This window comes from Rhinolophus sinicus, chromosome 1, assembly GCF_057876585.1.
Source record: "Rhinolophus sinicus isolate RSI-liver-muscle chromosome 1, RSI-T2T, whole genome shotgun sequence".
Taxonomy (NCBI): domain Eukaryota; kingdom Metazoa; phylum Chordata; class Mammalia; order Chiroptera; family Rhinolophidae; genus Rhinolophus; species Rhinolophus sinicus.
Window position 1 is genome coordinate 114,859,870 of NC_142501.1, and position 72,089 is coordinate 114,931,958.

The window sequence follows — 72,089 nt, forward strand, 5'->3', positions numbered from 1 at the left end:
CACCAGGTGAGGATCCGCCGGGAACTGGAAACCCTCCCACAGGAGGGGACGCCCCACCCCTCGCCACCCACTCCCCTACTGGCTCAGGATGGCAGGGAAGGGGTCTGCGGGAACAGCTTCCAGGGTAGATAGAGAAGGAGCCACCGCCTCGCCCAACCCCTACCCGCCCCCGGCCCGGCTCACCCCGCGCGCGCGCTCCCGCCTTTTCCCGGTCACTGCTTCCTCGGCATCGTGCCCGCCGGGGGAGGCTCGGTACCCGGATGCAAACGCGGACCAGAGGACACGCGGGAGGGCGGCGGCGGGGACTCGGGGAGCCTCGGGCTGACTTGCCGCCTTACGACCCCGCCCAGCGACGCTCAGCTGACTGCCGTGTGGGCTTCCCCGCCGCGGCGGGGAATGTCCCGAGCCCCGCCCCGACAGGCCCCGCCCGACAGGCCCCGCCCCGACAGGCCCCGCCCCGACAGGCCCCGCCCGACAGGCCCCGCCCGAAAGGCCCCGCCCCGACAGGCCCCGCCCCGACAGGCCCGCCCCGACAGGCCCCGCCCCGACAGGCCCCGCCCCGACAGGCCCCGCCCGACAGGCCCCGCCCGACAGGCCCCGCCCGACAGGCCCCGCCCCGACAGGCCCCGCCCCGACAGGCCCCGCCCCGACAGGCCGCCCCGCCCCGACAGGCCCCGCCCTCCGAAGGCCCCAGCCCACCGAGGGCCCTGCCCCAAGTGTCCTTCCGCCCCTCTTCCCTGTGCCGACTCCCGCTGGCTCTAGGCGCCGACCGGGATAATGAGGATTGCGCCAAGGTGTCAGTGTGATAACCGTGACGAACGGCGTTAATCAAAATAAATTATTAATTAAACCATGTGTGCGGAGTCGTTCTTCCCCGCGGGGATCCCTATATAAAGCCATATCCACAGGGGGTCGCTGCACCCCGTGGCAAGAGGAGGATGGTCCCAAGCATCCTTGGAACTAGGCGTCGATCTCTATTAAAAGCCTTACATCTGGATGTAGGTAACTGAGCACGCATGGCTTTCCACCTGATTTTACGCTTAAAATAGACCTTTAATTATAAACAAAAAGGCTGCGGGATGCTTTTTCCGCTTTTGTTACCAGGGAACAAAACACCTGGTTTTGTTCCTGGATGTGTCAGCTGCCCCAGGCAGGGGGATTACTGCATTGACCTGGATTGTACCTGGGAAGCAGGGGTATTGCTCTACTGGACCAGAGGAGGGAAGATGCTTCCGGATTTGTCAGAATTAAAAGGAAGGAAACAAGACGAGGAAGGAGGGAGAACCGCGCGAGTTTGCAGTGTAAGCACGGTGAGCAGGAACGAGCACACCTGACGCAGAAGTCATCTGATCTCAGCGGTCGGAGCACCAGGCAGGCAATGGGACCCTCGAGCAAGACTGGAAAACAGCAATTAGGGCGGGGTTGCAGGTGGTCTGGAAGAGTGTCTGGGAGCCGGTTTGCGCTGAAGACCAAGAAGGACGTCATACCTGGAAGCCTTGATTTTGGAATGAAGGAGCTGACGCTGCTGAAATCAGTGGGAATAAGCAGCGTGTGGATGAGCATCCACGCTGCTCACTGATGAGATGGAAATGAGCCGCAGGCACGGGGATGCGGGGGAATCCTAATACAAGTGGCAAGAGGCATATGCTCCCTTTCCTGGCATCCTGGAAAGATCCCGCAGGATTCTGCTTCGCTATCTAGACCGCCTGCTCCGGGCCGGCTCCTCCTGCCTGGCCCTTCACACCACCCTGAGGTTAACCCCCGGGAGCAGAGCAGGGGCAGCTAGCGAGTTAGTAACTGCCCCCAGACTCACTTCCAGAGCGCCCCTCCTGGGCCTGGTAGGCGTGCCTGGGCTGAGTCACACTCCACTGGGCTTTCTTCTATTTTAAACCATAGTAAGGTAAGATGAACTGAGTATGAGAGAAGCTGGGGAGGGGGGAGGGGATAGGGGGGTGGGACTGGAGGAAGCTCATATGCAATGCTGCCCATGCTACAGAGTGGGAAGGTTGGGGATGAGTTTCTGGTACAGAAAGTGGTCAAGGGAATTTTCTCTCCACCTCCTTGCTCCCAGCAGGAAGGGCCTCTGAGGCATTGAGCACCTCCACCACTTCTTACTATGCAGCTATGTGACCTTGGACAAATTACACGCTGGTGCTGTGCCTCATTCGCTCTCTGTAAAATGGGAGCAGGACTACGGATCCCTAATAACAAAAAGTTCCGAGAACCAAACCCTTTCTTAATTCACTTAAAGACAAAACCTGGCCTAAACTGATGTACATAAAGCCTTTTACAGGCTTTAGACCACTTGTGATTATTTGTTTCCCTGAAGGCACATTGACTAGTTTGTATGAGAAGTGCTTCAGATCCTCTTGGGGAGTTATGTTATATAAATTCCAGGCATGTGTTACCTTGCTAACATCCAAACAATTCTGAATTCTGAATCAGAGCTTGCTGCAAAGGCTTGAAATCTACAGCACCTACTGCCTCGTGTCCTGGTGAGGATTAAAGGAAGAATGCATGTAAAATGCTCAGAACAATGCCTGGTGCAGTGTTAATTGTATTATTAGATTGCTAGTGTTAGAGCCGGCTTTGTTTCTCAGCCTGACTAGTCCAGGCGGTACCTCATTCCTCTGTCACACTTCCACGAGTAGATGGACTCTAAGTGCCCCTAAGAAAACTGAAACTGTACCTTGCTTTTAGCTGTTTGCTGATGTGGTTTTGTGGTAGGGTATTTAGGGAGGTACTCCTTCGTTTATGTAAATGATCTCTGTGCTCCTCCCCACCCCCTAGCTCCTTCTGTTTGAAGAAGGCAGCTAATCCCTGTGTTTCCTACTTCAAGGGCATTTGCACCATCCTTTTGAGAGAGCTCATTCTCACTAAACACCTTATATATCCCAGGTGTCATGGTGGGGAAAGGGGAGATAGGCTGGATGGGGTAGGGGGCTTTTCAGCAGTTGGAGAGAAGAATGACTACTCTAGAGTGGAAGGGGTGGGGATTGGTGGTCTCCTGAGCCCCTGCCGCACCAGGCAAGCTCTTGGTGTCACACAGCTGTGTGATGCATCTATTAGATCTAGAGAACCTGGCCCCACAGTTTTGGCAGATTCTGGAGTCCACACTTGTCACTGGAAATAATAGAGCAGCCTGCCTTCTCCTTAGAAGAACCCTTGTGTTGGGTAATGAGGGTATCAGCAGCAAGATGAATGGGCTGAAGAACAAGTGGTCCTGATTCCAATGGTACTGAAGGCCCTTCTAGATTTTTGCAAGACCCTAGAGAAGGAGAACCTCCACTCCAGGCCGCAGTGATGCCTGACAGTGGATCTCCCTACATCCCTCCTGGCACGGGCTGAGTGGAAAGTAAAGCTATGTAATATTTTTATGTACATCTGAGCTAGTAAACTAATATTCATACTTGGGACACCAGATCCAAAAGATCTACCTAGACCATGATTGTATATATATATAGATATGAAATGTCTGGAAAAGGGAAACAGAGACAGAAAGCAGACCTGGGCTTGGCTGGTGCTGGGAGTAGCTTTGACTGCAAACAAGCTCGAGGGTATTTTTGGGGTGATGAAAATATTCTAAAACTGGATTGTAATGACTGCACAACTATTAGTGTAATTAAAATCACTGAGTTTACAGTTATAATAGATGAATTTTGTGGCATGTAAATTATACTTCAGTCGAGTTGCAGAAAAACACCAAAAAGAACATTAGAGCCTGAGGTAAATAATCATATTGTCCCAGAAAGGATATGTCCCTTCTCCTGTTGGGCCAACATCTACTCAGTAGCTGAGCTGGTCTGGGCTTCCTTTGAGCTTTAGATTCAGTTCACCATTGACTCCAAATATTCTGAGGATGGGTTCCTCGAAAAGTTCAACAGAATTACCACATGAGCCAGCAATCCCACTTCTAGATATACACCTGAATGAATTGGAAAGAGGGACTCAGACTGATTTCCTCTTACTGATATGCAGCATCTGCCTGTACAGTATGAGGAGTGAGGTGTATAGTCGAGGCCTCCATCAGAAAGAGGCTCTGGGAGTAGACTCTCAACTGCCGCCAATTTGCAGCAGATTCAGCCAAGTATCTTGAATCCCAGGGAAAATGGCACCGCTTTATGAAACGCCAGAGAGTGTGTGTTTGTGTGTGTGTGTGTGTGTGTGGTCCTTGTTCCTCTCCTTCATCCTATGTCCCTAAATCATGAAACAATAAACTCATTGGGAAGGAGTTGGGTATTTATCCTTTAGGGGATTGTTGGTCCTCTGTGAATATTAAATAGGAATACCATAGTAATAATACTACTTATTAATGGCTTCCTACTCCTTTCCCATTGCGTATACAGAGAAGCTGTCTTAGTGCCTGCCATCTTTCTATCAAATCAAGGCAGAACATGGAGTTAACATTAAATCTTTGTTTCCCTGTTTTGCTGTAAAACTGTTGAGTTCTTGGAGCAAAATTTTCTGTTAAAGTCTTAATTAGCCAGAGCCAGTGATTTGGAAAAATAATCATGATATCACAATTCTTTGTCATGGTCTGAAAAGTATTGTCATTATCTTCTATGTATGTTTGAGGAGTGAGAAATAGTCTCAGTACTTCATTTTCTGCATAGGTTCTTGCTTCTAATTAAATAATTCACCTGTCAGTGTTGACACACACGTGATTTGTCTGTTTTCCATCTCATTTATTTTTTCCACAATGAGACATCTCTCTTCTCAGAAGTCCCTGGTGGAGTGGGGGACACAGGCCTGGGTGTCAGGCTACCTGGGCCCAGCCTGAGACGCAGGAAGGGGCAGAGTACCCTGGGACTTACCTCTCTATCAGGGAGGTAAAGAGGCCAGGACAGGTGAACTCTTAGCTTCCGTCTAGCTCTAAAAAAAACGTGAATTCCTTTTGGTTCATTGTGTTTGGTGTCCTATTTCAGTAGTCACCAAATTAACTTAATTTCAGTTTAGGCTTTTTGTTTGTATTAGTCAGGGTTCTTCAGAGAAACAGAACTACCGTGTTTCCCTGAAAATAAGACCTAGCCGGTTAATCAGCGATAATGCGTCTCTTGGAGTAAAAATTAATATAAGATCCAGTCTTATATTATGTTAGATAAGACCTGGTCTTATAGTATAGTAAAATAAGACCGGGTCTTATATTAATTTTTACTCCAAAAGATGCATTAGAGCTTATTGTCTGGATAGGTCTTATTTTCGGGGAAACACGGTAATAGATGTAATATATTCATTTTCTGGAACAGATATCTACACCGTGTAAGCATGTCTGACTTTATATGAGGTAGAAACCCTAAGAATGTTAGGATGGGTGGTTGATAATTAGAGGATTGGGTGTTTGAATACTAAAGAAATGCCACTTTTTTTTTTTTAAAGATTTTATTGGGGAAGGGGAACAGAACTTTATTGGGGAACACTGTGTACTTCCAGACCTTTTTTTTTTTTTTTTTTCCCCCAAGTCAAGTTGTTGTCCTTTTTCAGTCTTAGTTGTGAGGGCACAGCTCAGCTGCAGGTCCAGTTGCCATTTTTCTAGTTGCAGGGGGCACAGCCCACCATCCTTTGCAGGAGTCGAACCGGCAACCTTGTGGTTCAGAGGACGCATTCCAACCAACTGAGCCATCCGGGAGCTCAGTGGCAGCTCAGCTCAATGTGCCGTGTTCAATCTTAGTTGCAGGGGGCAGAGCCCACCATCCCTTGCCGGACTTGAGGGATTGAACTGGCAACCTTGTGGCTGAGAGCCCACTGGCCCGTGTGGGAATTGAACCGGCAGCCTTCGGAGTTAGGAGCATGGAGCTCTAAGCACCTGAGCCACCGGGCCGGCCCCGAAATGCCACTTTTTATACCTCAAGATGGTGAAATGGGACGCATCACTTACAGGTACTTACCGTTGAATTATTTTATTGACCCTCTCTGCTGCATTTGATACCTGTGATCACATGCTCTGTGCTTTCCCCGCTGCTCCGAATGCCCCATCTGAGAGCTCGCTCATAGCTGAAATCTTTGTGTTCCTGACACTCCCCCTCAGCACCCTTTAATGCTTAATGCTTCTATGCTCTCCTTCCCCACCCTGGACAATCTCACTGACCCTCATGGCCTTCGCATACCCTCCTCCAAGCTTCAGATGTCTGCAATCAATTGCTTGCTGGCATCTCAAAATCAACATGTTACAACCCCGAAATTCATTATCTTGGCCAAACTGTCTTCTCCTCGCTATTCTCCATCGCAACTCACGTCATTCACATTCACCCATTTGTATACATTAGAAATTTGGAAGCACCTCTGACTCTTCCCCCATAGTGAATTAATCATCAAGGCTTGCCCCTTGTTACTTCTTAACTTTTCTGGAATCTATTAGCATTTCTACTTCCATCAGTGATGTGCTGGTAAATGGTTAACCACCTGCTCTGGAGGGAAGCCTTGCTTTACAGCAATTATTAATTTCTGTAGAGCAAATATTCCTACTGTGGATGATTTCAAGCTATCCAAGGTTTCACAGTCTCTCCCCCAAATTCCTGGGGACTTAATTGTCTTCTGTGAGATGATAAAAGCCAGCTCCCACGCACACTGGCCCCAGCTCCCATTGATGCTTTCTCAACCTGTGCGTCTTGTTCCGACCTTCTTTTGCCTCAGCCATTCCATAGCCAATGCCAAAGAGGTCTGCTCCAAACTGAGACCTGACCATGCTGGTACCCTGCTGAGATGCCCTTGGGAGATTCGATCCCCATCTCCTACCAGCTTACGCATTCATGCCCACCGCACCCGTGTCATTTCCAGTCACCTTGCAGTGTTGTCCCTGTCACACTGCGTGTATGTCTTTCCTTGCTACCCTTCTCATGCTGTCTGCCCACTTCCATTCCCTTCCTCTGTTCCTGGCTTCTATCCTTTTGTTCTTTGAGGCTCAGCTCAGCTGAAACCTCCTCCAGCCATTCTTCAGATTGGGTTGGGTGCCCCATCCCTGTGTGTCTATAATAACATTAGCAGGCTTTGATTGCTGTGCTTACAACCTTGCACCCATGGGGCTTTGTTCTGTTTGTTTGTTTTGATCTTTTTTCTTTCTATTCTGTAAGCGACTTAGGGAGAAATCACGTATTGAGATTCTCACCCCCATCTCTACCCCAGCTTTATAGCTACAGAGCATAGAACAGTGGCTCTCTCATTGAAATCAATCAATAAATGCTTCTTAATTATCAAATGTGTGTGTGTGTGTGTGTGTGTGTGTGTGTGTGTGTGTGTGTTTGGGATATGGCGGAGGTTAACAGTTGTCCAATTATCTATTGCTGTATAACAACCCCCCTCCCAACCACACAATTTTTGGCTTAAAACTGTTAAAATAAAAAACAAACAGAGACCAACCTTGAAAATTCCCTGAGCAGATAAAATTAGTTTAGTCATACCAGCAAAGCTTAATTTAGCTGATTTTGCAAGTCTAACTTGACCTGGTTCATTTCTTGCTTATGCCTCTGGAAATCAGAAGCAAAACTTGAACTCTTTCCCAAGGTTGATATGAGGTAACTGCTGACCTATTTCCCTGTCATTTAAGAAAATTCTAATGTAATAACCAATCCCTGTGAAGAACAGTCACTGCTTTCTCACTCTATAAGCTGTGAGATTTATAGCAATATTCCATGTTTGGGTTTGAAATGTTCTTACTTTGCAAACTGTCTTTTGGTGTGAACCCAATAACCTTGTACTAATCACTACTTTGGTGATTTGTTGGTTTTACTTCTGTTATTTCTGAACTTTTGAGAAAACAGTAACAATTATTTTGCTCATGAATGTGGGAGTTAGTCGGGCTCTGCTTGGCGGTTCTTGACTGAATTCTTTCGGCAGTCAGATGGCATCTCAAAACCTGGGAAGACTCAAAGGGCTGGGGCTCCGTCGGCTCTTTCCCCCCTGTATACCTCCCACTCCATGCACATGGCTGCTTCAGGGTAGCTAGACTTCTTCCATATGATCCAAAGTGGACTTCCTCTGCCCTGCCACCCCCCCCATTCTGATTGTCATCTATTCAGTTTTGGGAGGGTACAGCCCCCAGACTCCAAGATGGTTTTGGAGGTGTGGTTTTCCTACTTTCAGTGTCTCTTTGACTAAGTTTCAGGTCAGTTGCTCCGTTGCGTTTCCCTCAGCACCTGAGGCTGAAAACTCTTTCCCAGGTTTTTTGGCAGTTGACTGTTTGTCTCCCCAACATCACAAAAATGGCCCATTGGAAGCCAAGGAGTTGAGAGAAACCCTTGGGAGATGTGACTGGCAGATTTCAGGTCAAGAAAAAATAAAATTCATGAGTTTTTTGGGGGTCGGGGGGAAACTTCTGTTTTCTTTCCCAGTTCTTCTAGATCCAGATCTCTGACATTTGAATGGGTTCCTCTTTTACTTTCCCTCATTTGTCACAGATAACATCTTAATCAGTAATTTGCAACAATAGAGTAATTTTTTTGCATACTATTTCATGCAATAGATGCTTTTTGTAAAAAGACAAGCTTTTCGATGATAAGCCATAAAAATGATCGTTAAGAGTTTGGCAGCTAAGCAGGAAAGACAGCCAGCAGTCTCAAGACTTGGGCTCAGATCCTCTCGCCACCATTTAATAGTTGCTTCACTTCTCTGAGTATCGGTGTCCTCATCTGAAAAACGGATAACACCTGCCTTACTCGCCTTCTAGAATCATAAGGATCAAAGCTGGTGGAAGCTCAGATGTTGCACCTGCCTGAGTCTGGACAGTGGGTGAGGGAAGGGCTCAGCGGGGAATCCATGGTTTCTGCCAGCGCTTCTGCTGTGGGGAGGCTGCCCCTCGGGCTCTCGTTCTGCAGCCAGATGATTTGCTTCCTCCCTGTGTGTCCCTGGCGCCTTTCGAGCTGCTGCCCCAGAGCTGGAACTCAGAATGAGTGAGTCAGTCAGCAAAATGCTCTTCCCCACTTCTCCTGCCTGGCCCAAACTGACTCATCTATCCAGTCTCAGATGAAACATCATTTCCTTAAGAAAGCCTTCTTTGGGGCTGCCGGTTAGCTCCCTTGGTTAGAGCGCGGTATGCTTGATGGCAAAGTTGCCGGCTCGATCCCTGCATGGGCCACTGTGAGCTGCGCCCTCCACAACTGGATTGAAACAACTACTTGGCTTGGAGCTGATGGGTCCTGGAAAAACACACTTAAAATAAATAAAAGTTAAAAAAAGAAAGAAAGTCTTCCTTGAGCACGCCCCACCAGGCCCCACTCTCCTGGACTAGGGTCAGGAAATAGATAGCAGATATTAGGATAAAAAAAGCTTTAAAAATTAAGAATCTAATCAAGGCTGAAGAAGTTAGCTACAACCTCAGTGAAGATTACAGATTTCTCTGCGCAGATGGAAGAAGTCAGAAATGGCATCCCTTCAACTCAGAAAAGCTCAACCGTATAAAGAACTCAGACACGATATAGTAACTGTGAAAAGGGCTCATTCTTAAATTCTCCTAACATTGAAGATACTAGAATGTTTCAACTTAAATACATTTACAATCAGATTACAATTAGATGATTTTAGATGGGAATTATAAGGCTGACTTCTTGGTCCAATTAGGCAAATTTTCTTAAACATTGCAACTACATAAATACCAAATATGCACACTCCTTAACGTAAAAAAAAAAAAAGTCAAAACACATAACTCTTAAAGATTTAACGCATGCTTTAATTCTAAATCTTCCTGGGGTTAAAAGAAGCTTCTTCTGTAGTAGGCAGAATTCTAAGATGACTCCCACCCCTTGCGTATGGGTGGAACTTGGAAATATGATGAGATGTTATTCCCATGACTAGATTACTAACCAGTTGACTTTGAACAAATCAAAACAGATTCCTGGAAGGGCCTGCCTTAACCAGGCAAGCCTTTACAAGGTGAAGCATCGGAGTAATGTGCTCCTGCTGACTTTGAAGATATAGCTGACCCCTGACCAACAGACAGAAAAAACACTGGGACCTCAGCCCTACAACCACAAGGAATTCGATTATGCCAACAACCAGTGAACTTGGAAGAGGATCTTTAGATGAGAACCACAGCCCCAGATTTCAGCCCGATGACACCCTGATCTTACCTGTGCGTGAACTCCTAATCCACAGAAACTTTGTAATAGAAAACTACTATTCCCTCTGTGGTGGGCTGAATTGTGTCCCTTCACCCAAATATGTTGAAACACTGACCCCCTTATGACCTTATTTGGAAATAGGGTCTTCGCAGATGTAATCAAGTTAAGAGGAGGTCATACTGAATAAGGGTGGGCCCTAAATCTGATGACTGGCATCCTTATAAGCAGAGGGAGATTTGGGGACACACTTGCACATACACAGGGAAGATGGTCAAGTGATGATGCAGGCAGAAACTGGAGTGATGTAGCTAAAACTCAGGGAATGGTAAGGCATGGATGCAGAATCAGATCTGGATCCTAGACAGTCGCACTAGCTGGGCTTTTGGGACACTCATCTCTCCTGGTTCTCCTCCTGCCATTTTCAGTGGCCCCTTCTACTCAGCATCCTTGCTGGCACTCCTCCTATTGCCCTCTAATGGCTGGAGTCCTCAGGGCTCCGTCCGGGCTCTACCCTCTGAGTCTCTCGCCAGGTGATCTTGTCATTCCCTTGTCTTTAAATCCCATCGATGTGTTGATTACACCAAACTTGACATCCCCATGTCAGGCGCCTTGAGTTTCCTTCTGGAACATACAAAAGCAGGTCTGATGGCATCCCCGTCCAGCAATGCCGAGGATGCCACCCGACCCCCCCACCTTCATTCTTCATTTGACTTCCTTCAGATCTCAGTGAGCTTACATTTAACCTTCTCTGACCGACGTAGCATTGGATCCATGTCACTTCGTCCTGCTCATTTCCTTCTCAGTATTTTTTCATTCCCTACAATGTTATTCACTTCTTGTTCACTTGACTGTTATTGGTTGTACTCTGTAGAATTTTAGCTCCATGAGGAGACCATGTCTCTCGTTTACTTTTCTGGGCCCAGAGCCACGCAAAGTGCCTGACCAAAAGCAGCTGCTCAGCAATACCTGATGAACACATGAAAGGTTGTCCTGAGCAGGTCACCTAACCTCGCTGAGGTAATTCCATCTATTCTATAATTTTAAGAGGATTCTATGGGATATAAGGTGGTATACTTGGAAGAGCCCAGTCTGCTACCTGGCACATAGCAGGTGTTTATTAAAAGTTAGTAAATGTAAATTAAATGTTATTTCCTTCCCCTTTTTCTGGGCCATACATAATAAGCTTATAACATGCACCTAAAAGCCCTTCATTAAATCTGGTGTGATGCACGTCACATAGTTCTAAACTGAGTGTACTTATTATCTAGTATACAGATGCACTGGGCTGTGTTCTCAGAGACAATGATTTAAATGGTGTGTATCCTGCTATGTGTCAAAGTTTGAGATCCAGTTATATGGAGTATACATTAAAGTGCAGTACTGGGTATATTAGTCAAAGTTCTCCCGAAGGGAAAAACACAATAGAAGACTGTCTGTCTGTGTGTCTGTCTGTCTGTCTGTCTGTCTGTCTGTCTATCTATCTATCTATCTATCTATCTATCTATCTATCTATCATCAGTAGGGTAGGCTGGCAGGCTGGACATTTAGGTAAGACTTGATGTTGCAGTCTTGAGTCTGAATCACACAGGGAGCAGGCTGGAAACACAGGCAGGATTTTATGCTTCGGTCTTGAAGAAAATTCCTTCCATTTTGGGAAACTTCAGTCTTTGCTCTTAGGGCCTTCAACTGGACGAGGCCCACCGCATTATGAAGGGTAGTAAGCTTTACTCAAAGGTACTGATTTAAATATTAATCACATCTAAAATATACCTTCACAAAAACATCCAGATTGGTGTGTGACCATACAACTTGGCATTCTGTCCTAGCTAAATTAACCGTGACACTGAGCAAATATTTTAATGATCAATTTTAAGAAGAATGTTGAAATAGTCTAATATTATGTTGAAATAGTCTAATATTTCTTCAGTTTTAGCCTGAGTTTCATGGAGAACCTATAATACAAAATCCTTACTCCTTCTTGCAGGAGTTTGTTATTGATTTTTCTTTTCAGTGTTTTCCCCATTAGTCTAAACAGATTCAATACTTTGGAGGTGGGAAAACAGTTCTTAGTTAGGAGTTTATTAATCATTACTCACCCAGACTGGCAAGTCTAGAAGTCTCTCTCCTTAAAAGAAAGACATCTGTGTGTCATATACCCCACTTCAAATATTGTTTATTATTTCATTCAAAAAGCCACAAAAACAAAACAAACAAAACAAACCAATTCCAGACCGCTAGTCACTATGCTGGATGCTAGTTACAATGACAAAATGTGGCTTTGGTTTTCTAATTGTTTTTTGCTGGTTGTCACAGGGCCCCTTAAATCTCATGACTTGTTTGACTAAAGAAAACAGGCACTTCATGAAACTGCAAAGGAAATGGAAAGGAAGTAGCAGGAAAGACCCCTTTGCTTCTGAGATACTCATTAGAAGTTGGGAGAGATTTGTCATGAAGTGATATAAAGCATTTTTCCAGCAGGAAACAATTTGTTGAGAATAGTTCCAGGTATGCAGTGGGCCTCCTGATGCTCATTAAGTCTAATCTGATTTTCTCAGCCTGTGACTATCTGTGTCCGGTAGAAGGCGCCAAAGGAAAGCACTCATATTGGCTGAGACCCTTTCTTTTGCTCCATTTTAGTGTGACATGTGGACCAGAATAAGAAGTGGACAAGAAAATAGTTGCTTCTCCTCGCACGTGGTATATTGTAGAATAATGGAAAGGTAGGTCAAACACAGACTTCCCAGTAAAACGGCACCTAGACACAGAGTTAGCACAGGAAATTGTGTGTGTGTGTTTGTGGGGGGGGAGGGGCCAGAGCCCCAGAGAGTAGTTTACAGGCTCTCGGCCTCACGTGAAGGGGTGCTGGCTCGGGTGGTGGATGGCCGTGGGCTGTGGCTGATTGGCCATCGGCTGTGGCCTGTTAGCCGATTGGCCGCTGGTATAACTGCTACGGCTACGGAGGAGAGCCGAGGACTGCCGAGGATTGCCGAGGAGCTGAGCAGAGCCGAAGAGAGCGGAAGAGGAGAGCCGAGAAGAGCGGAAGAGAGGAGAGGAACAGAGTCAAGAGAGTGGAGGAGAGTCGTCGGTCGGTCGGTTGGCGGAAAGGCGGACGGCAGGTCGCGCGTCCAGTGGGCCCAGCCTCCAGTGAGACCATAGTGGTATGACTCCCCTACCTATGGCTCCGTGGGAGTTCCTTTTTGGCCTCACTGTATCCTGCGTTTTTGTGTGGGGAGCGGGAGCAGAGACCCCGCAGGCCGCCCCGCCTGAAAAATGGGGCGGCGAGCAGGGTCTCCTGCTCGACAGTGTGTGTGCACGTGAGTGCGCACGCGTTTCTGAAATGAAACAGCAAAGAACGGAAGTGATGAAAAGTTCTTCAAGAAAAGGTGACCAGAAAGTATTCTAGAAAAACCTATGAAGATAATTAAAAAGTTGGAGAAGATGAGAGAGAGAGAGGAGAGCTCAAGTGAACATGAGACTTGGAACTTGGGTGAAAAGTATTAATATGGGGAACTCCAGAAGAAGGGGTCCTAGTCCTCTGTTTCTTGTAGTCCTCATAATAGTGAATGGAATTTCAGTGAATACCATATAAGTGGAGGATGAGGGGAAAAGACACCAAATCATTTAGAACCAATTCAGTGGAATTCTTTGTGTCAAGGGACTTAAAAGTCTAGTGCTCACAAACTGCATGTGGTACCTGTTGGGGAAGGTGGAAGTCAAAGCTTTAGGTACTCACAGAGGAAGCACCCTACTGTGGAAAGGAGACAAGAAAAAAGCAAAGTTGAGTTGGAATGGTAGACCTACTGGGTTCACCTTCTGTTTGTTACACTTTTAGAATCTCCCATTAAAAGAACCGATAAGGTGGAAGATGCCCAGAGAGATTTTCTGCCGGCTGCAGTTAAAGGATCTCTTGCTCAGTTTAGAAGCTGCTTCCAGAGCGTGACCATCGACATAATTTGGAAAAAGTTCCCTGTGTCCTATGCCACCCATCCAGAGACATTTCAAAAAGGAACACAAAGGAGAGCACTAATGACGTATTCTCGTGAGCACACACAGGTGACCACTGAAGACGAGACTAAGAAGCTACCATAGATTCTTCCTGAGAATGTTGCTTCTCTCAGGGTTCCCTGCAAGTTATAAAACTCCTAAGTGAACCAATGCTACAGGACGAATAGATAATGCATAACAATATACAAATGTTATAGGCTTTGCAATTTACTTCAATTCCAAGTAACTTCCAACATTGGGTGCCAAAAAACTAGAAGTTCCTTTCTTCCAGGAGACTTGATTTCTTACTCAAAGAGTATGCCATCCAGGTTGTTAAAAGTTTGAGCTGAATTATAAAATCTTTGGAAGGGAGTGGTGCTTAGTCCACGTTATTCCAATTAATCATTCAAAAAAGATCTCCTAAACATACTCCGATAAACCAGTGGCTGTTAAATTTGTGTGCTAAAGAATTGTTACCAGGAATGACATTGTACCTCGTTCTTCTGCTGGGCTAGTAAGGTATTTGTCGTCCTCACAAATAGGATGTGTACTTGGATAAGCAGGATGTCCTCCTCCTTTCTCTGACTTTTAACAACGTATCTCTTTGATTTAGAGGTATGTGCAAACCTGGAATCCTGCTGGGCAGCTGCAAGAAGCCTTGACCCAAGTAGGAGCTGCAGCAAAGCGTTTTCTAACTGGGGCTAAGTCTCTCTTTGTCCTGCTCGTTACTATCTACCTAACTACCCCATCAGAATCACCTGAGGTTCAGGTTAAGATGCAGATTCCTCGGCCCAAACTTCACACTGTCTGAGTAGAGATTGGGGGTAGAGCCTAGGAATTTGAATGTTAAACAATCATTTCAGATGACTTCAATGCAGAAGAGCGAAGGACCTCTTTTAGAGAAATATTGCCCTGAGCAAAGGCAGATTGGTCAATCAGAGAGGACTTGAAGCTCACTTCTCCATTCATTCATTTTTTCATTTATTCATTTACTTACTCCCTCTCTCCTGAACACATTAATTCAACACACATTTCTGGTGCCTTAACATTGTACTTGGTGATGTGGGACATAGTAAATATAAAGAGACTCAGTTCCTGCTCGAAAGGAACTTGTATCTCAAGCCTGAGATATATGTAATATATATATATATATATATATATATATATATATATATATATATATATATATATATATCATATATGTCCATATGTATACACGAGGTGTGATCAAAACATTCGGTGAATGTTTAAATTAAAAAAACGTATTACAGTGAAAGATGCATTGCCATTAATCCCTCACAAAATACTCCCTCTCACTTTGAACACACTTATCCCAGCATTCTTGCCACTTTCTGAAGCAGTTCTGGAAGTCCTCTTTCACGAGTGTCTTTAGTTGCGCTTTCCTGGCTGCCTCCATGTCCTGAATTAGTTTGACTTTGGGGACGAGCCAGAAGTCACATGGTGCCAGATCCGGTGAATTAGGTGAGTGAGGACACACCATAATGTTTTTATTTGACAGAAATTGCCATATATCAGAAGCAATGTGTGACACGGAGCGTTATCATGATGGAGGATGATTTATGGCACACTTTAAAGCATACCTTCTCTTCTTAACTGTAGCTTACACCTGAATGACTGCACTAAACAAGTTGAAACTTGTCACCGTTATTAAGGTTTGACGCGTCGCTTCCCATATTGAAGATGCCTGCCTTCCCATTGGATAGCACTCGGCAGCGCCATTCATTCTCTCTCTCTCTCTCTCTCTCTCTCTCTCTATATATATATATATATATATATATATATATGTATGTATATATGTAGATGTATATATATGTATATAGAATGTATATTATATATATAATATATTTATATATATATATTATACACACACACACACACACACACACACACAGGAGGGCCAAAAAAACGTATACACATTTTAAGAACTGTTATATATGCTCAAGTATTAGTTCACCATCATCAGAAGTGTATGGATGCTGATGGTAACCACTTTGAGCACCTCTTGTAATTGCATAATTCAAATGTGACTTGCATTCCTCTTTTGTTATTGGTATATATTGAGTTTTCCATTTTTAATAATTCTTTCCTTTCTTAAAATATGTATACATTTTTTTGCCATATAGCTACATCTCCATATATAGATCTATGCCATATATGTGTATATATATATGTATTCACAGGACGTACAGTACAGCATAGGGAATATAGCCAATGGCACTGTAATAGCTATGTATGGTGTCAGATGGGTGGTAGACTACTTGGGTTTATCACTTTGTGAGGTGTGTCAATGTCTAATCATTATGTTGTGTTGTACACCTGAAACTAATAATAAAAAACACCTCATCATGAGAAAACAGAAGTTGCTCTTGATGAAGTTTGCCCCTAGTGGCCATCTGTGTCATTACTAGTCCAGAGAGGCTTTTCCTCTGGTTTAGGACGTTACTGGCTATGTGTATCATTTCTATCCACTGCTTATGCTATATGCTTCTATTATTTTAATTTTCTCTACGAGTTTCAGGAAGACATAGCTGATTAACTTACCTCAGAAGTTTCTTTCCTTCTCTACCAAGTAGGGCCATGCTATTTGCCAAATCTGAATACTTCCCTTTTCTGTCCCATTGCTATTTGCTCTAGATGTTTTTCTAATATGTTCCTCTAGATTTTGTTTTATGAAGTTTTCCATGGTGAGCTATGTGAAAACAGCAAGTTTTGGGTCTGCCAAAAGCATCTGCTGTCTAAAGAAATCTTGTCCACATTCAACTTGCCTGGGTTACATAATCCTTCCCAGAAGAGATCCTTCCATCAGACCAACGACTATTACAAAATCAGTCAATAGTATATGGTCTTTCCTTCCACCCTCCCTCCAACATAGCTCATCTTTTCTGTGCTTTACCACAAATCCTAACCATGATTTCTTGGGCACGTTTTCCCATGGTACAACATACAATACGTGGTCACCTTAACAGCCACTCACTAATTTTTGAGTTTTTACACTGATGTGACTCGACTTCCCCTCTCCAACCTGCCCTGATATTTGGTAACCAATTCATACTGCTGTCCCAATATTCGCCTGGAGGGTCCTCCTTGTTCTTCCTAGAAAGTCTTCTGCAGCTTTTAGACACACCCTCTCAGGGGTCACTCTAGTCAGCTGAGATCCTGCATCCCTTCCTGTCTGAAGTTTCTGGGGTACAGTCACCCTTTCCGATCTAGTAACAATGAAAGCACCACCCCTTTCCTGAAACCCTCTGTGAGAGCAGGGAGATCACCCACATCTGCCTCCCCTGACCTACGGAGCTCAGCTCTCCTTCACATCTGTTGAGTCTGACCCTCAAATTCTCAACCTTCCTCCTGAGGAAATCTTTCACTTCCTCTGGCGAAATCAACCTGGATTTCTTTATTCTGTTATTATTCTATTGCACCTATTCTTATAGGAAGGTTGCAGCACACTTGTCAAACCACCCCGTTTTCTCCTGTCCTCGGAAGAAGAGCTGATACCTTGAGACCAAGCCCTCCAGGTGCAGGAATCCTGAGTGGCTTTTGGGGCGCTGGGGCTATTGCAGCTTCACTGAAATGATCTCTTCCCTCAAACCAAGAATGTGCCATGTTTTTGTTTTTTCTTTTATCAATAAGGCCCCCATCTTTCTGTTTGTTGTTAATAAAATTCTACCACCTTTCTATGGTCAAAGCCACACGTTAGGTCTCAGATGTCTAAAATCAAGATCAGACTTTATCTAAATTAACAAATCCGTGTCCAACTTGAAACTACAAAGTGGGGAATGAATGACTCCTAAAAGGCTGTTTTTAAATAATGTGTATCCATGGGTTGGCCTGTGCATAGATTCCCCCCTTGCTTGTTATTCAGTTTAAACACCACCAAAAGAGAACAATCAGTACACACAGTTTAAACCTCAGTTACACAATATTTCTTCTTAGCAGCACACAAGGCACAAGGAATTTATTGCACTAAATGTCTGGCCTGCACACGTGGTTGAAAATTCAGATTGTAAAAGCAGCAATAATTATCCTCCTGTCCTTATAAGTGAATCCATGCCCCGGCTGCACTTGTTACTTAGGCCCCGATGGCACACCGTCTGCAGAGAACCTGTGAAGCTTGTTAAACAGGAGTGCAGTTCAAGATAAAACTGCAGTCATCCAAATTCTAAAGCCAGCCCTCTGGGCACCGTGAGCAAACACCAGCAGGAAAGACCAGCACGTGTCACAGCATCTGGCTGCATAACGACCACCACTTCCCCGGGCTCAGTGTGGCCAGGAATTACAGTGGTCACCAAGGTCAAAATACACAGCCTAAGACGGAAAGCGTTTGCAGGGGTCATGGGAGGTCAGAAAGAAAACAAAAGTCTCCACGCTCACCGGGCACAAATAGGCCATTGCAAACTTGTCAGGGCATGAACCCCAATGGCCTGGCACTACAATAGCAACAGTCTCTGATTACTTTTTTCCTGATTCATGAACAAAAAAGCAAAGAGTAAAACCTTAAAAGCAACCAAAGATTGTGGGGACAGGGGCAGGGTGTGGAATAGATTATGTTCAAAAAAGGAACAGTTGGAGAACCAATTACTCAACAGCAATTATGGAAGCCAAAGTGCAACAGAATGTCATCTTCCATATCATCAAAGACACTAAGTACCAACGTGGAATTCTCTACGAAGTGAAAATATGTGCCAACACTCAGACAAAATAAAAACAGAGATTCACCACCAGGCATTTCTCACTGATGAAAATTCTAAAGGATGTCCACTACAAACAGAAGAAAAACTACCCCATATGGAAGTTCTGAGATGTAAGTAAGAAACACTGGGGGGACACACTGGGAGAGGGCGAGGGCAGACAGTGGGATCAACAGTGGTCACCACTCAATGTGGGGCGTTGGAATCCAAGGCAGTGAGGAGGACATGTGCGTGGGCACAGCAAGGAGATGAAACAAATAAGATACAGATGATGGGAGCCACCTTACTGCCATAAAAGGGACTTAACAGAGAGTGAAGAAAAAACCCTGTGGAATGATCCCTGTGGAATTTGACTGGAATTAGAAGAATTGGTAGGAATTCATAGTTTTCATTATATTTGATATTGAACCCACGTGTGCGTGTATGCGTGCATTTCTGTTAACACACATAATCCCTGTTGTTCACTGAGGGAGCCCGAGAGCAACGACAACCACTAGCAACATGCATACCCACCGCATCTGGTGTCCAGATCCAGGTCTCCCGATGTCACTCTCCCCCCTAAGAGGATTCAGGGCTTCTATAGAAAATGTCCGATGGCAGGGCTGGGGCGGACAACTGCAAGATGAGCTTGGAACAACTTGTCGAGAGAGGAAGGATGTGCTCAAAGAATAATGGGGACAGGTCAAAAAGATATGCTGTGAGCTTGAAATGGCTACCACTGGGCAAATCAGGAGCATTTAAGCACCAAAGTAATAAGCTTTCCTTCCTCCCTCATCTGTTTGCGTGTTTCGTTGGATGTATTGATCAATGCAGGAGGGATGACAGAATCATACTATAATCATTTGGCAACCATCAAGGCATTGATTCAGCAAGAGTCATCAATGGGTGCTCCATCTAGTGGGTGAGATTTTGAGGATTGACGATATATTTACAGAGTCTCAGGGTATCTGCACACAAGAGATAAGGGAATAACCAAGGGGAAATAGTAATTTTATGGTGGACAAACTCGGCGACGCTTCTTAACCACACGATCAAAGTCAACATTGCCAGTAACGGAATCCAGCACGTGCCTCCAGATTTGCTGCACTGGGAAGAACTCAGCATCACTTGTGTGACATTTCTGCCAAGTCGGCGTAACCAGAAGCTTCTTAATTTTAAGACTGTTTCCAAAAAACAAATCGATAAATCAATGACTAGAAAAGGTGAAAAACCTTAGACAAATTTTATTTCTGTAAGAGGACAGCTTTATGAATCTGTGTTTAAAATTATATATTAATATAATCAGATTTATGGCACTATAACAATTGTAATACATCCAAACATTGATCGTAACCATAACAGCAGATATCAAAATGATGTCTGTGAAAATTTTTAGGTTCATACACAGTGATAAATATTGGAAAACTGAAAAATAGCTATCAGTTTACACCACTGCAGTATTAATGACAACTTGGTTGTTTGGGTGTTGGATAAACAGCTAGTATTTGGGCAGCATGAGTATGTAAAACTTAACACTGCTTGTTTTCATCCACAAAATCTGCTCCAAAGCTAGTTAGACGCCAAGAAACACAGTTTGAATACTATATAGATTTTCATATACACATATGAAACGAAAATATTTTCCTTCAGTAAGAATTTTCACATGCCATATGTTTAATGGGAAAGAAGGAAAATGCTATGTAAACAGCCCAGTAAAGGTGAACTATTTATATTTCAGATCATATAGTTCTTACTCAAAAACGACATATATTCTTGTGATGCATTCAAAATTAGATCATCACTAGATATTAGAGCAAAGTAGACGGTGTTCAGATTGAAGTTCAGCATCAGCTAGAAAAAAAAAGAAAGAATCATACTCTTTATCTAAAATGTAAGTATACATGTTAAGAAGAATGAAAAAAACCTATGAAGACTCCACTACCCAATAGGAGATTACTATTACATATCACTTGCCCATGGCTGCACACTGAGTTAACTGCTCTTCCTGCTAAGTTTCAGAGCTTCTGATTGTCTCATTCTTCATTCATTTATTCAACAAGCATGTGCTAAGGTAGTACAACAAGCACTGAAGTTACAAGGTGAAGAGGACATGGTCCACCCCAGAACCATCACCTACTCTAAACTGGAAAAACAGGTGAACAGGCCATTTCCATTCAGAGTCACATATACCATACAAATATAAAGCAGGGCATTATCGGAACACATAGAAGGGACCTCCTGGCTTTGTGTCAATATTGTCTGCCTTTTGGTGGCGGTGATACGTATGTTCGTATCTGAAGGACAAGGAAAAAGCATGCCACATAGAAGGAAGAAGCAGATGCAAAGACTAGAGTGGGGAAGAACAGCATGGAATGAGAAGTAGTCTAGTTTAGCTATCAATAGATGCTAGAGCAAAGGGGCAGACTAGAGTTAGTAGCAAGAGAGAAGGCCGAATTATTTGGCAAGAAGTAAATTGATTTGGGTGGTTTTAACCATGCAAAAGTATGTGATGTTTCTCCTGAAGGTAAAAGGTAAACCAATGACAAAGTCAATGACTGGAGGTTTAAATGTCACCGATCAGGTGACAGCTATATGGACTGTAATTGCCTAAGTATTACTAGATGAGCCTGGTTACTGGGCCTTATATCACTAGCAAAAACAGGATAGGTTGATGAAGCCCAGTTTTCAATGTGCAAGTTAAAAGTTCCATATGGGTGGTAGAGGAAAGGAAGGGGACGGCCAGAAATAAAAAGAGATACATGGACTTTGAGGTTTTCGAAAGGCTACACGTGATGAATAAATGAGGAAGAAATGTATTCTTCATAATGCTTGTTTATGCTTTCAACTTTCCCACTTGCAATGCATGAGAAAATAGTTATTGTAGTATCTATTATTAAAACATGGAGAAGGATGCCATACTCTTTATTGTTTATTTCAGAAATTAATGATATCTAACTGGAATCAGTACATTTTGGCCACCTACCTTCTTCTACATCTCTAGTTATGCTTTCCACCAACTTCTGCTGCTCCTGAAATAAATCAAATCTTAGTTACAGTATTTAAGTTAAACAAGAGGCTTTAATGTAGGAATGTGGCCTTTACATAACACCTTTAAAGAGTAGACCTTGCTTGGGCATTGTGTAAATACACACAAAAGTAATCACATAAATAAAATAAATTTGTACTCATTTTAATTTAATAGAGAACATATATAGGTGATGCTGTTTAGACTAATCCGACCAAAGTGCAGCTGAAATTGGTCTACTGAATACACACAATTTCAGAAGGATGAGGTGTGATCTGATTCCTACAAAGAATCAAACAAGTCATATTTTACAGTGAAAGCATTACTTTTCAATCCTTAGAAAAACAGCCCTTTATAAAACTTTAATCAGTTTTTTTTTTAACTTTAATGGATTTTTTCCTTTATGGATTTTTTATCTTAATGGTTTCTTGCACTTTTAAAATTAATCTTACGGTGTGTTCTAGGCTATTTCTCAGCATAGAACCTTAAATACATAAAATGATGATTGTGGCCCTGTCACGTCACGTGAAAATTCTGCTGGCTGCAACAATCACAAAAACTATTTTCTTGTCTGTATTATGACTGAAACATTTATATTTGTATGGACACAAAGATTACAGGAAATCTGACTTAGAAAGTATGGCCTAGACCCAGTTTTCAAATTTAGTTTCTGATTCATGACTAAAGAATTAGTAACAACGAAAAGAATACATAATTATTTAATTGTAAATTCGTATTCTTTCTACAAATGAGGGAGGCCCAATTTTTGAAGTATTCGAGTGGTTGTAGTTAGTCTACTTAATTACGAAATGTATGGGAATATTTCAAACTCTATACTGCAAGTGTCCCAGTCTAAAGTTTTCTTATTTAATCCTTCCTTCTGAAAGGTATCCTCTCACTACATGACCAAAACGGGGCTTACAATAATGTCCAGAACGTAATAGACAGTGTGGTGACAACGATAATATGACACCCAATGCCTTTACAAATTCAGGGGTGAAGACAAATCTGTTGGCCATCATGGTTTCCAATATTTGCAGAGACTGTTTTCCATAACACCTTTTTGTCAATAGCTTCATAGAAAAGGCTTATAAAATGAATAATGTGACAACATTACTAGACGGCCTTGTAAAAACAACAACCCAATACCAGGTGAAGGGACAGGCCTGTCATGAAACAGTTTTAATTCCAATTAATCAACAATATATAAAATGCAAATCACATTTTTCTGTGACTTGAATTAGGGAACTGCAAATGTAACGTTATTCTCTTTTCCCCAAAGCCCTTTTCCTAGATATTTACTTCGATTATCTTTATGTTTATTTGTAGGTGAAGATTGTGTTCAGATAGTAGAAGTAGCTTGTAGTCCAATATTCAGAAGGAGAATGCTTCTGCAAGTTTATTTATACCTTTCCATTACTCAAAAATATAGACAGGTGAGAAAATTATACACAGGAAAAGAATGTATCCACGAACTTTAATTCAAAGGAGTTTCACTAGAAGGGTTTTCTCATAACTGGTACTTCTCAGACTCTGTCCCATAGAAATCTAAGGTTCCACTGGGGACCCCGCAGGAACACAAAATCTCAGAGTCTCCATGTCTCCGTTAGCTAGGCAGCTCTACTTGTCTATATTTTATATCATATAGTTTCATTCAAAATTTTTTTTAAAGACTCGTATTAGACTGAAAAATAAATATTTTTGAAGTCAGAAAGTCACTGATTTAGTCAAAGTCCGTAATTGTACATAACAGGCAATCAAGCTCAGAGAGATCAGAGGTCACCTGAGGTCACAAAACCAATGAGCTGCGGGCCAGGAATGGGCTTTAGGACTTCTTACTGAGGCTAGAGTAACATGCCAGCTACTTCCTCATATTCAGGAAATTGCCATCAATTTCTGACTCAGACAAAATGAATACCTAAAACTTTGTCATGTAGTTCAACAATACTGAGGCATGAGAAACAAAATAGTAACTTTCTAAATAATTGGAAGCTTTAAAGTCATGAAAAAAAATAAGGAAACTGAGACTGATATCAAAACTCCGATTAATAGCAGTCAATACACTCAATATATAAAGCACAAACATTTCTCAACACAGGACCGAGAACTTGAAGGAGAAAATCTTTAATGATAGAAAGCAAACTCGAACTGAGGAAATTCTTCCTTAAAGGAACCTTTCTTTTCCTGAAAATAAAACTTGGTTGACCGATACCAACCAACAAATGCGTTAACCATGTTGTGGTAATCTGTAGCAAGCAAAACTTATACCACAAAAGAGATTTCTCTTTATCTCCTAGCACACTTCTGTCCAACCTCACATCATCACAGCTGGACCATAAGTCTTTCCAGCATTCTGTCGTGATTGGGAGACGTATCTCTGTATCTTGACGGAGTAGCGCTTTTTCATCTCTCTTAATCAGGCTTGCACGATTGGGCAAAACAACGCCCCACAGGGGGATAGTGGCTAACTTGGAAAAACGGTATTGAGTTTAAAATAAACCATTTCTCGTTTATCTAGAAATACTGAAAAACTAAACACATCTTTCCTACCAAAAATTAATTAAAGAAAAAATGTCCACAAGCATATTCTCTTGCATAGCTTCTGCATTTACACTCTTTCATCTTCTGATTTTTCTGGAGACGACTAAAGAGACCATTTGAAGTATGTATCATGCTGAACAACTTACAAAACATTAGACATACACTTTCCTTTTGTACCCAGTATTCCAATGTCAGCACTTCGAAGCACTGAGATCCTATACGACCAAAAGGCTATCTCAAAATACTTGGCTCTGCTATGCTATGTTATGATGAAATTAAATGAAAAAACAAGGTTGAAACCTCATTTAGCACAGGCCTACGCTATTTTGCTTGTCATTAAGTGGGCCATAAAAATACCATCAAATTACAAACCAATCTGCATTGACAGAAATGGCTATCTTAGAAGGTGATGTCAACATTATGGCAAATGACACAACAACGTTGCATCTCCTCTAACATCTATAACTAGTTGGACATCTCTAGCCCAAAAGAGGTTCCTCTGTCCCACACACTAGGATGCCTAAAAGATCCCACAGCCGTAAAGGGAAGGAGGGTGTATGGGAAGTGAAAGGGAGGCAGGATGGGGGGAAGGACAGGAACAGGCCCACACCTGGTTCCAGGTGGACAGGCTGAGCCTGAAGCCCCAGCAAAGGCAGTAGCAGTGGAGGGGTTGGGGCGCAGCCCCCACATCACAGCCCAGTGGAGGGTAAGAGGGGCAGCAGCAGCATCCCCCCACCTCCACAAGAATCCCAACCCTCCCCAGTTGCAGCAGTGCTGGCACCACCAGAGACCAGTAGCAGCAGCAGAAATACTTCTCCAGCCTCCAACCACAGCACAGCCCTACCAGGGCCACAGGGAACCAGGTGAGCTCAGTGGGCTCAAGACAGGCTCTCCTCAACCAGCGCTTTCCCCTGTTCCCTCCCAAGGTGCTGGTGCCCAGCGAACGTCGTGATCTGGATACAGCGGCAACACCCATCATGCTGGTCACCCAGGCCAGCACTCCCACACTCACAGCTAAGCCCCCACACTTGGACCCCCTAGGCACAAGTAGCACCAGTGAAAGAAAACAGAAACTGTGCTATTGCATCAGCTACTGAAAAACAAAACAGAGACGTCTAATTATCTACCTGCTGAATTGCTCACATCAAAATGTACATCAATAAGAAAGTGTTCACTACTTCCAATGAGCCTGCAGAGGAACAAGCCATCCAGCAGCATGAACAACCAGGGTAACAGGGTAACACTGAGACAACGACACTTCTCCAGAAACCAAGTCAAAGTCACGAAAGATTGTGATCTACGTGATAGAGATTTCAAGATAGCAGCCAGGAAGAATCTCAATGAGATACAAGAAAACTCACGAGGCAGTTCAATGAGTTCAGGAGCAAAATTAATGCACAGAAGGACTACTTTACCAAAGGTATGAGAACTATAAAAAAGGTCCAAACAGAAATCCTGGCTCGGTGAAGAACTAAAGAAATGAGATCAAAATGGACATTTTAATAACAGTATTGCACAAAGAAAACAAGTTGCTAGTAACGACCCCATTTCATTGCCATCTCAGTCATCAATTATTCAAGTGATGCCGAGATATACAGATATAAGTGACCTTCATTTTAAAAATTCAAATATTTGCTCAATTTACCTCTTTCGAAAATGTACTGTGGCTTAGCAAGACATTTTATTTTATTATTACTTTTTAAGCAAGACATTTTAAATCATCGAAATAAAAATGCTATAAGTAAAACAGAAATTAAGGATGTACTATCATGTAAAAAGATGACAACTTTTAACTTGGAAAGAGAAGTTAATCTTTCCAGGGTTACAAGTTTGCCGAATTCATAAAAAGGATTTACCTCGGTTTCATTGAAATAAGAAACATCCACATTTAGTTAGTAAATGTCAATCATTCACTTACGCTTAGGGATGGCGAAACTGGGCTGTAGGAAAACTAAAATTGTTATAAACCATCGCCAAATTAAAAACAATGCAGAAGTAAGCCAAAGCATCTCAAAGCATACCGTTCGTTGTTAGGTAGTAATATTTCATTTGTAAAATCTAATTGAAAAGCAGCTTTTCCAGAAATTTAAAATGTGTCAGTTAATTACATTTATTGAATACAGTTAATGACAGGTAGCTCTTAAAACATGGGAGATGCAGGGACTTACAAAAGATGGTCAAATTTCTGTCTCCATTCTACATTAGCACACACAATTATGCCCTTTATGTTGTGTGCATTAGTCAATGAAACAACTCAGAATCTCCGACCAAGTTAAGAACAAGAATTACATCACAAATCTGAAACCCAAAGGAAAGAAGGTAATATAACTAACCTTCATCAAGTTGGTGCACGTGCCATTATTAGAAGTCTGTGGGGCTGACGTAGCAATCACCAACTGCTCTCTTGGAGCGAGACTTCCTTGAGGTCGGAACCAATCATTTAGCCTTCCAACACAAGGGAGGTGCAGGTCTGGCCTCCTAGGAGCCGTGCTGAGTAAAGAGTTCTGTGGTGCATTCATGAGAAGCTGGGTTCTCATCTCTGCCAGCGTGTCCTTAATCCTGTGAAGATTGTAAGAGCAAAGACTTAGTATTTTATTTTTTCCTTAATGATTTGCAGTTCTTAATGTTTCCATAATAGTAAGTGGAATTGCCCATGAAACGAACACTGAAAATATGTCAGGGCAGACCTACCAAGTACAAGGATATGTTTCAAATTGTTTTAAACCGGTACATATGTTTCTGTGGGGAAGCCAGGCTAAGAAGTAATTCAACGTAGGGAGGGGAGGAAAAGGCCTATCAGTGATGTTGACGGCTTAACAGATAATACTTTCTGCCTTCTGGAATGGCTGAACCCATAAGATTCTTGAGGATTGCTAAGAGACATACATAGTAAACAAGTTTAGAAATTTGCTGAAATCCCACAAAGCTATTTTCAAGCATTTGCTTTCACTGCCCTTGGGTAATCCCCTCATTACCCTGAAGAAATTAACCATTTGGCACTGAGGCGTCATTTAGAACAACAGCCTCTGGGGGAGAACAAGAGAGCCTGGTTGGTGATCATACTGAACTGAAACAGCTCCAGGGGCATGTAGCTTATGACACTGTTACCAAGGCACTGGAGGTGGGATCTGCCCTTTCTGTCTTCCACACACCCCCTCAGGCTGACCGCCTTATTTTTATAGCCACTTAGTCAGTTACACTACCCTTCACCCCTATGTTAACCTTCTCCTATATTTCACATGTATGCCTCTGTGTACATCCAAAAGACTAGAAAAAACAGCTTGTCCGAAAGCGACCTCTAGAGACAAAAACACAGAGCACAATCGAGAAAGTACATTTACCAAGTGCCAGAATATGCAGAGTACTTAACCCTTTGGGTTTAAGTTGTTATAGTAAATAGTTACCTCATATTTAGGGAAATTTTGACAAGAAATTTTATAATAAATAGCGCTGTCTAAATCACAAAGCTTCAAAAACACTTTGCTTAGAGACTGGTAGATCAGATTAAGGCTATGAAAAGCGTGAGAAGGAAAAATACAGTCATGTAAAACCAAAAATGGGAGAGATGCATCCTGAACTAACATTTTAAAAGTAATTTATTCACTAACATCATTTTCCAAAATTATACTATTTAGTAAGCTTTCACTTCCTATTAATCTCGGGAATCTGCCTGGATAAAAATTAGACTTTAGAGGCAAATTAATGAGCTCGATTGATTTTTCTCTTTGTTTGGACTTACTTGTTTAGTTTCTTTTCCAAAGATGCTGTAACTTTTAATTCCTCTAGGTAGAGGCGCTTACATTCTTCCAATTCTATTTTAAAATGTTTCGCTTTGGAGAGTTCAGATTCCAGACGTTGAATTCTGACCTGCAGACGTTGAATTCTGTCACCACGGTCATTTAACGGGTCTACGTTTTCTTGACATGCTGCTTGTTCCTAAAGCCAACGGAAAGGATACATTTTAAAAATAATTATAACCTGAATAATTATAGTCTATTTGTATTCTTTAGTTTTAAGTCAATGATTTGGAGGGCAATTTAAATGTGAAAAAAGCTGAAGTTTAAAATACTTATCATCAATATGGAATGAAATACATCTGAATTATGAAAATATTTCGAATCATCTCATCTGACTGTTCCAATAAGAGAATCAATTTGAAATTTTAAAAATTGAACAATATGACTTAATAATCTAAGAGTATGGTGCAATTTTTAAATCACCCTTTTTCTTTATTTCCTAATAGTCTCGTTTTATATCAACTGGCCTTAAAAATAAAATCATTTTCCACAAAGAATGATTCTCAAAGATCAACTGAGTGATAATAGTGATGGGAACTGAAATATCAAGAAGGAGAGGCAAATCCCACCTTAGTTCCAGAAATCTGAAAATAAAAAAGTACCCGCTGTGAACGGAATAGGGGAATGACGTACAATACGTATATCCAAACGTCATCTGCAGTGAAATGAATTAAGGCATGGTAATCAGTGAATTAACCTGTAAAAACAGATTTAAAAAATGTTTTCTACTACATCCTGTCTTGCTCAGTCTTCAATATCCCAGAATTTTTAGTGTTCTGCTTCATGCTTTTCTACCTCATTCGTGACTATATGAATTTTGAGGCTCAATAATTTTTATCTCCTCTTCTTTTTATTCTCTAGTTTTTCACATGACTTTTGTACTCCTTTATAGATAATAACTCCTGTTAAGATTGATTTTCTTCAACAAGATGTAGACATCCTTTTTAAAAAACTGTTTAAAACAAATTGTGTTTGTTTCCAATCTAGTTGTGGGATGCACAGCTCAGCTCCAAGTCAAATCGTTCTCTTCAATCTACTAGTTATGGCGGGTCCAGCTCACTGACCCATGCGGGAAACGAACCGGCAACCTTGGTGTTATGAGCACTGCACTCTAACCACTGAGCCAACCGGCCACCCACCCACCGGGGGCTCAGCTCCAAGCTCCAGCCATTGTTTTCAATCTAGCTGTGGAGGGTGTACCTAACTGGTGCATGTGGCAATCGAACCAGCGACCTTGGTGTTATGAGCACGATGCTCTAACCATTGAGCCAACTGGCCACCCCACAGATGGAGACATTCTGAAGATGCAGTTTCCAGTTTTGCTGTGAGATCGTCATTCTGAATGAGTAACATAGTATAATTTGGTTACGAAGGAAGTTGACTGAGAATAGTCTAACCCCAAACCAGTATCAACTTTTGAAATCAATTCAGTTGCAATAAAATGTCATCGATACTGTAGCAGAGTCTTAGAATGTGGAACCTTGAATTACTCAGAATGAAGAACGAACATAAAAGCACCAGGAGTCTCAAAAATGCATCCTTTACTGTCATCGACTTTGCCACACGACATCTGCACTTGATTTTCTACTATTTCTTGAATGCTTGTTTCATGTCTTTCTTCTATAAAATGACTATAAGTCACCTCCCAGTTGATAGTCTCTCACCTGTTCCCCATTTTAACTCTCCATAATTTCTTAAGAAGTTGTAGGGAGTTACAAGTAACTCATCCGAGTTACTTCGGCCTCTGTCAGCTACAAATGTTTCATGGCAATTTGAATTGCTTTCCAAGAAGAAATGATTCCCAAGGTTAAGGAGAAATCACATCTCACACTGTGAATGTTTAGTGAGATGAGCGCTACATTTTTTTCACCAACAACAAAAGTCTTAATTCGATAACGCTGTCTCGTAATCCTCTCTTACTTTCCAAGATATACGAGAACATCCTAAACAGCAATAGTAACAACAACAAATCTCCTGGAATTTCAGTGGAACTGAGCAGGGTAGAACTACTTTCCTGTAGATACAATGCTTATTTGGTAAGACGAGGTGAGTGGATATAGTGTTTTTAAAACATGCCTACAAATTCTTGACATTTCTCCATGAAATTCCCTCTCTTTTAATATGTGCTGGCCTTAGTGAGTCACTGGATTCTAGTGCATGGAATAGGGCAGAACTGCTGTGAGAATGCTATGTCTGAGGCAGGAAATGTGATACAGCTTCCATGTGACTTTGTCTCTCGAGAAGCTCGGCCTGAGAACCCAGCCACCAGCTGTGCAGAATGAAGAAGCCCAGGCCACACAGTCAGGCCTCCTATAGATGTTTGCGCTGCGACGGGCCCAGCGGATGTCCCGGGCAAAAGGCCGCTTCAACTGCTACATGTGTGTGTTACAGCCTTTAGATGATTCTCATTCGCAGCTTCATGGCCACCCAGCTGATGCCAAGTGGAAAAGAAATGAGCTGGTCTCACAGACCTTCATCCAACTGCATTCCTTTGGAACAAAACAGATGCTGTTTTGAGCCACTAGCTTTTGAGTTGGTTTCTTGAGCAGCAATAAATAACTGGCATTGTTACTGATATTCAAAATGGTGTGAGGCCACAAGGAATGCCATCTAAAGCCTGTAGGAGTGCCTTTGCACCAGGAGGGACGTGGAACCCGAAAGGATGTGGAGAAGAGTGAGAATGACAACCACAGGGCCTCCAAGAGACGCTTCTTGGGGGCTTGCTGGCCCCTGAAGAGGCTGACAGCAAGAGCTTCTCAGCCAGTGAAGAAAATGAGTCTGAAATCTGGATGAAAGGGAACTCTTGCTATGAAGTAACAAAGTAAAATCCATGAGATACATGAGCTAACGAAAGACTATGAACTGTAAAGGAACCAGGACATATTGTGTTCAAATATCTGTTTCCCATTTACAGCCTCTCCCACAGGTCCCGTTTCTGTTTCCCATTTACAGCCTCTCCTAAGGTCCCCACAGGGCAAATCATGCTAAAAGAAAGAAATGGCTTCTGGGTGAAGATCAAATTCCCTGTGCTCCCAGGAGGACATGATATAAGGATGAAGAGAAGAGTGTAAAACTCTTCCTCGAGACCTCAAAAGGGTTAAGGTGGGGCCTTAAATTCCTGGAAGGATCTACAGAGTATAAGAATTTTAAAGGCATGGTCCTGCAACAGCTACAGGAAGCCCAAGAGCTTCTCTCAAAACGATTTATGACGGTGGCTTTTCTAGTGGCACGAACCCCAATAACTCACACGCAACGCCAAGCTTTTAGGATGATCAAGTAGCAAACAACCAGCTTGTTACCTTGGACTAATAAAAACCAAGAGAGTGAAAACTAAGAGGAGGCCTGTGGGTCTTAGGCATTCGCGTGGAGGAATGATGCTGAGGAAAGGGCTGCAAGCACAGGTCATTTCTTATGAAAAGCACAGAACAAAGAGCTCACAGGCCACAGCAAAGGGCCATGGAGAAGCCCTGGCAAGGTTACCACTGAGTCCTAATCCAAGAACGGACAGCACACATCAGGCTGTATTTCAGAATTGCTATGGACTAAGGTGCCTTCCACTTTCCATTTCTGCAGGGGAAACTTCAGCAGTCGAGCAGAATGTTGGGTGTGTGGGTGGTAGATAACTTGTCCCTTCCATTCTCATGTTTTCATATTGAAAGGAATTGTCCTCAAGGGGCTTTATCCTAGAAACCAAAAACCAGGCCCTTCATCCCCATTTGCACCAGACTCACATGGTAAAATCTTAGACTCGAACCTGAGCCTGATGCCATAAACTTGAGACTTGTGGGGAGTATTGTGTAGGGATGAGTGTATTTTCCATGTGGGAGGAATATAAAGAATTGTGGACAGTGGATAGATCAAGCTGGTTTTTAAATGTGTCCGTAAATTTTGAAATATTCATTGCATAAAAACAGTCTAATATGGGTCAACATTAGTGACTTGCTCCTAATGAACAGAATATGTTGAAAGAGATTCCGTGTGAATTCCAAGACTCCTTCACAAAGGGCAACACTGCTCCTGTTGGTTATGTCTCTGAGGATCTGAACCTTGGAACCCAGCCCCGTGTTGTGGGGGGCTCGGGCCACAGTGCGAGCCGGCTGTTCAGGTGTGGGTGTCCCTGCTGTCTGCCCCAGCTAGAGTGCCGACCAACAGTAGGCACCAACAACCGGACACATTGCTGAACAGACTTTCAAATGATTCCAGCCACCAGCCATGGAGCTGCCCCAGTTGAAGCTGAGGGGAACAGAGACAGACGGCCCTGGCCACACTCTTCTTAAGTATGGATTTGTGAACCAAATAACTGTGGTTTATTTCAGCCACTCCATTGGGGAGTTAAGGAAAAAATAGACACAACTTCTGGATTATAAAAAGATATAATAAGCAACATAACTTATGCAGTATAAATTACAGACATATCTTCTTTTATTGCACTTTGCTGTAATGCGTTTTGCAACTATTATTATTATTATTATTATTATGTTTTACAAATTGAAAGCTTGTAATAATCATGCATAAAAAAATGCTATGCTTTAAAGGACACATTGAAAAACTAAAAAGCAAGCTAATGAAAGGGAGAAATATTTGAAAATCCTGTATGTGATAACTAATTTGTATCTAGGTTATACAAAGATTCTTACAATTCAGCAAGAAAAAGACTATCCAATTTTAATGGGCAATGGAATTGAATAATCAATTCTTCAAGGAAGATATATGAATGGATAATACGCCTGTGAGAAGATTGCTCAGGATCGTTAGTCATCAGAAAAAAATAAATCAAAACCACAATATGGAGCAGAGAGTACACTAGTGGTTCCCTAGGGCTAGGAAGAGTGGGAAGGGCAGACTGGCACACAGTGAAAGCTAACAGGTACAAGGATACTTTCCAGGGTCATGAAAATGTTCTAAAACTGCTTGTGATGACCACTGCATAAAGCTTTGAACACACTAAAAGCACTGCACTGGACAGTTTAAATGAGTGAACTGCATGCTATGTTCAGTATATCTCAATCAAGCTGTTACGAATGAACGGAAGGAAGGAAGGAAGGAAGGAAGGAAGGAAGGAAGGAAGGAAGGAAGGAAGGAAGGAAGGAAGGAGGGAAGGAAGGAAAAAAGAAACAAAGAAAGAAAGAAAGAAGAAAGAAGCTGATTTGGAGCCAGTGCTTTGGGGGTCATGCAACAGAGTCCTTCTTGGCTTTAGATAACTAGCCAGGGTTGAGACATAGGAGAGGTAACAGAATGCCCTTTTAAAGAAAAATTATATAGAAAAATAGCGGTCTTTTTCACTGCTTCTGTCTATGAAATTAAGGAAAAATCTATATCATACTGCTAAAAGCATTGAGTGGTTTATATTTCCCCAAATTAAGTGATTTTTGGGTTCCAAACGGATTATAAATTACCTTCTGTTTTAACCTATTTTTCTGAATATCCATTTCTGATTGATTGGGTTCTAAATCTCCAAGGACACTAACCTCTCCATTTTGATTGTCATGTAGCATCCTTGTATTCTGAAAGAGTGTCTTCAGTCTGCAGAATTGTAGAAAATGAGTAAGTCAAATTCTTTAAGACAAATATTTAATAATTATTTAAAGAGAGATTATGTCTATCATACAAAATAAACAAACCTATAAATTATGAACCTCTCCTATTTATTCCAGTATAATAGTTTGAGAGCATACTTATTAAATTATAATCTTAAATGAGTAACATAAAACAATTGTGATACATATGATACAGACATCATATTGTAACGATGAAAGGTTCTTATAATTAAAGTATTATTAACATCCGCTTAAGATTGTTAGTATCAAACGTTACCCTATTATTAAATATCAGCTATAAAGCAGAGATCAGTATCAAAGGTGAAGAAGGAAAGTATAATATATGTGGGTGTTTCGAAAAGACAGAAAAATACCATTCGGAGCCTACTGACCACAGTCTACAGGAAGAAAAGAAATCATTCAAAATAGAAAGAGAAACCAGAAGGAAAAATCTGGTCAGAGTGGAAAGGAAAGGGGCAGGGCTTTAGAAGAAAGGACACTGGAGAGATAAGGTGTAACAGTCTCTTCAAGTCTGTTTTAAGAAGAGATCTTTGCCAGCACAATTTAATAAAATGAGAAGAATCCAAAACAATGCAGAGAAAGACAGTGACATGAGGGAAAATAAACACTGAGGAGAATCAGAGAAAAAACTTCATTCAGTTTGCAGCAAGGGCACGCCACGTGCGGGCTTCCCAGATGTTGGGAAACTTCCATTATTATCTGAGTGAGACGATTACTCATCTCATTCTTCTTTAGGTTATACATCTGGTTTGGTATGTATGACATGTTTTATAACTGAAAAAAGTAGAAAGAACACAGAAGCCAAATCAATAACACTTCTGATGATGTTAAACAAAACCACAGATAGGTTTTTAGACATTAAACTGTTAGAATGCCGAAGGGAAGAACACTATTAAAGAAGGAAAGATTACCAAAGAGAGCAAAGACATCTTGCAGAAATAAAGATTCAAGGGAGACCAGGAAGAGCGCAGTTGACAGTATATGCAAAAGACACTGTCATTATAGTTACAGGAATCATTAAAGAGTAGGTATAACATTTTGGCATTCACACAAGTTTGATTGTGCTGTGAGTTTCTGAAGTAAATTTTTAAGTAGGACAATGTGTTTAACTATGAAAATTACAGATATGAAATACATTTGTACTTAGGTTTTCATCAAGGAAGAGTTATAGTTAAATAGTAATTAATGGTTGACATGATCTGAAATATCAAAACCTTACCTGGTAACCTCTTTCTCTAATCCATCATTTGTCTTCTTTTGTTGATTCAAATCATATTGCAGAGATTCTGTTAACTTCTTATAGTACTCTAATTGTTTCTTTCCATCCTGAGACTTTGAAAAACATTTTTAAAGAAAGTTAGTTTTGAAAATCTAGAGACTCACTTCTTTCTTTAAAATATTATTCCTCATGAGTTCATTAGTAATATGTGTAGACAGGTGTATAAAATGTAGTTTATAAACCTGATGCCAGTAAGGACAGATTTCAAAAACAATGACTTTTCTTAAAACAGCTCAAATTGATTTTACAGTGTCATCATTGGTTTCCTGGAATTTAAATTGCCAAACTTTCTTAAAAACAGAGGTTTACACATGTAAAAATACTAAGTGTTAAACCTGATTTAAATAGTGGCTTATTTACATTTCGGTTTGTAGAAATGCCCCCAGAGACATTTTCATCTACAGCTCAAGATTTTCCAGGGTTTATGGAATCACATTTTTCTACGATAATCACTGAAACTTCCCTGCAGTCCACCTTACATTATTGTGATCATCTGACATGAGCATCAGATGAAGACTCTCATTCTCTGTAAGCGTTCTTCCATAGGTTTCAATTTCTCCGTTTCTAGTAAATATTTTTCTCTTTAACTATAGTTCATCTCCTCTATGTTATATAAAAACAAAACTGTTTCTTGATTCCTGTCACTTTTTCTGTCATCCTGTTTTTCTCCTTGGACTCTAACCCTCTTTAATGTGTGGCCTCATCCCCAGGTCCATATTTTCGCCACTTATTCTCTTCTTTTACAGAAGAATCTGACTTTCTGCCCTTATAACTGCGCTAAAACAGTTTTCAGGGTCATCTCCTTCTTTAGTCCTTATCCTGCTTTACTTCTTCGCAGCAACTGATGAAGATGCCCACACCATTTCTGTGGTCTTCTCAGCCCAACTCTTTTCTAAACAGTAGCCCTGATAGTCAGTCCTTGACCCTTTTCTATTCCTCTTTTTAAATGCTCTCAGCTCCCTACATCCCAGTGCTTCAAACCCCATTCCCTCATCTACACTGGCAGCCCTCACCCCCTTACTGAGGTCTTCTGTAGGTTCTTTTTTCCCCTCGAGTCCCTCATAGACAGCGCCCTCAACCACACACTCATAAACCATGACTTGCTATGGATCGGCTCATCTTGTACATTTTACGGGGATTCTTACCACTGTTACTGTGAGCGTAGCGTTATTTTCAGATCTTGGCAGCTCCTCACCCTTAGCATGCTGACCAGCATACTTTGTCCTGCTTTTCTCTCAGAATGCATAAGTTTTTCATAAGCTTCACATTGTCCGCTATTCGCCTTTCCATGTTTGTTTGCTCTTTTGAATAACTTCCTATTGCTTCGGACCTGACCTGACCTGACCTATGGAAGTGTTCTGAAATTCCTTTCACAAGTACACCCCTTATCTTGTTGGAAGGCTTGTCAGCTGGAACTACCTTTTCTTCCCAGTCCAGATGCTTCCTCTCAACATTGTGTGAATCAAATATCTTAACCCAGGTAATATCTCACCTGGGGGGAATCCTGACATGAGAGTCTTCTAGAGAAGTGAGGGCTATTGATCGAATTCGTTGAAACCTGTCGTAATTAAACTTTTGATTTACACGGTAGAGCTTATGGTGGCTGATAATTTTGTGGCGATGCTAATTACTTCCCCTAGGAATCTATAGTCGCTCATTATTTTGGTATTGTAAGGGACTGTTAGCATGAGAACTGCTACTTTAGCATAAGAACTGCTACCTTAAAGTTAAGATAGGGTTAACAGCCCTGAGCTTAAAATAACCTAATGGCCTAATTGTTATGTGAGACCATATGCCTAACAGCTTCTCTCCTGTTCTCTGAAGAAGCAATGGAGGCTTTTGTAGTTTATCTATAAACTAACTCTTTGAAGCACAGTTCAACGTGCACTCTCTAAGCACAGCTCAACGTGCACTCCCTAAGCACAGCTCAACGTGCACTCCCTAAGCATAGCTCAACGTGCACTCTCTAAGCACAGCTCAACGTGCACTCCCTAAGCACAGCTCAACGTGCACTCCCTAAGCACAGCTCAACGTGCACTCCCTAAGCATAGCTCAACGTGCACTCTCTAAGCACAGCTCAACGTGCACTCCCTAAGACTGAAAAAAATGACTTAATGCCTTAGCTATGTGAGAACTGTAGGTTAACCTGTACTCCCTAAAACTACGGAAAATTACTGAGTGCCTTAGAAACGATATAAAAACCCTTAGCTTTAAGGGCTGGGGGTCCTTGTTAAAACCCGCTGCGTCGGGCAGAGACGGGGACCCCAGCTAGCTGGAAATAAACCTCGCTGTGTAACTTGCATTATCGTGTCCTCTGTCTGTCTGAGGGGGGGCGATTCCAGGACTTAACAGTATAAGCTTAATCAGTTTTAGGTATGCTTACAACAAATTTTTCGATTTTTTGACATTCAGTATTATTTTACATTAATTTCATGTGTACTGCACAGTGGTTAGAATTTATATAATTTAAGAAAGTGATCCCCCTGACTCGTGCAGCACCCACCTGGCACTGTACGGAGTTATTGTGATAGTATTAACTATATTCCCTATGCTTTACATTACATCCCAATGACTATTTAGGAACTACCAATTTGTACTTCTTACTACCTTCACCTTTAGCACCCTGCTCCTAACTCCTCTCCCATCTATCACCCTAAATTATCGAGTACTCATCTGATGCCATGCGTTGCTATTACAATATTATTGATATATTCCTTATACTATATCCTGGATCTCCATGACTAGTTTGTAACAACCAATTTGTACTTTTTAATCTCTCCCCTTTTAACCCACTTCACGAACCCCCTTCCAGCTGGCAACCAACAAACTATTCTTTGTATGTATGAGGTTTTTTTCTGTTTGTTCTGTTCTTAAATTCCACTGATAAGCAAAATCACATTGCATCTGTATTTCTCAATTTGACACACTCCACTCAGCACAACACCCTCCAGGTCCATCCATACCGCCACAGATGACCAGAACCCATTTCCTTCCATGGCCAAGCAATATTCCATTGCATGTATGTATCATCTCTTCTTCATCCATTCATCCATTGATAGGCCGCATGCACATCTTGGCCATTGTAAGGAATCCTGCAGTGAACATACTGATGTACACATCGCCTCGAATTAGCATTTTTCGGTTTCTTTGGATAAATACTCTGAAGTGGGATATCTGGGTCATTCTTTGACTCTTGTGATAGCCTTTGTTTAAAAGTCTATATTGTGTGATATAAGCATTAGTCCCACAGCTTTTTAAATTTCATGTTGTTTTCGTGAAATATCTTTTTCCATCCCTTTATTTTCAGTCTCTGTGTCTTTTGATCTGAAGCCAGTCTATCGTAGGGAACATATGTAAGGATCTTATTTTCTTATCTTTCAGCCACCTTGCGTTTTGACTGGAGCATTTAATCCATTTACACGTAAAATAATTGTGCGTAGATACATAGTTACTGCTATTTTATGATTGATATTTTTGTTTTTCCTTTTTTGTTCCTTTTAAAGAAGTCCCTCTAATGTTCCTTATAATACTGGTTTGGTACTGATGAACTCCTTTAGTTTTTGTTTTGTTTTGTTTTTTCCTCCAGAAAGCTCTTTATCTGTCCTATGACACTTAATTATAGCTTTGCTGGGTAGACAAATCTTAGCTGTAGGCATGTCTTCATCACTTTGAATATTTCTGCCAATCCCTTCAGGCCCACGAAGTTGCTCTTGAGAAATCAGCTGCTACTCTTATGGGTGCTCCTTTACAGATTACTAAGAGCCTTTTTCTTGCTGTTTTCAAAAGTCTTTATTTGCATCTAAACTTTGGCATTTTAATTTTGACGTATCTTGGTATGGGCCTGTTTGGGCTCATCTTCTTTGAAACTCTGTGATTTCTGGGCTTATATGTCCATTTCCTTCACCAAGTTAGGGAAGTTTTCAGACATTATTTCTTCAAGTACATTTTGAACCCCTTCATTTCTTTCTTCTTCTCGTACTACCCGTATGATGAGACTGTTGTTATGCTTGACATTCTCAGAGTTCCCTTAAGCTATCCTCATAGTTTGGATTCTTTTTGCTGGTCTCATTGGGTAGTCTCTGCTACCATAGCTTCTAAATCGCTCATGCGATTCTCTGCTTCATCTAATCAGTTTTCATGCCCTTGAAGACATTCGCTTTTTCAGTTATTTTATTCTTCACTTATGACTGGTTCAATTTTTTTTGTTTTCTATCTTCATTTTTGTGTTTCCTATCTGTTAGTTGAAGTTCTCCTTGAGGTCACTGAGCATCCTAACAACCAGTGTTTGGAACTCTGCATCTGCTAGATTGCTCTTCTCTATCTTGCTCAGTATTTTTCTGGAGGTTTGCTCTGTTCTTTTATTTGGCATACGTTTCTTTGACTCCCCATTTTGGCTTCCTCCCAGTGTTTGTTTCTATGTATTTGGTAGGGCTGCTGTGTCTCCCAGACCTATTGGAGTGTCCTCACGTAGTAGGTGTCCTGTGGGGCCCAGTGGCACGTACTAGCTGTTAACTAGACCCGGGTGCTATAGCAGTGTCCTTTGTGTGGGTTGTCTGTACTCTCACGTTGTAGTGCAGCCTTGGTTGCTGTTTGCATGTCAATGGGAGGTATTGATTGTCAGACTGTTTGGTTGAGGACTGACCATGACTACAGTGGAGGAGCTGTTTTTGCAGGGGCTGCCCCTATAGAGCAGGATTCGCTGTAGCATGGCACTGGTGTCTACCCTGTATACACTTTGGTTGTATCTTCCTGGCAGGCACCCCGGTGATGCTCCCGCTCTGTCCAAAGATGGCCTCCAAGTATGTCAACCCTAGGGACTCCTGGAAGCGGCCCGGCCACAGGCCTAGTTCAGCTGCAGCCTGTGTCCTGCCCAGGGCTACCTAGCTTGACCACAAAGCAGGATGCAGATGGCTGCCACCCGCACCGGCTTTGGAGGTGCCTGAAGAGTTCCAGTTGTGAACCACAGCCAGCTTCCACTAGTGCCATCTTGGGTCTGCACAGCAAGAGGTAAAGGTCAGCTGAAGCCACACACTGCTTGTTTGGGTTTTGTGAAAATTTGAGAGGTTTTAGGAAAGTCTGCAGCACGAGCCAAGACAGGATGTTTTTTTTTTTTTTTGGAAACACCACTGGAAGCAGCTTGGGTTTGCTCCCTAGTTAGGTGGGGCAGGTTCTCAGGGATTCACCAGGGTGGGATGGACATTGTTAGCCACGTTGATGTAGACTCAAGAGATGGCGGCTCCCATGTCTCACACCGCAACGGGTGATGGATCAGTTCAGAAAGAATGGATTCTACAAGCACCTCTGTGTGGGAGAAAGCTCCCCTCCAGCCGTCAACCTAAAGCCAGAAAACGTATTTCCTTTCCTTATGTCCCTGACATCTTTTGAGCTACTGCCCAGAGTTGGAGCTCAGAGCAAGTGAGTCCCTCAGTTAGTAATCCCATTCCCAAGTCCTTTAAGAGAATTGACTGGGACTCTAGCCATCCTTCATCTCACCCAGCCACTGGTTTCCACACCCAGAAGTTATGGGGACATCTCTCTCCAGCACTGGAATCCTGGGCTAGGATGCCTGGTGTGGAGCTGGGACCACTTGCACCTCCAGGTGGACCACCGCATCCATGATATCCCTCCCGATTTTTAACAGTCAAACAGGGGTCTGGCATCAGCTTGTTCTGTTTTTCTGCCCCTCCTACCAGTTTCGAGGTGACTTCTTCTGTATGTCCTTAGTGGTAGGACGACTTTGGTTGAACTAGACTTCAGGTGATGCTCAGTGATGATTGTTCTGTAGTTTAGTTGTAATTTTGATGTGGTCATGAGAGGAGGCAAGCATGGCATTTACCTACTCTGCTATCTAGACCACAAATCCCCAATTTTTCAATTTTTGATACCTTAATAGATTTCTTTATAAAACTGCCATGTGACAACTCCTGGAACTAACATTCACGTAAGACTCCTTTTCAACACATTATCATGTCACTCATATGAAAAGTATGCTAACGTAATGTGACTTAATTGACAAGAAGTCTAGACAAAAATTTTTTTCAAAGTTTCTTTGGCCACAAAAAGGACCATCAGCACAATCTTCTGTTTCCCTTGATGGGCATGTCTGTCTAATGAAATTGCTTAGACCTGGCTACTGTGACTGAAATACACCAGCTGGAAGGTACATCTACGTCATTGGTCCACCACAGGGGTCACAATGCGATCTTAGGATGGGAAATCCTAGGGAGCCTCTCCTCCAGAGGACAGGAGGATGTCAGGGGAATGTTGTTCTGCTTAGGAAATAGTGATACAGTTTTCCCTGTCCATCGGGAAATTGTCATCCTGGATGACACATCAATCTTTTCTGACATCGAACTGTTAAATCTTTAAAAGAGTATGATTAACTCAAGTGAATGGAAAAAGATTAGTTTCTAAACTTGCAAAGCTAGGAGCACTATGTTACTATGTAAGGCCTTGATTGGACGTTCATTTCTACTTTTACACTTGCATCTGTTTTCTTTTTCAAAATCCAACAAAGAGAAAAGTATATTCTTTTCAGGAAACATTTGCACAATGACCCAGTATTCTTTAATGATGAAGAAAACAAATTAGAACATTAAAAGTAATTTGTTCTCCAAATCTCACTAAAGGGTTTACATTTCAAGGGAAATTCAGAATTCTGGATCAAATCCTTACTCAAATGCCTGGACTCAAACAGATATTTGTAGTCCGATGTTTGTGACAGCATAATTAGCAACAACCAAAAGTTGGAAAAACCCAAATGTTGGACAAACGAAACGATAAATGAAACGTGGTATACATCAAATATTGCCTTTAGACTATCGCAATCTTTTTTTATAAAATTCTTACCACAAAAATCATTAATTTTATGAACTGAGATTTCTTTCTCTGTGGAGAGGAATTACATTACTCCCAGCAAGTAGTATCAACATGGATACGGTACTTTTATTAACGAGACTGTTCTTATTGTCTAAAATAGTATTATATGCTACTATGACAGACATAAAAATTCCTTTGCAGTATGACAGAAATGAAGAGACTAACTTACCAAGCTTGTACCTGACAGGTTCCTGCGAAGGTGTTCGATTATGCCCTCTAGCTTTTTATTTATCGTTTTTATGACAGCATTTTGAGTTTCAAGCCTAAAGTGAATATTTTGACATAATTATTCTCACACATTGACTTTAAAGCATACCACATAATCTCTGAACAAATATCTGAAGGTGCAACTACATAAAATCTTACAAATTCAAAAGCGCATGATTTGGCAATTGTGCCATTTTTCTAGTTGTGAATTGTGGATAATGTGCAAAAGTAGAGATAATGTACACAAATTACTCTTTTCAAGGTAGCTCAAAGCTGACATTTTGACCCAGCTTCACACTCATGTGTTTATTGTTATAACTGATCTAATTGTCATAATACACTACACGTCTGCTTTATAAATACTCAAGGTACTTTCTGTGCTGCTTTAAATTATACCTTTGCACATGATCTTGGATCTTCTTGGTACATTGCGCATCCTCTGCATGTCGGGCACTTGCTTCTTGCTGCTAAAATAAAGAAAAAGTGATGTTGAAGTACTGATGATCTATGACATCTGACAATTAAGTTCGCAAACTTGTTGCATGATGTTGCTCCCCCTTTTTTTTTATATGTGTGAGGGATTGTTCATTATGAATTTCTACCAACTGGACAAACAGTTAACCAAGTTTACTCTTTGGAAGTGCTGAAACGGTTGTGTGAAAAAGTTAAGACGGCCTGAACTTTTAGCCAACGACTCATTGCTCTTGTATCACGACAATGCACCAGCTCACATGGCGCTGTCCGTGAGGGAGATTTTAGCCTGTAAACAAATAACTGTATTACAACACCCTCCCTACTCACCTGATCTGGGCCCAATGACTAAATATGTCATTACCCAAAGATAAAGAAAATATGGAAAGGAAGACTATTTGATGACATTCAGGACATCAAGGGTAATATGATGACAGCAATGATGGCCATTCCAGAAAAAGAGTTCCCAAATTGCTTTGAACTGTGAACTAGGTGGTGGCAACGGTGCATAGCTTCCCAAAGGGAGCTTTGTGACTGTAGTCATATTCAGCAAGGAGGTATGTAGCACTTTTTCTAGAATGAGTTCTCACACTTAATTATCATACCTTGTAGTACAAATGACCTGAGAAGTCACACATACTGTATTCCAAGCATCCCATCAACTCTAATTTTAAATATTCACGTACGTGAATTACCAGCCTATTCCAGAGAGTTTGAAAGCTAACAGGCTACTCTTGGGGGCAGTCAGACAGTTCATGGAATAGTTTGAGGGGCAGTAATTAAACAAGAGCAAAATGCCTGGGCTTTTATCCCAAGTCCATCAGTTATTAGCTGGGTGACCTTGAGCAAAATACTTAAATTTTTTGGATCTCAGTTTCTTCATGTATAAAATGAGACAATAGTGGCATCTACCTCACTGGGATATGGGGAAGATTAAATTAGGGAACATATGTAATAGAAAAGGACACGGCACACAGTAAAATCAAAGGGTTTGCAGTTAGCATTATTAGTGTTGCTGTATTTTAAGTTCTAATACAATTTGATATTTTACACAGATGGGATGCCAATGGAAGTGGTCTGTTACACCAGTTACAGTGAAATCATTCATCAAACTATTGGCAATGTCAGCAAATGGGGAGCATTAAGCCCAGAATAGAACCCCAGTACTAAAATCCTTTTACCAATTCCACTAGCCAACAGTACATTTTCTCTGCTTGTAATAATTTATACGTTACTATGTCTCTGTACCACTCAGTGGGTAATGAGTAAGGACTGCAATGCAAATACCACCTCCTGGATTGAGCATACAATTTACATGACCATGAGAGGCAGGGTAAAGCCACTGACATGGAAATAACGGACTCTAGTGCCAAACCCAACTTCCCAAATCAATTCATTCCCAGCAACTGATTAGGTTGGGATGTGTTAGCAAGCACTCAGAAGAGTAGATGAAAGCACCATGCTCTGGCAGATCAGAAAAGGCATCCTCAGAACTGTACAGTAAGAACGTGCTATCAATCTGTACACCCTGTCTGGCTGCAGAGAGGAAGGGCTGGTTCCCTGTTATTTTATTTTTTTTATTTTCATGGAGGGGGGAAAACGACCATTTCATTGAACAATTTTCTATTAGATTTGTGCTTTCAATTTTATACATAATTGTGAGAAATACTTTCAGAATACAAGTTTAATTATATCAATGTCTCCAAGGGGAAGTATTGGTTTGGTATAAAATATTTAATTTTATCCTAACAACTGTTAAAGAAAACATTTTCAATTTATGCAAGGATAGGTGCCATCATATCAAATACTATTTCCCCTTAGACAAACTTATACTTAGAAAGACAGAATTCTCTTTCATGAAAAATTAAAACTATGTCAAATTTTGGGCTTGATTGCTCTGCACAGACTATCTGACAAGTTCTGAGGAACATGAGTTCAATGAGAATTGGAACAGTCAGAGAAAGCTTCACGGAGAGGTGAGACTGGGAGCGAGAAATCCGGGGGCAGGGAAATCAAAACATTGGCTTCCCCATAGCTTGTAAACTCGTGTTCATAGCAGAATTATTAACAGTCAAAAAGTGGAAACAACACAAAGTCCCATCAACTGATGAATGGGTATTTTGTCCACAAAGTGAAGTAATGTTGGGCAATAGGAAGAAATAGCTAACAATTGATATGTGCCACAACACGGTTGAACCCTGGAAATGAGATGTTACGTGAAAGAAGCCAGTCACAAAGGACCTCGTATCTTGTGATTCCATTTACATGAAACATCCAAAATAGGCAAATCTATAGAGACAGAAAGTAGATTGGTGGTTGCCTGAGGCTGGGAGAGACAGGAAGACGGGTGACAGCTAAGTGATGTGGGGTTTCTTTTGGGGGTCATGGAAATGTTCTATAATTGTGGTGATAGTTCCACAATTCTCTGAATGTAACAAGAGACATTGAATTGTATATTTTAAATGGCTGAAATATGATATGGGAATTGCATCCCAATGAAGATTAAAAAGGAAAAAAACAATAGTAAATCTAGATTATTTTCTTAATTCTCTATTGTGGGTGTGCATAATATAATGATCTACATATTTCTATACTTTTAAAATATTTCTAAAATGAAAACAAAATGAAGGAAATGCCTACTTCAACTGGTTTGTATAATGAACTTTCTGTACAAGTCAGACTGAAGTCCATGAAACATATGCCAATGCTGTAACCGTTCACAAAAGCGATGATAAGAAATAAGACAAATGTCTGAATTGTGCTAGTAAACATTATCTTCTGATCTTAAATGGCTGCTCATCGTGGTCATGGAGCTATCACTACAAAAGATTGTTTAGTAGGAAAAAAGTCTCTCGATTTCTATGAGGAACTCTGCCTATTTCTCAACGTTACCAAGGGTATAGACTACAAACACATACAATGCAAATAGCAGGATGGAAGCCAGAATTTAAGGAAGAAGTGCATTATAAAGATAATAAAATTATAATAAATTAAGTACAAGGAAAACACAAAAGAGAGCTGCCTTGAAAATCAGCATCCTAAAACACTTTATATTAATCAACTATCCATGAACTGTTGACAGGTTACATTTCACACATACCTGACTTGGGAGTTGCTCTAATGTCTTGAAATCCTGCCTCTCAGCTTCTGAATTCATATGCTGATGTGATCTAACCTGCAGTGAAGCCTCTGACTTAGGCAGTTTTTTTATGGTGTCCGGTAGCTCTCGTTGAAGTTGTCTCCCAACCACCTAGGAAGATGATTCTGTTAGTGATTTTATAATCCCATCTATTAAATTACGTTAAAATTCGCTAACTCTAACATATTAATACAATACATAGCTTGAAAAAGATCACCCCACGCATCAGTTCACCTTCTTTTCTTCTTTTGGACAAATTCTGTTTACTGAATCTGGGTAAGACACAGAAGGTGTGATCCTGCTGCCCACTCACTATTACGTAGGTTACTTGAACAACAGATTCAGCCCCACTCTCCACTTCCCCTGATGAAGCTGCAAAGCTTAACAATCTCCTGACATCTCAAGGGGAGCTAGGTATGTCGGTGGGACTAGTGGTAGTCAATTCTACATTGTGGAATGTTTTCCCCCTTTTTTATCACAGGTTTAAATTGACTTCACAGGTCCTCACGTATGCAGTCCACTGCTCACAACCTTCCAACAGATTCCTGTATCTTAGAAGAAAAGCGACTCATTCCACTGGTCTTCAGGGCCCCAGGTAACACGGCCTGGACCTCCCTTCCTGCTACACATGAATCCTGCCACCCCTCACTCGTCTGAAAATGGAGACCCAATGCCAAATTAATAAATCAGAGACCGCTGCAATTCTCTTTGAAATGGACAAACTTATGTCCAAATGATAGTAAATGGGCCTTGCGATGAGAAATATGAATTTGTAAAAATATTCAGAGACTATTATTCATAGCAGTGGGAAGATTAAATCAAGTAGAGTTTTGATAGAACTCCTCACATTTGTCCCAAATTATGATTTAATGAAAAATTAGCTGCCTTTAAAGAGGTCACAGTTCATAAGAATACATTATTTGAGACTGAAATAGTTCCAATTTATATCAAATTGACATGAATAAAAACAAAATTATACCAACTGAAATGTGGAAGAAACTACTGAGGGAAAGGGACAGCATCTACACTTCAGTTCATGGGGGAAATCTAGAATTAACTGTCTAGGTAATCCACTTAATTGAACCCTTATCTCTAAAAACTCTGTTTGCATAGGAGCATTTCCATTTATCTGCTTCATAATGGTACTGCAATGTGGTAACACAAAGATGAAAATTATTAGTGAAGCGGTCTAAGACTAAATCATTCATATCAATGTGTATCTATTAATAATTTATACCTTAAAATTTCATAGTCAACACAATGCCTTTACTCACAGGAAAGCACCTCACAGGTCTAAGTTTTATTGGCTGGATACAATGTATGCTTTTAAGCTGTTAGAGCAAATACATTTGTAATCTATGTATTTTTAATATTCAGCTAGTTTGCAACATTCAGCCATCATTAAATATTTGAACATTTAATTTTCTTTCAGGAAATTTGAAAACTATCTTTCTGGATACTTACTTCTCTTTCTGATTTATCCTTTTTATACTGGCACATTCTTCCATTCAAGTGATTCAATTTGTTGACAAAATCCTGACGCTCTTTCAACATACGATCTTGTTTTTCAAATACAGCTTGAAGCGCTTTTTTGAGCTGCTGAAGCTGCTCTTGAATATTCATTCCTGAGTTTTCCTTATTGTCACTTTTGTTGAACGCATCACCCAGTTGCCGTGGAAGAAGCATCTTTCCACTTTGCAGGTCAGAACCTTTCTCCTTTGGGGAGTCCGGCTCTCCAGTATATGTGCTCACTTTTCCTTGTTTCCTTTGATGCACGTGTTCAATTTTTTCCTCTTGACACTGAGTTTGGTTTGGGTCTTTCAGTACAGGTTCAAAAACCAATGTCCTTTCTCTGACAGCATATCTAGTGTGAGGGAGCTCAGTGTCTAAGCTATTGGATTTACTTTGAGCTTTAGAAAGTTGCTGAAAAAGAATCTCAGTGTTTTCTTTTAGGTTACACCTAGCAAACCTGATTTTGTCCATGAAATGCAAGCATTCATCTCTTAATCCCTGGAAAGCATTTCGTAGGTATCTTATTAATTGCTTATAAAGCTCATAATAATGGAGAGAAGCACTAGCCAGCATATAAAGGTCGGATTCCGCTTCTATTTTCAATCTTTCTTTGCTTCGACTTTCATTCTCCAGTTGAGAGTTCAGCATTGTATTCTCGGCTGTTGGAACATTAAGCTGTCTGTTATATTCAAATATTGTTTTTGTTAGTGTTTTGTCATTCAGTTTTATCGTCTTTTGAAGACGGTCATCCTTTTGTTTTACATTTGCAGTGTCCTCAAAGTATTTTTTTTCCATTTCCTGATTCTGAGGTTTCAGTGTGTCCAGTTGCAGTCTTAGTATGGCGATTTCATCCCGCAACATCTGATTCTCACGCAACAGGTCTTTTTCTTTTTCGTAACTCTCAGAAACCTAAGTAAAACAAAGGAGACTTGTAGCTAGCACTCAATGAAACGGCATATCATGATATCGTCTGAAATTAAAGAAGAACCTAAATGTTTATATAATGAAAAGGTTGCAATAAGTGGATATCCCATTGGAAAAACACAACATTGAATGCAAACCTCCAACTTTATACAAGCATAAATTCCCCAAAGTTAAAAAAAATTTAATGTAAGATGCTGAATCCATGAAAGTGAAAAAGAGAATTTTAAAATCATAAGAGAATTTTAAGAGTCTCAGAACTGGAAAGGCAGCAAACCCAGAAGGCATGAAATAAAAGAGTAAGAAGTTTGACTACATTTTAAAATAGAGGTTACCGTCTGAATATAAACCTATCCCACAGTGAGAGTATTCACTCTGCATATATTTGGACTGATTACATTTCCTAGAATTTTTTTTCCAAGAATACTCAAAATATATTTTACTTTTCTAATATTTTCAGAGTCACCTATGAGATTAAATCTACTAATCACTGATAAATCTAGGCATTGCGCTAAGCACTTCTTTATACATCAATGAACTCATTTCGTTATCACAATCTCAAACAGAATGATTAAAAAGAGGAGCAAGGTCAGGATTTTCCCCAGGACTTTGGACTCTACAATAGTATGCTTGCTGCTCTTCTAGTGTAAACATATAAATTCAAAAGACGCCTTAGATTTCAAAATACTCAGGGAAAATAAGCTAAAAATTATAGAGCTCTTCTTAGAAAATAGTGAGATTATTTGCTGCTGCAATAACTGTTATTTCCCTTTCATGATGTTGAAAGGAGAAATAAATGTGAAATAGGGGAAAATACACTGACTTCTTTGAATAAAATACTCACCGCTAAATTATCACTAAGTATGTATCGTGGCATCCAATATCTTCAAAAGTTCCTAGTACTGAAGTAGGACTCTACTGGGAGCAAATTGTTCCTTTTCTCAAAAGCAGGACAAGGAGATCTAAAAGACGGTCTCTGACCTGGCTATGCTTCTACTCCTTACAATCAGTGGAAGTGAAAACTAACCTCTCTGCTAACACAGCAAGGGGATGAAATCCCTGCCTCAAACTGAAACTTCTGTTCTCAGTAGCAATAGAGTTGAGATTGTAAAAAGCTCATTGATCCATGTAAAAAGTATTGAAAGCCTCCCCTATAGATGAGACATTGGGAACGTCACTACTTGATTGTTGGACATAAATGGATTTCAGTCAAGAATATCATTTATTGCAATGGACGGAAAATCTCACTTCCCCTAAAATACACACACACACACACACACACACACACCTTTAACATCCTCTAGAATTCCCATAGGTACAACATTGGTTTTCAAAATATGTCCATACACAAATACGCACACACATATTTGAAAATAACTAAACAAAATACCTCAGAATTCATTTTCTTAAGATTTATTTTTGTCTCCTTTTGTTGTTGAAGGCAATTGGTCAGAATTGCATCTTCTAATATTCTGTTGTCCTGTTCTTGAGAAAGTGGCCTCTGCGTGTCGTTTTCCTTTTGTACAACCTAGAGAATCGAATATGAACAAAGAAAAATTAGAATGTAACTAAAATTTAACTGTTAAAAATCTTAATCTACGTTTACTTATTCCTAAATTATTGGACTGTAAGTAGAAAGTGAAAAATAAGTTGCCTTAGTCTAAATTAGAAGAAAAACATGAACCCGCAAAACTAATTTTGTCACCGTTTGCACTAAACAATCGCTTATATGTTAAACCCACCCCAAAAATGAAATAGTAAATGATTTTTAATGGCACAGAGGCTTCCTCACTTAAAATAGTTCACCACACCACATCTTAAATAGTGAGCCCCTATAGTGAATTTAAGAATATCTTTTAAAGATTAATAACGGGAGAATAGGCAAACTTTAATTAGGAGCCCACATCATTAACATCAATCAGTAAGAGAAGTAAATTCCTACATATTAATACAAATTATACACTATGATAGTGTTATACATTGACATAGTTATCTGTTGCATCCAATTCTAACTTATTCAACACCCACTAATAAGAGCAGATCAAAAATTAAGTCACATTTACTGATTTCCTACACTGAAATGAAAGGAATTAGAAAGTTATTGTTTGTGCCCTAATAACCAAAGGTCCCATCCTGGAAAGCGTGATTCTCTTAAAAGTCAGTTGAGTTGATTGCATGACCCCATTCTCTCTCTGAATGTAGACTCAGACGTCCATTACACAGAGGTCACAAGGAAGAATCCATCTCTAACCTTGGCCTTAGTGACAAGCCATAGGGAACTGCACATTTTGAACCACTGACTCCTTTCACGTGAGCCCGAATCAGTGGCCATCATTTTCACATGGTTCATAATTTCAACTGTCTCATCACGTGATTCAATATTTGATGTTACTTTCTTTGTTATGTAAGGGAGTTATAAAAATTAAAGGAGCAAACAATATTCAGGACTTTATTATTATTATTTTTTGCCTCAATTCAAGGATAAAGTTGAGCTGTGAATATGTATAGATGCTAACAATATTTTAAGTTTTCTAACTAGTTCAAATGTTATACATATCATTCAATTATGACCGTGTGACTCTAAAAGGCTAGCTTGAAAGGTAATTTCAATTGGACTCTATTATATTATTAAAGCACAGAAAACCATATTATACTAGAAATTTAAGCTTAAATTTTACATACACGTGTGTAGTTCTTTTCATTTCCATCAAGCCTCGCTTGCCCTTCCTCCGATGTCATTCCTAGGTGTTGTCCTGCTGACAAGTCTACATATGAGTTAAAACGAACTACTTAGAACAGTCAGATAAAAGCTATCATCTTTATAGATACAGAAAATAACATCTTATCAATTGAGAGTTCAAATTAAGCGTAATCTTTTCCTGAATACTTTACTTTACTTAAGAAATACTTCTAATTAGCTCACACTTCAACAAACCATTTGGGTAATATGGCACAAAGTAAAAGGCATACAAACGTGTCAAAAATGAATCCACCAATTCATTCATTGAACATCGATGGAAAAACAATCAGAAACAAAACGCAATTTAGAAATACAGGACAAACATATCGAATCGCACTATATACTCTGTTCTCTACCTCGTAATTGTACCTTTTGAACAACACCCTAAGATTCAACTGCAACGTCATTCATTGTTTCCACAATGACTGTTACTTCTGATGCATGTATCTGTGTACACCCGTCCTTATATCTGAAATGTTTTCCTCTACTATTCTGAAAATTTCTTTTCACCATTGAGGATTCAGCACTGGGGTTTAAGGAAGAAGGGAGAGAAGAGGAGACAGACTGCGGACACAGCTGAGAAGGAAGTGCTATGCACTAAATTCTCAATGAATCCCAATACTGCTGCAAAAGTCAATTCTAAACTATATAATGCCATAGAAAATCCAAGAAATATTTGGTTGTTGGTTTCAAAGGTGCTTTTTCAGTTACATCGAATAAAGTTATAACCAATACTTGTGAATGCCGAGCTATAAAACTAAAGCTAAAAAACTGTTTTGTTTCACTAGGCAACCTTTAGATCTTTCTGAAGTTTTCCCATCTGGTCCCAATGTGGTACATATAATCCTGCTGCCCACTCCCCAGTGTACGCTAAATACTAGTCTAAAGGAAATCACCCTTTCACCTCATTGTCTTTCTTATTTCCGTATGTTACTGTGCTTCAGGAAGAATGCCAATGTCTTGCTAAAAGTCATTCTGTTTGGTTGTAAGTTGCATAAACAGAGTAAACGTCAAGTAGATTTTGCCACAAAATGACTGTTGGAAAGTCAGAACTATGATGGGGCTACATAGAGGTGGGCTGGGGTTGAACACTTTCTGTATCTTTAGTTCCTTCTTTGCTTTCTCTGTTTTCTGGCAGCGGTGATTCACACAAGTCATGGAGCCTATGATTACCTAACAGAAACACACCTACAATCTGACTCTTTCGTTTGTCTATTACGGTCATCTGTCCAAACTCTGTGGATGCTGACAGAGGTTTGCTCATTGAGTGTGATGCAAACGGCCTTTTATCACCAACTTTCCAATCCCCGGATCTTTGAGAAGTTCCATGATCGAAAGTCAAAGAAGTAGCATTCCATTTGGAAGAAGCTGAAAATAAAGTTTTCATTTATTAGGAGGTAAAAATAACACAAAGTTGACCATCTTGAAAAACTTCCTTTTTCAGAGAAGCGGTCCCACGTCCTCCTTTTCCCCGAACACACTACTCCTTCCGAGCACATTTTATTTTAAGTGTCCTATATTGCCATTCTCATAGGTAAGTTTAATTCATTATTGTCACTCAGCAATTTCTATTATGTAATGTGTTTCCAATTAAAGCTTTCCTTAATAGTTAACATGGTGCCGGATGTGAATTTTTTTGTCGTTCTCAAAAGTCATGTCTAACCACTTATCTTAAGTTCAAATATGTGTGACAAACATGGGATTAGAAAAAAAGCTTTTAAAGCATGGTACTATTACAAATTAGAAACTACTTATTATAAGAAAATAGTCTTTTCTAAATGCTTCAAGATCTTCAGAATTCATTTTTTAACCCTTCCATAAACAGAAATTCATATGACAAATGACAGACTTGGGTGACTTTGTTGTTTCCAAGTAAAAATACGATCAAACTAGGTCCACACTAGCTCCAAGGAGTACAGTGAACTATGAGACAGAAAATGAATATATAGCAAACTTATTTTCCTTTTGCTTTTTAAACAAAATTCTCACCTTAAATCTTAAAGACAAGTGAAAGAAAACCACAACTGTAGAAGAGAAGCTTTAAAACTATTTTATCACTTCACAACCAGGAAGCCCGTATGTCATTTAAAACAGTAGTTTCCAATGTCCTGTGAGAATCCCTAAAGTCCCAAGATCAGTCAGTCGAGGGGCCCGAAAAGGTCAAAACTATTTTCACAGAAACACTGACTGTCATTGGCCATTTTCACTCTCATTCTCTTCTAAGTGTACAGTAGAGTTCTCCACAGCCGTGATATCACAGCTCTGATGGTAACATCATAGGTCTGATGGTGACTGGCTCGTAGCTCTAATGGCTCAAGGAATGCATGCCTGTGTGTGCTCGTATTTTAAAATTTTCAGGTTTTAAGTCTAATATTGTAACTATCAATGGAGACCACCGACAAAAGAAAATACTTTGGAATTCTCAATAAGTTTTAATAGCATAAAAGAATCCCGGGGCACAAAAGATTCAGAAATACTGTTTTCAAAGACTGTGTCTACCAGATATTCATTACTATTAATTACTTCTCTCATTTTTAATCATCAAAGACTCCATAAGTTCATGTACACGCACAGCCAGTGTCTGCTCATCAGAACATCTGGTTGGCTTAAGAGCATCAGTGTTACAACACTAAGAGGAAGTAAAGTTAAAACGCAATTGACATGGTAGCGACTGAGGCTTACTCTGGGCAAACGTCAAAATTCAAATAACCATTTGGAAACCCTGGAAATATCTTCCAGTGTGATAATTAACCCCTGAGAACCCCTAATAAGCACAGGGGTTCCAAACTGGGACTTTTTGGGGTATCGAAACAAGAGGAGAAACATTTTAGTGAAGTCACACTTTTAAAATCTCATTTTCTTAGTCCTGTCGATGTCTTTTCTCTCAAACTTCGATAGCAACAATGACATCACGTTACTTATGTCAAATCCTTCAATTAAATTTGTAACAAAAAAAAGGAATGAGGAAGAGAAGATTGCACGCATGCCAAATGTCCGCGCGTACTGCTTCCCAAAATTAAATTGGTGTTACAAAGTGCACCTGGTCTGCAGGGTTGCGCACCGTACTTTCCTACAGCTTCCTCAGGAACAGGATCTTCCACTTCAATGCTGGTCTGAAGGGGTTAGGAAACAAGATGATTAGTAACTCATGGACACTTCATACCATCTCTAGTTAATAATTCAGGATGAAAATGTTAAAGTTCTTACCTCCAAGAAAAGCATTTTTTGAAAAATATGTATCTAAGGAAATATTAGGTTGGTGCAAATGTAATTGCAATTTTGCAATTTGTTCTTTACCTTTGAAACCCCAATTACTTTCGCAACAACCTAATACTTTGATAAGTGCACTTGATATAACCGTTACATATTTCTAATCACAGCTTTGTTTTTTAGTGCTAAAACAAGATACTTGCTTGACATGGTAAGAAACCTTGGTGTATGTCCAGCTGAGTCTAAACAGAACATTTTAGAACGTACTTCATCTAGGTCCACAAGAGCTAGGAGAAACCGAACTGTTATTTGACCAAAATTTTGATAGAAAAAATCATTGACCCAAGTGGCAAAAAGATAAGAAAAACTTTTCATTATATTATGTGTCAATAAATAATAGGAAAAATGGTATATATAGTTATGCAACTTTTCAAAAAAGTATAATAATTTGTAATCAGGGAAAAATAAGAACATTTACTTATTATAATCATCTAAAATGTACCAGACACTTACCATGCACATTTTACTTCTTTCCCACACAGAACAACAAGTATAAAAATGGGTTGATGATGGTTACCCCACTTCCTCTTCCTGGCCATTCCAAGACGTTAGAATACAATGATGGACAGATGCGATCCATTGCAGTCTCTGTCCAGCAGGTTTTGCTTCTAGATCTTCACACGACTGGCTCCTTCTCATGCTTCACTTGGCAGTTTTTGTCATGCTCACAAAGATCTTTCCTGACCACTGATATTCCACTCCCACTCCTATTCCAACTACAACCATGCCCGACCCCCGACAATATTCTTTAACCCAGCATTCTCCATTCTGCTTAAATGACGCAGATATAGTGACTTATAATGGACTGTCGTTCACTTGTTTTTCTGCTTGTACAGCTACAGCTGTCCCCTGAACTTCTCCAGTCAGTGTCTAACTGCCCAGCACACAGCTGGTATCCAACTAGAAATTTACTCAAGGTGAAAACATTCAGCTCGCACCAACAAAGCCTCAAGTACCAAAACACTACACATCTACAGGGTATTGCCAATCACAGTCTCTGAAACTTAACATCCCCCAGGTGAGAAATCCACGTGCCCCTTCTAACTTTTCCACTCTGTTCTTGACACTACTGCCATTTGATTGTCCTACAGGTTTACAAAAAGTGTCCCCGATATTTAATAAGTCGCTGCATCTCACTGTGATCATTGTGTTTTACATTCTATAGCACCCTTTACAGTTTTCGAAGTGTTTTCACATTTGTTACCACATTTGTGCATTCCACATACCTCAAAGGTACTCATTAGTACCATTATGACAAATGAGGGCACTGACATCCGACAGGTTAAGAAGGAGTTGCCCCAAGACCCCACAGCTAGCAAGTGACCCATGCAGGATTCTACTGTGTTCTTATCGTCAAACGCAGTGTCTGTGCCAGGAGGCAGCAGTTGCCTATATCAGAAGATCACACTCCTCCTGTCTCTTTCCACAGCTGTCACCTCACATTGGCTCATCATTACACTGTACTTCCATTACTGCAAGTACAGTTGCCATCAAGTGACTCAATGCCTGCTGTTTTAACTGAACGAGACAGTTGTTACATAGTAAAGCAGCGCTCAGCCAAATTGTTGTTAGTGTAATCCAACATATCAGTAGTATTCACCATGTTTTTCCTACCATAGAAAAGTTCCTTGCAGATCTATTTGACAATACAAATATAATAATACTTTGGTGTCCCAGGCATTATCTTCTCAAGTTCCAAATTATAAAAACACCCTACAATCCAAACTCTTTCTTTCTGAAACTCATTAGGACATTTCCACATCTACAAAAACCACAGAGTCATGCATTTGGGTATAGGTCGAGCTGGAATAATTCTTTACCTTTTAGGTAAACTTCACTTCAGATCCCAAACTGACTCCTTAAGACTTGGAAGCCTACGTGTTTTATACTATTCTGCACTGACTTCCTAAAGTGAAACTTGCAAGTTAGCAGAATTGTACTACGCTGTCTTATTAGATTAACCACATAGCTAGTTTATTAATTATAGGATAAACCATCAAAAAATGATTTGTATGGGGAAATGCAGAGGTGAGAAAGTAAAGTCAAAGCACACCCTTTTCGTTTTAACATCACAGAATGGTGATTTTGTAAATAACATTGATAATAATAATAATTCTGAAAGACAGTACCTCAGAATCCCAAGGTGATTCTTCATCTTCATCTTGTCCTAATCCTAATGATGACTTTTTAACTATAAAATGGAGTCACAGGTACATTAATGTGAACGTATATTACTGTGCATTTTAAATACACATTCAGTCATGCTTATTTCCATAAAAGTAATAGCAGAAAAGAATTTCAGGGGGTGGAAGCGTTTGCAAGAAGAAGCAGTTGTTAATAGTGGGGATACTTTTGCAAAAAAAGATAGGAAAGAATGCTTAAAAGAAGTGAATATCACATGTGGGTCGACACATGTTAGATTTGTTTATAGCAGAGCTTAAGCTAGAAAGAATTCATAGATAGTCACTAAATTACCACGTATATTATCCTGGTGTGCACTGTCAACACAAGTCAAATTACCATTGCTTGTTTGGTCTTGTGGAGCACTTTCAATAATAGCCACACGATTTTCTCTTTTTCCAATTGCCGGCTTGGTTGCTTCTTTCTAGTAAAGAAAACAAAAAGAAAGAAAAACCCAACTTCAGAAAACATCATATTCATTTACTCGTTCACTCACTCACTCAGTCCATCCATCGGTGGGACAAGAAAACTTTACTGTAGGCAACAAATCATAGGCACAGACCCAGGGGAAGCTGGAAATACAAATGAAACATTTTGTCCTACATTCTAGTAGGAGTAGAGATATTATAATACATGAAAAAATAAGAACAGAAAAGTACCGCTCGCTACTTGTACACCTGAAGTGAATAAAGTACAGTTAGATCATACAAGAGACAACAATCAGTTGTACCAGGCGAGCTCAGCAGATGCGGCAAAGATAGGGCTGCATCTCGACAGTTATACGAGGTGCTGAGGGAAGGCATGAAGGGGAATCCAGAAGGGCAGAGGGAGCAAAAGCCTGAGGATGAAACAACATGTTGCAAGTGAGGGCCGCAAAGGGATGGGGTAAGCCTGGAACACTGAGAATGGGATGGAGATACCGCTGCCATTTCAGAACCAAATCAAAGAAGGCACGTGTCATGCTAGCATATGAATTTTACCCTCACATACTGGGGAGTCACCCAGTAAGCAGAGGTGTTGCATCATCACAATTCTGTTTTAAGACAGTCAATAAGGCCGCAACTTATGCTATTGAGGACCTCCGTTTCTTTCTAGTATCCTATGTATCATCCTGTCTTGCGTCACAGCATAGCCTTTCCCAGGGGCCTCCAAACCCACAAAGGCAGCTACCAAAAGTAGGTCACTTTCTGGCTTCCACTGGGTGCTCCGGGTTGGGCACAAGCAGCAGCTGACCTGGGCCTGCCCCACAGCCCCTCCCAAGAGGCCCCAAATCCAACACACCTGGTGATCAGCTTCAGCAACACCAGAACGACACCCAATTAGCTCCACAAATGGCACGCCCAAGCCATGGACTGAGCAGACACCGGAGCCCTGCTACAGCCGATCCCACTCTGTGACGTCAGCCCACACACATCAGCTCATCTACTGTAGTCACAGCCAGTCGTCCTGAGCGTCCATTCCACACACTGATGCGCCAACAGCAATATGGCTCAAGTACAACAGGAGGGCACACACCACCCACACGAGCTTCTGGAACTCCTGGCTCCGGTGACCAGGGAGGTTGTACCACCCGACACACAGGACACCTGTTATATGAGCCAATGCTGCCAAGATGAGGAGAATTAGCAGATCTACATAATACATAGAAACACACACAGAGAGGCAGTGAACAAACAAGGGAGAAAGAAACATTTCCCTAATGAAAGAACAGGACAAAACTCTAGAAAAAGAGGTAAACCAAATGGACACATACCAGATACAGAGTTTAAAACACTAGTTATAAGGATGTGAGATGAAATTAGGGGAAGAATCCATAAAGTAAGTAAAACTTCAACAGAGAGACAGCAAATATAAAAAAGACATAGAAATCCTTAAAAAAAAAGTCTGAAATGAAAAATACAGTATTTAAATGAATAATTTATAGATGGAATCAGCAGCACATTTGGTGAAGCAGAGGTTCCAATAGTGATTTGGTAGACAAGGTAGCAGAAAACACCCAATCAGAACAGAAAAAAAATGAACATAAATAAAAAATAAATAAAACAGAAAATACTTTCAGGGATGTCTGGGACAATATCAAGTGTAACAACATTCGTAAGGCTATCGAAAGGAGAAGAAGGAGAGAGAGCACGAATTGAAAACCTAGTGGTTGTTGAGTTTCATGAGTTCTTTGAATATTTTGGAGATTAGTCCCTTATCGGAGGCACTGTTTGCAGAAATCTTCTGCCATTCAGTTGGTTGCCTCTTTATTTTGTCGATGGTTTCTTTTGCTGTGCAGAAGCTTTTAAGTTTCATATAGTGCCATTCGTTTATTTTAGCTTTTACTTCCCTTGCCTTTGGAGTCAAATTCATAAAATGCTCTTTGAACCCAAGGTCCATAAGTTTAGTACCTATGTTTTTTTCTATGCAGTTTATTGTGTCAGGTCTTATGCTTAAGTCTTTGATCCATTTTGAATTAATTTTGGTACATGGTGACAGATAGCAGTGCAGTTTCATTCTTTCGCACGTGGCTATCCAATTCTCCCAGCACCACTTATTGAAGAGGCTGTCTTTCCTCTATTGGATGTTTTTAGCTTCTTTGTCAAAATTGTCTGTCCACATTTAAGTGGTTTTATTTCTGCGTTCTCAAGTCTATTCCGTTGGTCTCTGTGTCTGTTTTCCTGCCAAGACCATGCTGTTTTGATGATTGTAGCCCTGTAGTACAAGCTAAAGTCAGGGCGTGTCTTACCTCTAGTATTGTTCTTTTTTCTTAAGATTGCTTTGGCTATTCGGGGTCTTTTGTGGTTCCAAACAAATCTGATGATATTTTTGTTCTATTTCTTTAAAAATGCCATTGGGATTTTGATGGGGATTGCATTAAATCTGTATATTGCTTTGGGTAATATGGCCATTTTAACTATGTTGATTCTTCCAATCCATGAGCACGGAATGTCTTTCCATTTCTTGTGCCTTCTTCAATTTCTTTCAGTCCGAATGGCTATCATCAGCAAGTCAAACACTAACAAATGTTGGAGAGGCTGTGGAGAAAAAGGAACCCTCATACACTGTTGGTGGGAATGCAGACTGGTGCAGCCGTTATGGAAGGCATTGTGGAGGTTCCTCAAAAAATTATGAATAGAATTACCGTACGACCCAGGAATCCCTCTCCTGGGTATCTACCCCAAAAATCTGAGAACATTTATACATAAAGACACGTGTGCCCCAGTGTTCACTGCAGCTTTGTTTACGGTGGCTAAGGCATGGAAACAACCAAAATGTCCTTCAATAGATGAATGGATAAAGAAGTTGTGGTATATATACACAATGGAATACTATTCAGCGGTAAGAAAAGATGATATAGGAACATTTGTGACAACATGGATGATCTTGAGAGTATAATGTTAAGCGAATAAGTCTGACAGAAAAAGCAGAGAACCATATGATTTCACTGATATGTGGTATATAAACCAAAAACAACAAAAGAACAAGAAAAACAAATGAGAAACAAAAACTCATAGACACAGACAATAGTTTAGTGGTTACCAGAGGGTAAGGGGGTGGGGGTTGGGAGGAGAGGGTAAGGGGGATCAAATATATGCTGATGGAAGGAGAACTGACTCTGGGTGGTGAACACACAATGGGATTTATACATGATGTAATACGGAATTGTACTCCTGAAATCCATGTAATTTTACTGACAATTGTCACCGCAATAAATTAAAAAAAGAAAGAAAACCTATCAGAATACATAATGATGGAAACCTTTCCTAACCTGGAGAAGGAAATAGACACACAAGCGTAGGAAACACAAAAGTTCCAAACAAAATGAACCCAAATAGGCCCACACCAAAACATATCATAATTAAAATTCCAAAGGGGTAGGACACGGAGAGAATATTAAAACCATCAAGACAAAAGTAGTTAGTCACGTACAATGGAGATCGCATAAGATTGTCAGGTGATCTCTCAAGAGAAAATCTGCAGGTCAGAAGAGATTGGCAAGAAATATTGAAAGTGATGAAAAGCTATAATCTACAACCAAGATTACTATTACTGTATCTGGCAAGGCTCTCATTTAGAATCAATGGAGAGGTAAAAACTTGCCAGAGAAAAAGATGATGGCGTTCAGCACCAACAAACCAATATTACAAGAAATGTGAAACGACAACTTGAAAAAAGAACAAGACACAGAAGAAGAAGAAGGAGAAGGAGGAGGAGGAGGAGAAAGAGGAGGAAGAGAAAGAGAAGAAGGAGAAGAAGGAAGAAAAGAAAGAGGAGGAGGAGGAGAAACAGGAGAATGAGGACGAAGAGGAGGAGAAGAAATATGGATAATAAAATGACAATAATTACATACGTATAACAATTACTTTAAATACAAATACGTTACATGCTCCAGTGAGGACCTAACGTGGCTAAATGGATAGGACTTCAAGACCCATATATATGACATCAAACTGAAACAGTTTTGCACAGCAATAGAAACCATCAACAAAATGAAAACACGACCGGACGAATGGGAGAAGATATTTGCCAATCATATATCAGAGAAAGGGTTGATATCCAAAACATATAAGGAACTCAGAAAACGTAACACCGAAAGACAAACAATGCAATTACAAAATCAGAAGAGTACCTGAATAGACTTTTCTCCAAAGAGCTCACACAGATAGCCAAGAGACATACGACACCATGCTCAGTGCACTAATCATTAGAGCAATGCAAATTAAATACACAATCAGCTATCACCTCACAACTGTCTGAATCGCCATCATCAATAAATCAACAAACAACAAGTGTTGGTGAGGATGTGAAGGGAACCCCCGTGCACTGTTGGTATGACCGCAAATCCGGCCAGCCACAATGGAAAACAATATGGAAGTTCCTCAAGAATTTGAAAATAGAACTACCATGTGGCACAGCAATCCCACTTCTGAGTTTTTCTCCGCAGAAATCCAAAACACTCCTTTGAAAACATGTATGCATCTGTATGGTCCTTGTCGCATTATTTACAATACTCCAGATAAAGAAGCAACCGAAGTATCCATCGTCTTGGATAAACAAGAAGTGCTACATATATACAACAACATACTACTTGGCTGTAACAAAGAATAAAATCTTACCATTTGTGACAACGTGCGTGCACCTACAGGGTATTATTCGAAGTGAAATAAGTTAGACAGAGAAACGCAAATACCACATGGTTTCACTTATCGGTGATATGTAAAAATAAATAAAAACATAAATGAACATAGAAAAAAGAAACAAACTCATAGATGCAGAGAATTAACTGATCATTGCCCAGAGGGAAGAGTGTTGGGGAGCAACTTGAAAAGGTAAAAGGATTAAGAAGTACACATTGGCAGTCATAAAACAGTCATGTAGCTGTCAAGGACAGCACACAGAATACAGGAAATAACATTGTAATAACTAAGTATGGTGTCAGGGATTCCACACTAATCGGAGCACCAGTTTACACATTATATAAATGCCTAACCACTATGCTGTACACCTGAGGCTGACATCATATTGAATGTCAACTGTAACAGAAATGAAACATTTTACATTTAAAAAACAAAACTAAAAACTTTCTGAAGCTTGATATTTTATTACACGATTTTTAAGAATCTCTGCTTTTGACCAGAGTAAAGAAAGCATCCTGTCTTTTGCAGACACGGATCCTTTCTTTACTTTGGTCAATGCGTCATGGACAATGGGCATAGGACCTCACGGACACGTTTTATAGGGAGCAGACAAGAGTATCATGAGCTTTGGAGCCAAGTGCATTTTGGATCAAACCCTCAACGTTCTCCCTGGCTACTGCAACACATGCTACCTAGACTGACTTGGTCTCCACTTCCTTATCTCTGAAGATGAGGATTCCCTTCTTTGCCAAGGCTATTCTGAGAAGTAAATGAGATCGTGCTTGTTACAGAATAGGTACTCAACAAGTGTTGATTTGACGATGGAGTATGTCAGAATATCAGTTGAATGAAAATCTGTGTCACTATTGCATATATGGGCCGAGGAGCCCACGGATCAAATACCATGTAATCAAATACGCCATTAAAACACAAAACTTGGAAAAAAAAAGATCTCTGTTTTTCAAATTGGTTATTATTTTATGCAAAACATGTACTCTTCAATTAGATGAAGATATTTAAATATATTCCCAAAGCAATGATTTAGAATATAGTGGAATCCTTTTGTTATACGAGTTTTGAGATAGAGAACATGAATTCTAAACTTTCAAAAATTCTACAATTATTAAGTCTAAATGATGAACCTAGTATACCGGAAACTAATATAAAATAATACGGATTGTCAACGGAATGTAAGTGAAAAAAAAATGAAATGAAGAAAACACTCCCTCCTAACAAGTATACCATACCAACATACAAAGCGTAATAAAATAAAACCATATGTCATATACTATCTAGTTTTAAAACTGAAAGGTACCAGGAAGAGTTCATGACTATTACAATGAGTACGTGAATCCATTCAAGATTTCATTCAGGCACGAGTATGATAAAAGTCATGCTGGTATAACGTAAAAGTCACATTGAGAATCCTTACCGTTACCCAAATTGCATAGCTCCGTCACGGTGGGAAAACTCCCTATCGAATTTTACTATCACTATACATTTCCCAGCCCTTCTTTTTCTCAGCCCCCATCTTTGATACTTACTGAAGTTAAAAAAACAACAACAAAACAATGCAGCATCAAATGGTCACATGTTATAAAATGGTTCATGCTGAGGAATTTTCCATGACAAACATAGAACAATGATAGGTAGACCACAACTAAATTTTACAAGTCATTGCTACACAAAACTAAATTCAGAGCAAAACAGTTAATTTCACACAGGAGCCTTTTACCTTGGTATTAACATCGAAGAGCCATTCCTCTGATATAGGCCATGAATCTTTATTGCCAGTTTCGCGGGAAAGACTTTAGGGTAAAGATAACAAAAACAAGTGAATTCATTTCTTGACAAAAGCAACAACAACAACAAAAGGAGTAAAAGGTCAGCTATCTGCATTTGAAATATAGTCTCTTGATATAATTAAAAATTAGATGATATGCTAGAAAAGCTCTTAGCTACCTATTTCTGCCTCCACCACTCCCAACTCATGCAATATTTAATGAAGATACACTCTAAGTTTCCATAACAAAGAATGACAGCCAATATGTTGGCAACACCTGAGAGTATGTTGTTTTCACCAAAAGTCCTGAAGGCTGAATTCAAAACGCAAATAATAGCTGACATAAATGGAACCTGAACTGGGACAAAAGCAGTGAGCTAAATCAAGTTAGAAAGATACACTGACCCTTCTCCATGGTCTGTCCCTGGTTCAAAGATTAATCTGTGTGAGAAAAATGGCAGTCTTGCTTCTTTAACGTAGAAAGCAGTTATTAAATCGCGCCATTCATTCCTTTCACCCTGAAACACTACAATCAGTTCCCTGAAATGTGTGAAATGTTTGCAAGTTACACGTACAACAGTCAAAGAACAAATATGTATGTTCTTAGCCTCCCCACTCCCAGACCACTTGTCCTCACAGCTTCCTGGCAATCTCCAACCTTGAAAACTTCAGCCTAAGAAGGCATAGACTCCTGAAACAAGGATGGGCTCAAATGACCCACAGTAGGAGTTGTCCATTTCCCTGTTCCTGGAAAATAAGCTAAGTGGAGCCTCAGTCATCCACTCCCAACACAGTCATGTTACCACCTACCCAACTCCATTACTGTTTTCACAATCAGTCCTCCCTCTGCCCAACCCTCCATATCCATGGGAAGGACATCAGTGCATCGGGAAAAGAGGTGGAGGTGACGAAACACCTGCGGTGGGCCATGGGTCTATAGAGTTCAGCAATCTGCAGTGCCTTTGGACTCGAGGGGACCCGCTCTGTAATTTCGGGTGCTGGTGGATGATACCATATTCCTACTTGCTATAAAGAGAATGTTTCCAGAGGCTGAAAGGTTTAATATGTTTTCATACAAATCTTAAAGAATGCTGGTTCCTCCAATTCAACAAACAAAAAAGCAGCAACCTGTTCAGGACGCCCTTGAACCCCTTACTTTAATCTGCTTTTTTAGACAACTACCAACATCCTCTTTCCTTCTTTCTTGTAATTTCTCTTTATCTTGTCATACCCTACTATTCTGATCTCTTTTCCCCTATCTGATCTCTGATCTCTATTCTAAAATCCTTACTCCTACTCCAACCCAGTGTTGGTCCTATTGAAACTTGGATTCCGCTGCTAATTCCATTCCTTTCCATAATTAAAACACTCACCCAAAGGATGATAAAGAAGGAAGCGTACTGGACTTAGAAACCTACACTTCATCTCATTTCATCACTCACTGTACTCAAGTAAGTCACATAATCTCTTTGAGTTCAAACTCCTCATGAGATCAACCACTTGACCAAAACATTAATGGCAGCATGAAGTACTAGGGGGTGTTTTGAATTAATTAATTGCTAACATTCCTTCAACACCTGGAATTCTATGGACTTTCGATTCTCTCTAGAAAAACGGAGAACACTTAGCTGGCAGAAGTGGAAAAACAACAACAGAACAACAGCAACAAAAAACCCTGAGAAAAGCAGTGAAAAAGGTAAAAAATCATGGAAAGTCATCGAAGAAAGAAGAGAGACTCTGGAAAAAAAGAAAAAAACTTCCTAGAACAAGGGAAAGGTATTAGCCAGAAGAGAAACACAGGCTGAGACATCAGTAAGTAGAGAAATCAATTGGAAATATCATCTCAATTTGTGCTGCAGTAACACAACATGATCTATACATACATGTTCTTCACTTACAGAACAACGATTCGTCCCAAGAAGGCTACATCGCATTATACCTGAAAACACTTGCCTGATTAGGTCTTGCTTATGCACAACCTGTGGTTCTGTGGCCACAGCGAACTGAGATCTGCCTTAAACACTGATGGTGAAAACAAGGTTCTCGTGACTGCTGCAATTGTGGAGTACATTAACACAAGAGCTTGCGCTCACTGGGCTTGGGAGGACACTTCTCAATCAGTGTTAACACGTCACTAAACGGGACTCTCTGAGTCCACCTGACTTGCACCTGAACCTTGAATCCAGACCCGTCCAGGCACTTCTCAGTACAGGCTGAGGGACAAGAGAAGGGACTTGGGAAGCCAAGCAGGCCGAAGGTCACATCACGGGTCAGCCACTTGTAACTATGGTACCAGGGGTCAATTAATCCACCTCCCGGAACCACACACGTGTAATGAATACAAACTAGGCCGAACAGCACAGCTACTTTGCAAAGTTACTGTGCCGACGACCTGAGAGAACCAGTGTTAGGCACATAGTACAGGGCCTAATCCAGAGCAGAACACTCATTAAAGCTTACTGGCTTCTCTCTGCAGTCTCTTAGTTAACATGCAATTTTAGAAATCCATAAAATCCTACCTGCTCGCAGGGTCACATTTAGAACACTCATCCACTGTTAAAGAAAAAATTCAAATACATTGTAAATACACAACAGAAAAACACAGAACTTTGAAAGCGTCAGATTGAAGTGATATAAAAATACTTCTTTGGGGCAACCCCTGAAGGCTATAGTATGGTGAATATTAATGATACAAGTGGTGGGCAATTTATACGTGAAGCGCTTTTACTTCCCCTGCTATACATCTGTGTGTATATAAATATATATATATATATATACATATATATATATATATATATATATATACACACATACATACATACACATATACACGTATATGTATGTATGTATGTACCTATATATGTGTATAGTTATACATACATACTCCCCAGTGTACGCTAAATACTAGTCTAAATGGAATCATACTTTCTCCTTATTCCCTTTCTTATTTCCTTATGTTACCGTGATTGAGGAAGAATGCCAATGTCTCGCTAAAAGGTATTCTATTTGGCTGTAACTTGCCTAAACAGAGTAAACATAAAGCACATTTTGCTACAAAATGACTGTGGGAAATTCAGAACTACGATCAACCTACACAGAGGTAGGCTAGGGTTGAACTCTCTGTTTTTGTATTTCCTTCTTTGCTTTCTCTGTTATCTTGTAGCTGTGATTCACGCAATTCATGTTGCGTAGAAGTACGTAAGAAAAACACACCTCCAATCTGAGTCTTTCGTTTGTCTATTACGGTCATCTGTCCAAACTCTGTGGATGCTGACAGAGGTTTGCTCCTTGAGTGTGTGGCAAATGGCCGTTTATCACCAAATTTCGAATCCCCGGATCTTTGAGAAGTTCCATGATTGAAAGTCAAAGAAGTAGCATTCCAGCTGGAAGAATCTGAAAATACAGTTTTCATTTATTAGGAGGTAAAAATAACACAAAGTCGACCATCGTGTAAAACTTCCTTCCTCAGAGAAGCAGCCCCACACCCTCTTTCTCCCAAACACACTACTCCTTCAGAGTACATGTTATTTTAGGTGTCCTATACTTGCCATTCACGTAGGTAAGTTTAATTAACTATTGTCACTCAGCAATTTCTGTTATATAATGTGTTTCCGATTAAAGCTTCCCTTCTCAATAGTTAAAATGGTGTGGGGTGTGAATTTTTTTGTCAATATCAAAAGTTATGTATTTTAAATTGTTCGGTTTTTATTTCTAAGATTGTAACTATCTGTGGAGACTACTGACTTAAAAATGTTCTTTGGAATTCTCAAAAATTTTTAATACCATCAAAGCATCCCAAGGCACAAAAGCTTCAGAATTCCTGTTTGCAAAGATTGTGTCTGTCAAATATTCATTACTATTAATTACGTCTCCCATTTTTAATACTCGAAGACACCAGAGGCGCAGGTACGCACACAGCCAGTGTCTGCTCAGCAGAACATCTGGTTGTCTTAAGACCATCAGTGTTACAACACTAAGAGAAGAAGTGAAGTTAGAAAGCAATTGACATGGTAGCAATTGAGGCTTACTGGCGTTAACATAAAAAGTCAAAGAACCATTTGAAAATGCTGGAAAAATCTTCCAGGGTGATAATTGACCTGTGGTAACCACTATTAAGTACAGGGATTCCAAACTGGGACAATTAGGGTATCGAACAAATGGAGAAACATCTTAGTGAAGTCAGTTTTAAAATCTCATTTCCTTATTCCTGTAAATACCTCTTCTCAAACATCCATACAAACAATGACATCACGTTATGTCAAATCCTTCAATTAAATTTGTAGCAAAGAAAAAAAGGAATGAGGAAGAGAAGACTGCACGCATGTCAAATGTCCTCGCGTACTCCTTCCCAAAATTAAATTGGTGTTACAAAGTGCACCTAGTCTGAAGGGTTGCACTTCGTCCATTCCTACAGCTTCGTCAGGAACAGGATCTTTCTCTTCAATTGTCGGCTGAAGGGGTTAGGAAACAAGATGATTAGTAACTAATGGACACTTTATGCAATCCCTAGTTAACAATTCAGGCTAGCAATACTAACGTTATAACCTCCAAGAAAAGGACTTTTTGAAAAATAGGTATTTAAGCGAATATTAGGTTGGTACAAATGATACTGCAGTTTGTGCAACATTGAATGCAAACCTCCAACTTTATACAAGCATAAATTCCCCAAAGTTAAAAAAAATTTAATGTAAGATGCTGAATCCATGAAAGTGAAAAAGAATTTTAAAATCATAAGAGAATTTTAAGAGTCTCAGAACTGGAAAGGCAGCAAACCCAGAAGGCATGAAATAAAAGAGTAAGAAGTTTGACTACATTTTAAAATAGAGGTTACCGTCTGAATATACACCTATCCCACAGTAAGAGTATTCACTCTGCATATATTTGGACTGATTACATTTCCTAGAATTTTTTTTCCAAGAATACTCAAAATACATTTTACTTTTCTAATATTTTCAGAGTCACCTATGAGATTAAATCTACTAATCACTGATAAATCTAGGCATTGCGCTAAGCACTTCTTTATACATCAATGAACTCATTTCGTTATCACAATCTCGAACAGAATGATTAAAAAGAGGAGCAAGGTCAGGATTTTCCCCAGGACTTTGGACTCTACAATAGTATGCTTGCTGCTCTTCTAGTGTAAACATATAAATTCAAAAGACGCCTTAGATTTCAAAATACTCAGGGAAAATAAGCTAAAAATTATAGAGCTCTTCTTAGAAAATAGTGAGATTATTTGCTGCTGCAATAAGTGTTATTTCCCTTTCATGATGTTGAAAGGAGAAATAAATGTGAAATAGGGGAAAATACACTGACTTCTTTGAATAAAATACTCACCACTAAATTATCACTAAGTATGTATCGTGGCATCCAATATCTTCAAAAGTTCCTAGTACTGAAGTAGGACTCTACTGGGAGCAAATTGTTACTTTTCTCAAAAGCAGGACAAGGAGATCTAAAAGACGGTCTCTGACCTGGCTATGCTTCTACTCCTTACAATCAGTGGAAATGAAAACTAACCTCTCTGCTAACACAGCAAGGGGATGAAATCCCTGCCTCAAACTGAAACTTCTGTTCTCAGTAGCAATAGAGTTGAGATTGTAAAAAGCTCATTGATCCATGTAAAAAGTATTGAAAGCCTCCCCTATAGATGAGACATTGGGAACGTCACTACTTGATTGTTGGACATAAATGGATTTCAGTCAAGAATATCATTTATTGCAATGGACGGAAAATCTCACTTCCCCTAAAATACACACACACACACACACACACACACACCTTTAACATCCTCTAGAATTCCCATAGGTACAACATTGGTTTTCAAAATATGTCCATACACAAATACGCACACACATATTTGAAAATAACTAAACAAAATACCTCAGAATTCATTTTCTTAAGATTTATTTTTGTCTCCTTTTGTTGTTGAAGGCAATTGGTCAGAATTGCATCTTCTAATATTCTGTTGTCCTGTTCTTGAGAAAGTGGCCTCTGCGTGTCGTTTTCCTTTTGTACAACCTAGAGAATCGAATATGAACAAAGAAAAATTAGAATGTAACTAAAATTTAACTGTTAAAAATCTTAATCTACGTTTACTTATTCCTAAATTATTGGACTGTAAGTAGAAAGTGAAAAATAAGTTGCCTTAGTCTAAATTAGAAGAAAAACATGAACCCGCAAAACTAATTTTGTCACCGTTTGCACTAAACAATCGCTTATATGTTAAACCCACCCCAAAAATGAAATAGTAAATGATTTTTAATGGCACAGAGGCTTCCTCACTTAAAATAGTTCACCACACCACATCTTAAATAGTGAGCCCCTATAGTGAATTTAAGAATATCTTTTAAAGATTAATAACGGGAGAATAGGCAAACTTTAATTAGGAGCCCACATCATTAACATCAATCAGTAAGAGAAGTAAATTCCTACATATTAATACAAATTATACACTATGATAGTGTTATACATTGACATAGTTATCTGTTGCATCCAATTCTAACTTATTCAACACCCACTAATAAGAGCAGATCAAAAATTAAGTCACATTTACTGATTTCCTACACTGAAATGAAAGGAATTAGAAAGTTATTGTTTGTGCCCTAATAACCAAAGGTCCCATCCTGGAAAGCGTGATTCTCTTAAAAGTCAGTTGAGTTGATTGCATGACCCCATTCTCTCTCTGAATGTAGACTCAGACGTCCATTACACAGAGGTCACAAGGAAGAATCCATCTCTAACCTTGGCCTTAGTGACAAGCCATAGGGAACTGCACATTTTGAACCACTGACTCCTTTCACGTGAGCCCGAATCAGTGGCCATCATTTTCACATGGTTCATAATTTCAACTGTCTCATCACGTGATTCAATATTTGATGTTACTTTCTTTGTTATGTAAGGGAGTTATAAAAATTAAAGGAGCAAACAATATTCAGGACTTTATTATTATTATTTTTTGCCTCAATTCAAGGATAAAGTTGAGCTGTGAATATGTATAGATGCTAACAATATTTTAAGTTTTCTAACTAGTTCAAATGTTATACATATCATTCAATTATGATCGTGTGACTCTAAAAGGCTAGCTTGAAAGGTAATTTCAATTGGACTCTATTATATTATTAAAGCACAGAAAACCATATTATACTAGAAATTTAAGCTTAAATTTTACATACACGTGTGTAGTTCTTTTCATTTCCATCAAGCCTCGCTTGCCCTTCCTCCGATGTCATTCCTAGGTGTTGTCCTGCTGACAAGTCTACATATGAGTTAAAACGAACTACTTAGAACAGTCAGATAAAAGCTATCATCTTTATAGATACAGAAAATAACATCTTATCAATTGAGAGTTCAAAGTAAGCGTAATCTTTTCCTGAATACTTTACTTTACTTAAGAAATACTTCTAATTAGCTCACACTTCAACAAACCATTTGGGTAATATGGCACAAAGTAAAAGGCATACAAACGTGTCAAAAATGAATCCACCAATTCATTCATTGAACATCGATGGAAAAACAATCAGAAACAAAACGCAATTTAGAAATACAGGACAAACATATCGAATCGCACTATATACTCTGTTCTCTACCTCGTAATTGTACCTTTTGAACAACACCCTAAGATTCAACTGCAACGTCATTCATTGTTTCCACAATGACTGTTACTTCTGATGCATGTATCTGTGTACACCCTTCCTTATATCTGAAATGTTTTCCTCTACTATTCTGAAAATTTCTTTTCACCATTGAGGATTCAGCACTGGGGTTTAAGGAAGAAGGGAGAGAAGAGGAGACAGACTGCGGACACAGCTGAGAAGGAAGTGCTATGCACTAAATTCTCAATGAATCCCAATACTGCTCCAAAAGTCAATTCTAAACTATATAATGCCATAGAAAATCCAAGAAATATTTGGTTGTTGGTTTCAAAGGTGCTTTTTCAGTTACATCGAATAAAGTTATAACCAATACTTGTGAATGCCGAGCTATAAAACTAAAGCTAAAAAACTGTTTTGTTTCACTAGGCAACCTTTAGATCTTTCTGAAGTTTTCCCATCTGGTCCCAATGTGGTACATATAATCCTGCTGCCCACTCCCCAGTGTACGCTAAATACTAGTCTAAAGGAAATCACCCTTTCACCTCATTGTCTTTCTTATTTCCGTATGTTACTGTGCTTCAGGAAGAATGCCAATGTCTTGCTAAAAGTCATTCTGTTTGGTTGTAAGTTGCATAAACAGAGTAAACGTCAAGTAGATTTTGCCACAAAATGACTGTTGGAAAGTCAGAACTATGATGGGGCTACATAGAGGTGGGCTGGGGTTGAACACTTTCTGTATCTTTAGTTCCTTCTTTGCTTTCTCTGTTTTCTGGCAGCGGTGATTCACACAAGTCATGGAGCCTATGATTACCTAACAGAAACACACCTACAATCTGACTCTTTCGTTTGTCTATTACGGTCATCTGTCCAAACTCTGTGGATGCTGACAGAGGTTTGCTCATTGAGTGTGATGCAAATGGCCTTTTATCACCAACTTTCCAATCCCCGGATCTTTGAGAAGTTCCATGATCGAAAGTCAAAGAAGTAGCATTCCATTTGGAAGAAGCTGAAAATAAAGTTTTCATTTATTAGGAGGTAAAAATAACACAAAGTTGACCATCTTGAAAAACTTCCTTTTTCAGAGAAGCGGTCCCACGTCCTCCTTTTCCCCGAACACACTACTCCTTCCGAGCACATTTTATTTTAAGTGTCCTATATTGCCATTCTCATAGGTAAGTTTAATTCATTATTGTCACTCAGCAATTTCTATTATGTAATGTGTTTCCAATTAAAGCTTTCCTTAATAGTTAACATGGTGCCGGATGTGAATTTTTTTGTCGTTCTCAAAAGTCATGTCTAACCACTTATCTTAAGTTCAAATATGTGTGACAAACATGGGATTAGAAA

General features: G+C 40.1%; 1 protein-coding gene and 1 long non-coding RNA gene across 7 annotated transcripts; one reads left to right on the forward strand and one right to left on the reverse strand.

Annotated features, from left to right (window-relative positions):
* The first annotated feature begins 686 nt into the window (after positions 1-686).
* LOC148759230 (uncharacterized) lies at positions 687-42,501 on the forward strand. 6 transcript variants are annotated; one of them, XR_016018036.1, is made up of 3 exons: positions 695-1,900; positions 5,669-5,877; positions 39,678-42,501. It is a non-coding gene; the product is annotated as an uncharacterized LOC148759230 (long non-coding RNA). The 6 variants fall into 6 exon arrangements; XR_016018034.1 differs by lacking the exon at positions 39,678-42,501 and adding an exon at positions 29,072-33,589; XR_016018037.1 differs by lacking the exon at positions 39,678-42,501 and adding an exon at positions 25,214-25,894.
* LOC148759231 (ankyrin repeat domain-containing protein 26-like) lies at positions 19,946-48,053 on the reverse strand. Its single transcript, XM_088788899.1, has 10 exons — positions 47,082-48,053; positions 45,579-45,728; positions 42,404-42,474; positions 41,970-42,063; positions 34,862-34,974; positions 33,553-33,607; positions 28,027-28,223; positions 26,621-26,846; positions 21,705-21,750; positions 19,946-20,572 (listed from the first exon to the last, which is right to left on the reverse strand). The coding sequence occupies exons 1-10, from the start codon at positions 47,988-47,990 to the stop codon at positions 20,523-20,525; spliced, it is 1,911 nt and encodes a 636-aa protein (XP_088645025.1). The 5' UTR covers positions 47,991-48,053; the 3' UTR covers positions 19,946-20,522.
* Positions 48,054-72,089: the final 24,036 nt, after the last annotated feature.

Bases quoted from the DNA above. Each gene is read 5' to 3' on its own strand.
- LOC148759231 (XM_088788899.1), bottom strand. From the start codon at position 47,990: ATGTTGCGGGATGAAATCGCCATACTAAGACTGCAACTGGACACACTG. The intron at 42,475-45,578 runs GTATGTGTGAAA...TCTTTATTTTAG, and splicing joins TAGAGCAACTCCCAAGTCAG to CAGCAAGAAGCAAGTGCCCG. The intron at 33,608-34,861 runs GTAAGGTTTTGA...ACAATTCTGCAG, and splicing joins TTAGAGAAAGAGGTTACCAG to ACTGAAGACACTCTTTCAGA.